Below are 60810 nucleotides of genomic sequence, written 5' to 3'. Positions count from 1 at the left end.
CAAGAAAGCTAACTCAAAAACTATTTTTAAACCTTTATTTGATTTTTGGAAAATATATATTTATTATATCTTTTAAATATCTTTTAAAATTAGGCCCAACGCTAAAATTCTCCTCTAATCAGCCCAAGAATGTAAATTAGCCTCATTATAACCAAAATTGAACCCAAATTTCCTAAACCAACCGAATTAGGCCTAAAGCCCCTGCTAAATTATGTAGCGCATGAAAACGTTGTTATTCCTCTATTTTTCTATTCTTTCGCTCTTTGGAATGGAAAAAGAATAAAAATCAATTTGATAACGTTAACTAATTTTCTCTTCCCAGAAAATTAATATGGAACACAAAAATATATATACATATATATATATATATATATTTATGGAATAATTTCTAAAAATAAGTTTTTTTCTAGTTTTTTTTTCCACTTCTTCCTTGTCTTGTCGCTTCCTACAGCTGCCATCCACCAGCTAGTGATCGTCAACCGCCAGCGATAGCCCAACACCAAAGCTGTGTCTAGCCACCGTGTGGCCACATCTATCACCACTTTTCCTCCTTATTGGCCAAGGATTGGTCACTTGCAGAAACACGATGCACAAAAACATGACCAAACTAAAACATACAAAGCGAAGGACAGCAACGGGAATCTATCAAAAAGCATTTGACAAACCACGAACACCAAAAGTGAGCGAAGGACTAAGAACAAAAACACACCTTCCAATCAGACATTTCGTCGAACACGCGGAGGACGTGGCTTAAGAGGCCGTTATAAGCCCGCCCGAAACTCAGACTCACGCCGAAATACGCATACAGTGAATAAGCGAGACTCGACTTCAATGCAGGCATGAACAAAATGCAGCAAGCCTCGGCCATAAACAAAGTACCCGAACGTGCATCTAGCTTTAGCATTCCATCGAGCCCATGGCGTGCATTGGCGGAGGAACGAACAGAAGCTCAATCGGTACATTGGGCGAGGACCGAGACGGACAGCAAAGGATAGACGGGGACCTAACAGCAACAGAGAACCGGACAACGGTAGCCCCATCCGGCGAGCCCGAAACAGGGCGTGTGTGCAAAACCAAGGCAGTCGGCCGAGAGTCCTTACCCGGCTCGCAACGTCGGAGGGCGGACGAGCTCGAGGATCGGTCTACGTCCGTCCGCCTCGCGCACCTTCTAGCCGAAATCCTTGGGCGACCGACCCCGAGTCAGGACAAATAAAGAAAGAAGAGAAGCGAAACACCACCTACCGTATGTCGCCGAAGAGCACTCACCAACCCTCAAACTCTATTTTCTGCTCGCTCTCTCAGATCTCTCTCTCGCAGATCTCACTTTCTCGAAACTCCCCTACTCTCTCGATTTTTCTCTCTCCTCCGATCTGCCCTCAACTGGGCTCACGGACGTCCTATTTATAGGCCGAGGAGGCCGATCGACAGAGGCTTCAACCGCCGGTCCTTGGCGTGTCGACCAGCCCTGGTGCAGCCGAGCCGACTTCACCTCACCATCCACTCGCAGAACAGGTTTGCTCTGCTCTCTGCTCCTCAGCTTGGCGGCATTGAAGACCCCTGTTCTAGGGGGAGCATTGGTTTAGGATCACTCCTGGACCAACCTTAGACCGGCCCAACCCTGTCGATTCCGATTCGGTTCCCAAGGAGACCGAGTCAATCCTTGATCTTAGGATTCCCAAACCAGTACTGTGCGGAGTGATCCTCGGTTATGGGAGTTTAGGGTCGGTCCAACCCGGACCAACCCTAACTATATATATATATATATATATTATTTATAAAAAAAAATTATTTAAAGAAAACCTTAAAATAAACAGCGTCAACAATATTGAAAAGTTTAAGTGATTTTACATTGTTCAATAATAACTTAGATTTTTAATATCTTTTACAGCGTCAATAGTCATAATTCACGAATAAAAAAATGTTTTTATAAGAAGTTTTCACAGCATCCAAAAGGACATAAACAACTCCTTACAGCATCCTATTCTAATACTAGTTCTCTTCTGTCTTATTTGTCATTTTAGTCTTCAATTTGTCATTGTTCTCTTTTGTCTTATTTGTCCTCTTAGTCTTTAATTTGCCAAAATCGAAAGAAACATTTTCTCTGCTCACCACTCGACACTCGCCTCACTCGCTTTGGGTTACTTGTGTCACTCGTCGCTCGATACATGCTTGGCTTGTTGCTCCCCACTCGACACTCGATGCTCACTCTATTCAACACTCACCCCACTCAACCCTCACCTCACTCGACTCTCACCGCTTGCCTTTCTTAGCTAACCTCACTTATTATTGAACCCATTGGATCAGTCCGATCCTCAGTTGCCCTTTTAAGGAGTACACAAAATGAAATAAAAAAATTATTAATTAGTCTCGGGTTGACCTTGAAATTGAACCAAGCCCATTGGGTCAGTCCGGTCTTCAATTCCTTTTTCAAGGAGTACAAAAAATGAAATAAAAATCATCGATTGGTCTCGGGTTGACCCTGGAATTGGATTGAACCCATTGGGTCAATTCGGTCCTTGGTCCTAAAAATTGAGAACCAGCACTCTGCGAGTTGGTCCTAAGGTTAAGGGGTGAACCGGCTCAACTTGGACCATGCTCACCTCTAGCCTACTCTACAGTCCCATCTGTGCGCGAGGAAGAGAAAACCCATGAGAGCTAGGGCGAAAGCCCACCCTGAGCCCCCTTTTCCAAGCTCTTTTTTTTTTAATTTTTAATATTCTACTTATCCATAAATAGGTAAGATAAAGGGAAAATAAAATAAAAGTAAAACTTAGATGTAAATAATATTAATAATTAGGTGATGCGAAAATTCTTTTTGCTAGAACCTAATCCATTCCTAATTTTTTATATAATTTTAATCCTAAATATTTAGTCAAAATCAAGGTGTCATCAGCCTCTTAATGGAATGTGATCAGACCATGCGAGTTACCAGCTCATTCCAAAATATATTAAAAAAATCATAAAGAGTGTTTACATCAGCGCTTGTTATGATCAATGTCTTTGTCAACGATTTCAGACTAAATTAAGCCATCCAGCAAAATGAAGGGGAAAAAAAGTAAAGGAGAAAAAAATTATATATAAAAATCAAAAATATTATTTAAAATGGTTTTCATCAGTGGCGGATGTGCCACATAAAACGGCCGGCATCCACGTCATCGATTTTTCACTTAAATTAGCTGGATTGACTAAATTAGTATCAATGTGAAAAGTTTAGCACTAAATTTGTCCAATTGAAAGATTTATGACAAAATTACAATCAAAGAAATAGTTTTAGGACCTTTTTTTTTTTGGGATGCTTTTACCTTGAAAGATTACAAGACAAAAGAAGGAATACTTGAACTGCCTCTAGATGATAAAAATATATAGACGTCTTAAACTATTAAAATTAATTGGGAAAATAATGTCACTGGACAAACGAACTACAGGACAACCAAGTAAGTTAACAAAACATTCTCTCTATGGTGTTAGTATTTTCAGCATTGTACACCTGCAATGCATAGTCAGCGAGGACACAATTCAGAAATCGATGCATCATTGACCGAATGAATTGCTTCCCTGATCAAGCACTCGCCATCCTCATCTTCATCTTCATCCTCGTTAGTTGAAAATGCAGGCTTCTTGGGGGAGTTCACAGCTGAAGATTCATTCTTGAGCATTGAAGAGACTTCCAACATGCAGGGTCTGTCCCCAGGCTTCGCTTGCACGCATAGAAGAGCCACTTGCATGCATTTCATGAGCTTACAAGATGATGAAGAGTCATCCAAAGACGGGTCAATGAACTCCATGCATTTATCGTCTTTCCACAGCTCATATGCCTGAAATTAAGAATGGTAGTTGGTTAAAAGTCAAAATTCATGTTCCAAAAGTTGAGCCTGGAAAATTTTGACTCAAATAATCTCTACTTACATATTCGAGAAGATTTAGATTTTCATTTAGGCCGTAGCAACATGAGTTCTTTTTACCACTAATGATTTGCAACAGCAGTACCCCAAAGCTGTAGATGTCGTACTTCGTCGAGTATATGCCTTTCCTCACGTATTCTGGGGGAACATACCCACTGTATACAAGAACAGAAATTGGTTTTAAGCAGCAGACTTTTAGCAGGAGAATATCTGTGAGGTAAAAGGAGGGCCTAGTTAGCTTGCTTACTAAGTCCCAACAATTCGGTTGGTATTTGCCTCAATGTCATCCTTCCTAAATATTCTTGCCAGACCAAAATCTGATATCTTGGAGTTCATTTCATCATCCAACAGAACATTGCTGGCTTTCAAGTCTCGATGAATTATTGTGAAATTTGAGTATTCTTGGAGATAAAGAAGGCCCTGTGTGATGCCTTCTATGATATGAACACGTTTCACCCAATCCAATGAATATTTCCTTATTGGATCTGCATCATTAAAACCTAATGACTATCAGAACCAGAAGCAAAATTAGAGCATTGCATACCTTCGTGTGTTCCAAATGCTTAAAAGGGTCTGCCTGCTCTAAGCCATTGTAGCAGAACTGGGGACCTATTTAAGCCTTTTGGAGTATCACACTAGATGTCACTTAAAAACACCTGGGTTTTTCTCAATGACTATTGCAAGAAGCATGAAAGATGTCTAACCAAATAGGTATAAGTCCAAGCTCTTATTTGGCATGTACTCATAGATCAACATCTTTTCTTCCCTGTCAGTACAAAATCCAAGAAGGCGAACAAGGTTGACATGTTGCAGTCTGGCAGTGAGCATAACTTCGTTCTTGAACTCCTCGAGCCCTTGGTTTGAAGTTTTCGAAAGTCTCTTCACTGCAATGTACTGTCCTTTGGGCAACTTTCCCTGAGCAAAAGGTATGCTGATGGTCAGTACAGGGAACTGACTTCCCCTTGAACATGGTAGACACAACCAAACTTTTCACTGTTTATGCTGGAAGACTGTTTTGTCTATGACATAAGTCACATCACCCCTACGAACATTAAAGAAAAACAAAACTTGAGCAGAATGCATCCATGCCCAACCTTTTACGATGAACTTACAGGCTCACCTACATGATTAAGAAGACCTACGCTGCATCTCTAAGTATTTCAAGCTTATTGTGTTGTGTTGTGATGCCGATTCTTTCTGCTTTTAGAGGGACCGAATCTAGCATTCAATCATCGTTCATACTTCATAGGATTTCCAATGAAACAGAAAATAATAATCATTAACTTAAGTATGGCCCTATATATTTTACCTTGTAAACGGGTCCAAATCCACCCTGTCCAAGCTTATTTTCACTTGAGAAGTCATCAGTTGCTGCTTCGAGGGTGACATAACCAAATGTTTGCAGATTAGGAGTACCACTCTCAAGACTTTCACCTTTACCCATCATGGTCTTTAATCGGCTACTAAATCCTTTTATGCCACCCGATATACCTGAGAACCAAAATTCAAGAAATTATATCTAGAACTTTAATCCTTGCTAGTCAATGTTCCTGATTACCACAGAATTATAGTAATCCCCCAGTGAAGTTCAGAAAATGTACCTTTTGATTTCAATGTTCGCCTCTGTAAGTAGCAAATCAGGCCAAATATAACGAGAACAACTACAGCAATCGAAATAACTGGCCAGAGCCATTGCCTGTGTTGCTGATCTTCACTGGCCTTTTGAGCTGAGAAGGCAATTAAGTCCATGACCATTTAGTTCTACATTTTCAATACAATAATTTTTTAAAACATTCATCAGAAATTCCTGTCGGTTACTCATCCTAACCTGTCCAGGAAAGGACACAGTTCTGAAATAGTATGAGTTATCGAGAGCATGTTTCTTGATCAAACAGAAAAGGATACAGTTCTCATACAATAATGTTTCAGGATGTTCTCTGGGCCAAACCACTGGTTGAGATAGGTGGTAGACCTAGCCAAGAGAGGTAAACTAAGTCGCCTTTATTGCAGCGTTAAACATAATCATAGTTTAATGATGAGCATTAGATAAGCCAACGGAATAGACCATCGACATGCGATTTGATGAGATTAGTCATTGGATTAGACCATTGATAGTTGTTTGTTATTGTTGAGTAGGTTTTGTCAACTAATCTTGAATGTATAAAGTTCTGTTGGAAAGTTATTATATATTTTCGATATGTTACAATTATCATATATTGAATTTGAGATGAGTTATGATATCATTTTATAACAATATATAGTGATTGTTTGATCACTTAGAATGAATGTATTGTTCATTGAGCCTTAATAGCTCATTCCTTTCCATCTACTTGTTTTTTAAGTTCTTTAGCTAGACGCAAATAAGTCGTGAGTGTTATTGCTAGCAGGAGGAGGACTTTTGGATAGTGGGGACTTTTGGTTATAGGTTGTGTGTAGCTGATGAGTTTCTAAGTTAATTTCGTTGAATATATATATCGTGTTGGCAGATTATAGAAAATTCTAAAATTGTAACCAAATGACCTTTTGTCAAATATATATTTATATATTTTGATATCAAGTTAAATTTTGGTTACGTTGAAATTCCATCCTTTGGAGAAAGGATGAATGTGACATGCCCTTATCCTTGTGGAATGGGGATGTCACACCAACCTCCTATGATGAAACTTACATGCTCGCATACATCATTAAGAAGGCCTACGCTGCATCTCTAAATATCTCAAGCTTGTTGTGTAGTTTTGAGATCCCGATTCTTTCTACTTTAACGTATGAAAAGATTTGCTCTCTCGTGGTAAGGGTAGCAAGTTCCCATTACCGTTTTCTTTTTTTGGTCATATAGTTCCCATTGCCTTCACCTTCTCGATTATAAATCAAACTATAATAAATGAGAAGGACCGCATTCTCGAGCATAAGAAGAAAGAAAAACATTTGGGGGTGAGTTATTTTCCTTTCTCGCATTATCAAATGAAGCTGAAGGTGCAAAAATAAGTTGAAATTGAAGGAACTAGAACTAGACCGTCGCTATTTGATCAACTAATCTGGAAAAAGTTTTGACTCTTCTCTTTACTCAGAGCATGAAAAGAGGAAACAGCCAAGGATGGATAACAACGGCGTAGAACCAAATCTTTGAAACGTTCAAAACAAATATCAGTTTGACCATTTTTTTTTTTTTTTTTTTACGCAATAGACCTTTTTTGCTTCACCAATGCAAACCGTCCCTTCGTGCAAAATGATCTAACCAATATAAAATTGAATAAAACAGCGTCGGACTTGACTGAAATATACATGTATATATATATATATATGTTACTTAAAAAGTCAATCCACTTATTCTCTCTTGGACATGGAGAGCTTAGCTAGATTTTCCTTTGCTTTACGCTCTTGCAGTTCATTGAAAAAACAAAGAAAATATTGTTCCTCAAATTACTAAGTCCATTGTGATCTTGACTATTGTGAATTGCAATATCCCCAAAAAGAATTTCGTTCCATTTTAGATAAACATTAGTGTAAATTTGATCTAAACACCCAGGAGAAAGGAGGAGGGGGGTGGGGAGTGGTCGAAAAACACACAGGGAGTTTCGATTAGATGTCCTTTGAATGATGACGGTTTGGTTGACTATGCCGAATGCAGATAGGGTTAGGGCTAAACTTGGGATATAGAATGTATACTAGAAAGCTTTCAATGCATGATTGAGGGAAAATTGTCCATAAAGTCCTAAACATATTGAATTATTACCAACCTAGTCCTAAACTTTTAAATTATCAATTTTACCAATTAAGTCATAACTTCGTCACGTTTTGCCAATTAAATTTATTCAACTAATTTTGGCTAAAAATGGCTAACATGGATGTTAACCGTCTTACGTGTCACGATTAGTGAAGTGAATAATTTTTAATAATACTTTAATATTTTATGATTTTTTATTTGTTTTCTTTCTTTCTTTTTTTTCCTTCTCTTTTCCTTTTTCCCTCCACTGGAGAAGACAAAAGGAGAAAAAAAGAAAAGAAAAGAAAAGAATGAGATGAGAAGAATTGGGAAAAAAAGAAGAAGAAGGACAAATTTAGTAAAAAATAAGAAAAATTAAAATATTATTAAAAATTATCCACATTAACGCGGACCATGCCACGTAGAACGGTTAGTGTCAACGTCAGTGATTTCCAACCAAAATTGGGCAAATGGACTCAATTAACAAAACTTAAAAAGGTTTAGCACTTAATTGTTAAAAGTGTAATAAGTTTTTAAAAAATTTGGACAATTTTCCCTATGATTGATGGTGTGTAACACAAATATCATAAATTCACCTGCTCGAGAGAGAACCCAGTTGTCATCACCAGCAACATCCCATGCATAGTAACCTTTAAGTCCTTCTCGCATGGCGTACGCCACCTTGGTAGAGATAGTTTGTGTATCATCATAGCTCATCCATGTCGTCCCAGAATAGCAATAGACAGACACGATCGTGGAGTTGTACACCACGGTAGCGTTGTTTTGGGTTATGTACTTCGTGATTTGATTGTACTGGATCGTCCCCTTGGAGAAATTAGTTGCTGACCCATTGGTGGGGGCGAAGTAGCCGTGGTCGCTGGCATCCATAAGAGCGAATGCGCTGCCGTAGAATGGGATGCCAAGCACAATCTGCTTCGCCGGCATGCCGGCCTGAATCCACTGGCTCACCCCGTCATCTCCACTTAAGTCGTTCCCTAAATTAAAAGGAGCGATGATTTCGAATACAGCATGTATCATGCAAAATTACGAGTTTAACAAGGACAAACTGAGGATTTTAAATAAAGAACAAAATTCATTCAATTATCGTGGAATAACATTTTATGCTTGAATGGGAAATGATGTAACTCTCTTGACGTTGAGGTAACAGAGTTTCAGAGTCATGATACAAAAAATTAAGAAAACTTCATTGTAACTAAGAATAGTCAAAGTTCATATATCCCAAAAAAGTCGAAGTTGCCACCCCTACCTGGATTGTAGAGAGCAGCAAGTGGTCCTGTGGCGGTGGACCGTTTAGGTTGATAGAAATTATAGGCCATCGCATTGATCCAATCCAAGCTCGCCGCCATGGCAGCCACAGGATAATTTGTGTTAGTCCAGTAGTGTGGCGAGTAATAGACTGCCGCCGACAAGAGCAAAGCGTCGTCACGCGAACTGGCAGCTTCAGCAGCTACCGCAGCCCGCCACTCCTGGAGGACCAACCCCAAGTTGGCCATGTCCTCGCCGGTATCTGGGGATACCCAATTAAGCTCGAGGCCATGGAAGCCGTTGGACCGAGCTAGGGCTATGGAGGAATCAATGAAAGACTTCCGGGAGCGAGACTGGCTCACCATGGCCGCAAAGTCAGTCGCGTTCGAGTTGCCACCGCCAATGGATAGGAGGGTTACGACCGATGGGTGCTTCTGCTGGACGTCCCCAGTGAAGGTCGCGAAAGACTGGGCGTTCGGCGACGATATGACTACCTGGTTTGTCGATGCATTGAGGTCAGCGAACGCGCAGAAGAGATGAGTGAAGAGGGTTGAATCGATGTCGGAGGCTGTGATGCCGCTTTCCGGGAACCAATAGCCCCCTTTGACGTTTCGGGCCATGCATGAGTTGATTTGGAGGAGAGAGAGAAAGGAGATGAAGGGAAAGAGAAGGACACGATTGTTGGAAGCCATTTTGATGAGTTAATGGGAGGAGGTTGTCCATTTTTGAGCTGGCTTTATACAGGACTTATCCCTGACTGAAGTTTCGTGGCACGAGAATGATGACCATTACTAAGAAATTTCATGCGAAATAACGGTCTTTCCTGTGCTCTGGCCCAGTCAATTAGGCAGGGGGATTTCTTTTCTGCACTCCCTTTCGTAATAGTTCTCGGCTGTTTGAATTATTACATGCGTGATTGTTCACATTCTAAATTGAGTTTGAAATATAGAAAATGATGGAGTAGTTTACAACACTAGAGGCGACATGATTGACATAATAATTAAGGTAATGTGATGGCATGATGATGTGAAAAATCATTACATTATGTTTGTCTTAATTTCTTTCACTTCTATATCCTAAAATAGCACAAATGAATACTTTTCAAGGCCTTTTACTTTTATACTACGTTAGACTCTATACATGGATAATCTTTGGGATAATAACATAAATGGTGCTTGAATTTTCGCTCAATGTATAATATAATCCATAAACTTTTAATTTATTTAATGCAATCCTAAAATTTTGATATATATTCAATTTGGTCCATAAACTACATTAAAATGTTAGACAACATCGACTATTTTCAACATTTCAATGACTAAACTGAACATGTGCCAAATATTCATAGATCATATTATATAAATTAAAATTTTATGGATAACATTACATATTGGATTTTAGCTCAGGAATCACATTGAACGAATTGAAGTTCAAAGACAATATTGCACGTTATGCTAAAATTTAGATACTATCTGTGTCATTTACTCAATAATTACGTTATCCCAACAGTGAGTAAATTGGTCTTATTAGGAGTGCCACAAAAGAAACTTTCTTTAAAAACATGTGCTCTCTTTTACAAAAAGCCCAATGATGTTAATTTTGTATTTTACGTAACCACTGCGAATAACAAAATATAGTTAGTAAAATAATTAGCGACAAAGCAATGAACTTTAATTTCTTAATATGGACATTGAAAATGTCGTTTTTATTTAAATCTCATGGATTCTCTTCTAGAAGGAGACATGTTGCTAATTCAAACGCGGCGGCTTTGGTGCTGAAAACCAAACACGCTGGACTTCTTTAAAACCCTACCTAAGAGGTGACGCAAAATATATTAAATTCATGCAACGCTCCATGTATTGTACGGGAGAGATGTATGAAATTGTTATTGCCCGATTTTTATTGAGTATTGAATATGATCAAGTTGTCGAATGACTACTGCCAATGTCCAATGTTACTCACGGAAAAAAAAAAAAGAAAAAGAAAAAGAAAAAAGATTATCGGGTTTTCTTGATCGACTCGAGTACTTTGGGTTTTCAAATGCGGAAAAAAAGGACTTGCAAATCAAAACTACATCATGATTGGAAGACTCACAATTGGGCAGATTTACGTGAAAACTTCATCATTTGAAAGCTCTTTTTATGAAGCAAGCAACGCATGCGCTTGAATCCACTCTATTTCGATCATTAAATTATGTGAGACCCGTGTGATATTCATACAATTCAATTATCGTGATGAAGTGGTCCCAAGGATAGCAGTCAACTCCATTATTTATGATGCGCGTGGAACGGGCTATCTTAGTTAATTTCTCATTAGACAATTGTGCTCCGTGCCCGAAAATCCGGTGGTGATGGTGATTGTTATTGACTGTAGACGTGGGATTGAATGTCAATGCCTGGAAAAATCAGCCCGTCCATGAATAGATCCAAACAACCCCTCCGCTATTTTGTATGTTTTCGCGTTGTTTCGTGAGGAGCTCGTTTGACTTTCTTGGTGGGCACGAGAACTAACGAGACATACACTAAGGCTCCGTTTGTCTCGCGAAAAATAATTTTCGAGAAAATATTTTTCGAATTTTTCGACATTCGTTTCATGAAAAATGAATTCTGGGAAAATATTTTCCATCAAAGGAAAAAAAGTTTTCTAAAAAATGAAAAACATTTTCCTCACTTTATCACTTTTACCTCACACCTCTCCAAATCATCACTTCTTCCTTCCCTTGCTTCTTCTTCTTTTCTTTTTTTATTCGAATTATTTTTTAAATTTCTTTTTCTTTTTTAATTCAAAATTATTTTTAATTTCCTTTTTCTTTTTCCTTTTTTTTTCTTTTCTTTGTTTCTCATCTTCTTCTTTCTTGGCTAGTTGTCGGAGTAGGTGAACCTCAAACTCGCGCTCGTCAATCTAGTGAGCCTCGAGCTTGACGCTCACACTCGCCAACTGGGGAGTGAAAAATATTTTCCTTACCAAACACCGGAAAATATTGTCATTTTCTTGGAAAATGACTTATGGGAAAATATTTTCCGGAAATTGCACATTTTGCGAAATGAACGGACCTAAGATCGCTTTGCAAATTCTCAGCTGGAGAAAGAGATTCGCTTTCACCGGGGTCCTGCAATGCGGGCGCATTGAGAGACGACTCATTTTTGATAGGATGAAATTACTACGCTGACTAGTCTACTGTTTCTTTGGGTCTATTTGACAACCAACAAAATAATACCCAATTTTATTATTTTCTTTTCAAAAATAAAAAAAAAAATAAAAAAATCTATTTGATATTTTTTTTTTGTTTTTGAAAATAAATTTGTTTTCGAAAATAGATTTATGATAAAATCAAGTAGTAGAAAAAAAGTCATTTCTTTATTCCTGAGAACAACTTCAAAATCAAGCTAACTCATTTTTCTTTTCCTATTTTCTCTTTTCATTCTCTCTTCTTCTTCCTCCCAATCGGTCATTGACCATCGTTGCCCACCAACCGTGACCATTGCTGTCGCCGCCACCATCGTTGCTGCCACCGTCGTCGCTGCCACCATCATCGCCGCCATCGCCAATAACTACCAAGCCTCACTCAAGCTTGACCTCACCCAACCGGCACGAGGTCGGTCTTCTTCAAGCCTCACTCGGGCTTGACCTCACCCAACCGGCACGAGGTCTCTTCTTCGGCCCGAGCTTTGCCATGGCTAGGGGCCGACAACGCTCCGGTGAGGTTGCTGGCCCTCCTCCGGCCGGCAACCAGAGGAAGGAGAAGATGAAAATGGAAACATAAAAGAAAAAAAAAAAAAAAAAATTAATAGAATTATTGAAAGATTAAAAGAAAATGGTTTGAGCTAAAAATTTTAAGGGTTTTACCAAATGCATTTTTATTCAAGAAATAAAATTTTTGAGCAGTTACCGAACGATTTCAAATGCTCAAAAAATGTTCTCAAGAATAGAATAAAAAAAATTATTTTTGAGCAAAAATTATTCTCGAGAACATAATGGTTACCAAATGTATCCTTAAGTCACCACGTATTTGAAGCTACAACAACAGGTTGAAAATTGAAGGAATTAGAATTAGACTTTGATAAATTTGATCCACTATCTGGAAAAGTTTTGACTTTTTTCTTTCGTTTGAGTATGAAGGGAGGAAACAGCCAAGGATAGATACGACGACGTAGAATCAAAGGTTTAACGTCTTGGAAAAGAAATATCAGTTTGACCATTTGTCGACGCGATAGATTTTTTTGCTTCCCCAATGCAAACGGTCTCTTGGTGCAAAATGATCTAATCGATATAAAATTGAACAACACAGCGTCGAATATGAAAAAAAAAAAAAAAAACTGTCTCTTCGCGCAAAATTTTATATATATATATTCCTTCCATTTGAGATGAACATGTAGTGGAAATTTGATCTAAACACACAGAAATTTCTTTTTTATTTTTTTAGGGTTAGGGACTTGATTGGATGACGCTTGAAAGATGATGGTTCGGTTTACTTTATCATATGCACCTAGGGTTAGGGCTAAATTTGGGAAATCAAATGTATACAAGAAAATTCAATAAGTTTAGGATATTTCGGATAATTTTCCCATGAGTCCTAAAATTTTTCATTGCCAATTAAGTTCATTTAGCCAATTTTGGCTAGAAATCACTAACATAAAAATTGGTCATCTCACAGTCGATGCTAATGTGGATAATAATATTTTAATATTTTTTTTTATCTTCTCCCTTTTCTTTGCTTTTTTTTTTTTTCTCTTTCCCTTTTACCCTCCGTCAACCAACCACTGTCAAGCCCCGTTGATAGCTGCGGCCAGCAGAGTCTCGACAATTACCAATGGAGAAAAAAGAAAAAGAAAAAAAAAGTAGAGAAAACGGGGAGAAGAATAGAGAAATAAAAGGAAAAAAAGTAAAAAAAATTGAAAAAATATTAACATATTATTAAAATTGTCCACGTCTGTACTGATCATATCATGTAGGGCGGTTAATGTCCATATCAGCGACTTCCGACCAAAATTAATTAGATAAACTTAATTGATAAAACATGAAAAATGTTTAAGACTCAATTGGTAAATTTGAATGGTTTAAAACTGAATTGGAAAAGTATAATAAGTTTAAAAAAATTTAAATAATTTTCTAATGATTGATGCTATGTAACACGAATCTCATAAATTCATCTGCTTGAGAGAGAACCCGTTTGTCATCATCAGCAACATGCCATGCAAAGTAACCTTTAAATCCTCTTTCCTTGGCGTACGCGACTTTGGTAGAGATGGTTTGTGTATCATCGTAGCCAATCCATGTCATCCCAAAATAGCAATAGGCAGACAGAAACATGGAGTTGTACACCATCGTAGCGTTGTTTTGGGATATGTGTGTCGTGATTTGATTGTAAGGAAAAGTGCCAAAAAAGTCCTAAACCTTTTGTCATTGTGCCGATTTAGTCCTAAACCTTTTTAGGTTGTGCCAATTCAATCCTTTCCGGCCAATTTTGGCCGGATTTTGCTGACTGGACGCCGGCTAGCTGACGTGGCCTGCTCGGCGCTGACGTGGACAATTTTTAATATTTTTTATTTTATATATTTTATTTTTATGTTTATTTTTTTATTTTGCTCTTCTTCCTCTAGTCGGTCACCGGACCTTGACGACCGGCCAAAGGCGACGGCCGGCGAGGTTGCGGGCCACCTCGCTAGTGGGCGTGAGGGCGACCTCGCGCGAGGCGGCGAGGCTCGCCCTCGCTGAATCGGCGAGGGTCGAGCCTCGCCTATGGCCGGCGAGGGAGAGCGTCGCCCGCCTCGTGCAAGGCTGCCCTCGAGGCCTGGGCGACGAGGCTCACCCTCGTCGGATCTAGCGAGGGTCAAGCCTCGCCCATGGCCGGCGAGGGCGAGCCCCGCTAGCTTGCCGGATTTGGCGAGTGAGGGGGTTGAGCAGGGGGAGAGAGTCGGAGGGGGTAGACCGCCAGCCACCCACCTAAGCCACGGCCGTCGGCCTATGGCTGTGCCTGGTTTCAAGCGCCGAAGCTCCGGTAGGCCTCGGTCCTTTTTTGTGCCTTTCGTTGGTCGGACCAGGCCGGAGCTCGCGGTTTTCAAGGATTCGGTTCGAGATCTAAGGGCGTTCGATCTGGGCGGAACCTAAGAGAGAGAGAGAGAGAGAGAGAGAGAGAGAGAGAGAGAGAGAGAGAGAGAGAGAGAAAGAAAGAGAGAGAGAGTCCTCTCCCGGCCAAGCTGAGGAAACCCTGGCCACGTGAGACCATCGCCGCAATGCTGCTGCCCGATGCCGTCCACCGCTGCTCGCCGACCCGCCACCATATCCGGCGAGTTAGCGAGGCTCGCCCTCGCCGCCCAAGCCTGAGGGTAGCCTCGCGCGGGGCGGGCGAGCTCGACCTCGCCGGCCGTCGCCTCTGGCCAGTCGTCGAAGTCCGGCGACCGGCTGGAGGAATAAAAATAAATATAAATAAATAAATAATAAAATAATAAAATATTATTAAAAGTTGTCCACGTCAGCCGACCTGGCATCCAATCAGCAAAATCCGGCCAAATTGGCCAAAAATGACTAAATTGGCACAACTTAAAAAGATTTATGACTAAATCGGCACCAAAAAAAGGTTTAGGACGAAATCGGCACAATGACAAAAGGTTTAGGACTTTTTTGGCACTTTTCCCTTTGATTGTATACTATCAACCTGTCGAAGGATATCACCGGCCCAACGAAGGTCGCGAAGTAGCCATGATCGTTGGCATTTGCGAGGGTGAATGCGCGCCTGTAGAAGGGAAGCCGAGCACGATCTTCTCTGCCAGCATGTTGGCCTGAATCCACGCTCTCACCCCAATGTCTGCACTTAAGCCCTTCCCTAAAATTAAAAGGACTGACGATTTCAGATGCAACATACATCAAGAAAATTGCGAGTTTTATGAGCACAAATGAAGGATTTTAAATGAACAACATAGTTCATGTCAATTATTCGTGGGATGACACTATATGCTTTGAATGAGAGACGATGCTGTGATTCTCTTGACAGTAAGGTAACAAAATTTCAAGGTCATGATTTAAAAAAAAAAAAAAAACACCGTTGTACCACAGAATAGTCAAAGTTTATAACCCCCAAAAAAAAAGTCAATGTTGCCACCCCTACCTGGAACATGGAGAGCAGCAAGTGGTCCTGTGGTGGAGGACCAATATCCGAAGAAATCATAGGCCATTGCATTGATCCAATCCAAGCTGGCTGCCATGGCGGGCACCAGATAATACGCCTGTGGCAAGTGACACGGCGAGTAATAGAGCGCTGCCGACAAAAGCAAAGCATCCTTGCCCGAGCTGGCCGCCTCAGCAGCCACCACGGTCCACCACTCCTGGACGAGCAACCCCAAGTTGGACATCTTCTCATCACAGTCCGGGTATTCCCAATCAAGATCGAGGCCATGAAAGTCGTTTTACCAAGCTAGGGTAATGGAGGAATCGATGAAAGACTTCTGGGAGCTCGATTGGCTTCCCATGGATGCAAAGTTGTCTGCGATCGAGCCACCACCCCGCCGCCAATGAACAGGAGGGTTATGACCGATGGTTTCTCTGCTGGACGTCACCAGTGAAGGCCGCGAAAGACTGAGCGTGCGACGACGATATGACTACCTGGATTGTCGATGGATCGTGGTCAGCAAAAGTGCAGAAGAGATGAGTGAAGAGGGCCGAGTTGATGTGGGAGGCTGGGGTGCCCCTGTCCGAGCACCAATAGGCAATAGCCTCCTTTGACGTTTTGGGACATGCATGAGTTTATATGGAGAGAAAGAAAGGAGATGAAGAGAGAGAAGGACACGATTATCGTTGGAAGCCATTTTTGATAAGTTACACAGAGGAGGCTGCACACTTTGAGCTGCCTCTGTACAGGATTTATCGGATTACGTACGCAAGTCGTGGCTCAAATTTAGTGGTACGAGGATGATAATCGCGACTAAGAAATTTCACGTGAATAAGGCTCTTTCCTGGGCTCTGACCCAGTCAATTAAGAAAGGGAATTTCTTTTCTGCACTCTCTTTCATGATAGTTCTCAGTTATTTGAATTATTATAAGAGTGATTGTTCACATTCTAAATTGATTTTTTTTTCTTTTTGCTCGAACTATAACTCTCATTCTCAAACTTTTGCTTTACCTTCAAGGCGTGAGAGTCGAAACCCACTCCTGAAAATAAATCATCCCCACCCCAATCCCCCTAAGAAGATGAAGATTCAAATCCCCCGCCTCCCTCTTCCATATTTGAACTGTTGAAAATGATGGACTCATGTGGATCCTTCAAATTTGACAATCCCCATTTAATTTTAATTATACATGCACTAGATTTGTGAAATGCTTGCTTGGGCTACTTTTGGTGTTCTTTAGATTCAGCGACTCAAGTCACTTGATAATGTTACATAATTGAGCACACTCATCTAATGACTTCATCTTTCACAGGTTCTTTTTATGGAGCAAGCATCCATGCGCTTGGCATATATGAACCCACTCTATCCCGGTCATTAAATCACGTAAGAAGTCTCATGTAAAATCCGTACCATAAACGTGATGAAGTGGGTCCCGAGGATGGTGGTCAACTCTGTCAACTATGATGCACGTGGAACGGGCTATCTTGGTTGATTTCTCATTAGTCAACCGTGCTTCGTGCCCAGAAATCTGATGGTGATGGTGATTTTATTGACTGTGGAAGCGGGAGTCAATTTTAATGCCTAGAAAAATCAGCCCTTCCATCAGTAGATCAAAACAATCCCTTTGATGTCGACCATATCTATCGTTGTCTTGCGAGTCTGTTCATGTCATTCTGTAGGTTTCCCACGTTGTTTTGCGAGGAGTTCATTCAAGTTTCTTGGTCGATGTCGAAATTGATGGGGCATACAATAGGTTGCCCTTCTCGTTGTGGTGATTAAAATGAGGTGGGATTACAAATCCTCTTAATGTCCATCGAATTGTAGAAGATCTTATCATATGTTTGGTACAAACTAAGATAAGATTGCAAATCTTTGAAAATGCTTCGTTGTGTTCACTTGCTCTAGCCTGCGCCCCGCCACTTCTGACACTTCCCACAGTGTCCCGAGTCCGTCGTCCTCGTCCAGATAATACTGATAAATCCTGCAAACATTGAGCCTCCATTGATCTATAGGCACCACGGCCGAGGCAGCATCACCCCTAGCTCCCTCCATCGACTCCAATCCAAAGCGTGCAGTCACTAAAATGACATCCTACCAAGTCAATCACAACATAACCTAGAAATAGCAATTCGCTTCATCTACATCCTAATCGGCAAAACGGCCGCAAATGTGCTATTTCCTCGATATGAATCAATTCACTTAGAAATAAACCAAAAATGCCCAATAGATCTAAAGCAACCTAACGATGAATTATTTAAGAAAATCGTTATTTAAGATAAATTTGTCAACTTTTACCAAAACATCTTCCACAATACATCTCGGATATTTAATTGATCGACCAGACAGTTGAAGTGATACTGTGGTTGCTTTTACCTCATCCAATCCTAATTTCTTGAAAACTGAATAAGGCATCAAATTAATACTTGCACCTAAATCATATAATGTTTTTTCAAAATAAGAATCCACAATAGTGTAAGGAATAGTAAAATTCCCTGGATTTTTTAATTATGGAGAAAATTTGTTTTGTAGGAATTGAACACTCCTCATTTAACTTCACAATTTCATAATCCTCTAGTTTCCTTTTGTTTGCCATAATCTCCTTAATTTTTTTTTGCATAATTAGGCATTTGCGCTAAGTCATTTGCAAAAGGAATGTTAATGTGCAATTTTTTTTTTTTAAATACATCAAGAAATTTAGAAAATTGCTTATCTATTTTGTGCTGCTGGAGTTGCTGAGAGAATGGAATTGGCTACACATATGACTTGCGATTATCTTGAAAAAGTTTACTCTTATTTGTCTACTTGATTGTCTATTAATCACATCTTTCTTGTTTCTGAAAATCTTCTGTTTGACATCTTCTCCCACTTGTTTACCACTTTTCAGGGGTATAGCCTTTATGTTTTCAATTTGATTTTTTTCTCTGTTATTCGGCAAAGAACCTTGTTGTCTCACTGACATCATAATTGCTAACTGACCCACTTGCATCTTTAGATTTCTGATTGAAACCTCTTGGTTTTAAAATCTCACATCCGTGCTTTTGATGAAGTCATGAGTTGCGTTAACAAGTTTGGTGACTATTTTCAAATTTGACTTTGTCTCTTCTGATTGTTTGAATTGGGTGGTCTCATCACATTCTGATTATTCCATGAAAAAATTGGATGATTGCACCATCCCGGATTGTACGTGTTAGAGTAGGGATTATTCTATGACCTATTAAAATTCCTAACAAATTTAGAATTTTCACTAGATTGTTTAAAAGTATTACTTACCTGACACTCTGTGCTAACATGTCCTCCACCACAAAAATCACATGTCAAAATCTAAATTTTCATTAAAATAAAAATCTAAATTTTCATGACTGAAACACTCATATTATCTAGTTTTTTGTTGAGTGCTTCAAATTGTGCAGTAAATGCAGCAAAAACATCCACTTTGTGAACTCCACTAGATTTTCGCATTGGTAGTCTCTCAGTAAGCCACTGATAACTATTAGATGCCATCTCCTCTAATAGATTGTAGGCTTCTTCTGATGTTTTATTATTTAGAGTTCCCCTGCAGCTGCATCAATCATAAAACGAAGATTTGTACTAGAGCCATTATAAAAAGTTTGTACCTGTATCTATACAAGTAGTCCGTGATGTGGGCAGCTCCTAAGAAATTCTTTGAATCTTTCTCATGCTTCATATAATGATTTATTATCCATCTACATAAAATTAGTAATATCGTTACGCATCTTCGCAAACTTTGTCGGTGGAAAGAACTTACCAAGAAATTTCTAAGCCATATCTTTCCATGTAGTTATTGATCCTGCAGGAAGAGAAGAAAGCTAACTCTTAACTTTGTCTCTAAGAGAGAATGGAAATAATCTCAATCTAATAGCATCATCCATAACTCCATTATATTTAATGGTGTCATGGATTTCAAGAAAAGCATCGATGTGAGCGTTTGGATCATCGCTTGGTAGCCCACTGAATTGCACTGATTGTTGAAGCATCTGAACGAGTGATGATCTCAAAGTTGTTTGCTTGAATTGTAGGTCTTCTGATACTTGATGTGGTGCCTTGAACTATTGGCGCAGCATAATCCCTTAAAAGTCTACATGGATTTTCATTCTCACCGTCTACCATCTTCTTAGCATAATTTATCTCTTCTCTTAGTCACTTTTTGAATATATGCTTGATTTCTCGATCAAGCTCAGCAAGTTTTCTTTGTTGGTTACGTGTCATAAACTGATGTACACTTTGATAAATAAAACAAAACAAAAGCTATATTAAACTTAGAATTATCTGGTATCAATATTAATTAGTATTAAACAACGATCCCCGGCAATGGCACCAAAATCTTGTTCGTAAAATTCTAAACACAAGTGAACGGTTGAACAAGTAATATAATGATAAGAAAGAGTATTGTCCCATGGAAATTAATGATTAATAAACTAATTAAATACTAAAATAAACTAATTCTAAAATTTATCTAATAGATCAAAATATAATTGAGAATAAATTAAAAACAAAATTTGAAGACTAAATGCAGTAAATCAATTAAATAAATATGTTAGAGCATCCGATTTGACCATAACCACTAAATATAAATATAAATCAAACCCAACATCTTGAATCAAAGAACGAGAATTTTGTCATCACTTTTGTTTTTTTTTTTTTTTGTCATCATTTTTGTTTTCTCTTCAAAATACTTGAAAAACTCTCAGAATAATTAAAAACAATCTAACAAAAATCTAGCTGCTCTCTCGGGCTCTTAACATTCTCCTATTTATAGGATATATCCAAGGTCTTTATCTCTAAGTAATTGCACAATAAAATTAGGGAGTAAATCAGAGGATCTTTGATTTGATATCTATCTCCCAACGCTTGCAGATAACATTAGGGAACAAAATCACGGATTCCTTAATTCGATATCCATCTTCCACTGCTTTTTTATTTGAATTCCTGATTTTTGCTATTCTTTTTCTTATTTTCTACATATCTCATTATTCTGCATAAATAAGGAAAATTCGAACATACATAAGGATATCCAAATATTTTCTCATAAATATTGCATTATTTGTTGTCTAAAATTGATAAAATAACTCTATTTTTATAGAGTTATCAGAGCTAGCGAGCGAGCGAGCGCAAAATCAAGTGAAGACAAGAGAATGAAGAGAAAGTCATAGAGGTAGGTTAGGTTTAAGTATGCTATGGATCCATTTAGCATCCACATTTTTTTTTTGGACCATTCTAAATCCCTTTGTGATCCATTTACTCAATATAACTAACTCATATAACAACTCTGCCCATCAAATATGGATCAATATATAGATTTATCTCCCATTTTATAGGTCCATCTTCTAATTTACCAATAAAGAATTGGTGGATATCCCGGATCGCATGATGCAAATTTGTTTGGAATAGAAATGTCATTTGAGAGCCAATAATTCTTGACGCTTGCTAATAATTAAATAAGTTTCCGTTTGGCAAAACTAATTAGTGCCATGAATGGGATGACGCGAGAAAAATTGTGTCTTACATGGTTGATTTGCTTTTGCTATTTAGACATGAATTGACACGTCTATACTAATAGGCCGAAGCGTCAATTTAGGCAAAAACGCATATGAGGTGAGAGAACAAAGAGGAATCGATGTCCGAGATCAGGATTTTACTGCCGGTGTAGAAGTAACTGGACTTGACCCACGTTTGCGCCTCCGAAGATGGGCGGAGACAGAGGAAAAAGATGAAGAGACATGCGATTTTTCCTTCGCCCGCCATGAGAGGCGGCTCGGGCCAGAATGTGAAAGCAGAAGTGGGTGGCTTGAGATTACAAGAGGAGGAAGAAAACTGCTTTTCTGGGGCCTTTAATCGGGTTTACGTATGAAACTAGAACTCAAGTCCAAGAGCCATTGCTTCTTTAGATAGTACGTAGGAAACAAGAACTCAAGTGTCGTCGCTTCTACAGCCAGATCAGTGCACGACAACGATTGATTCCTCAGCTATTGTTTGATCAAGGTTAACTTTCAGCAAGACCTTGCAACGTGGCAAGGCATAGGGAGACAAGTCATTTTCTATGGGATGCGATCGTGACGACAGCTTGAGTTGAGTCTATTGGTGCCTTCCATGTTGGGGAAATTTGATACGTGATGACGTTCTGTTGGGATTGTCGGATTCCCTAAAACCGGATTCGACACTAAATTGAATCCCTAAAACGAATGCGAAAGACGAGCCCGGGAAAAACACATGCATCACCGATCCTAAGGCACATCACAGAATTGAACGTACCTTGTTAGCCACAGATTAAACACCGACGCTGATATGAGGAAGAGAAACGATCCCGTTCGATCCGATGACGTCAATTGGCCTTGAAGGGAAGATGGCGTCGCCTTTTTCTCACTGTTTTTCTTTTGGAGGGAGAGAGGAAGGAGGAACGTACATAATGCCAAAAGGTGCGTTCCTCCCTCTCTTTTCTCCCTTATATACGTCCCCTCCAAAAAGAAACGTGCCCCTTCATCATATCCCTCCATCCATGGGCCCTAATCTTGTGGGTCGGGCTTTTAGGCCCAACATGGGCGGACGAGCCAACTTAGGCCCATCACATTAAATAAAACCATCATCTCCCACTCGCACATGGTGGGCCGAACAGGATTCCCTTTACCTCTCTTCAACATTCATACTGGTGAATAATTCGTGCGACCAGCATACTTTGAGAGCCCGTTGCTATACATCTGTTAGGAATATATAGCAGCTCATAATGGACATCACACTCTGAGTAGATTTAGTATGCAGTACCCTAGATCGATTGATCACATTTTTATCTCTCTTGATCTCTTTTAAACAATGATATATATATATATATATATATATATATTGTATTCACAATTATGATTATTCCAAAGACAATCATAATTGGTCGACTAGTGAATACAAAACTATAATGTGATTCTCCAAATTCGATCTTCCTCTTTCCTTCAAACTCTCAATTTCAGTTCAGCTTGCTTTTCTAGAAATGTCCCATTAGATCGAATCAACTCATGATCATTGGCAACATCCTAAGATAGCAAACAATAAATAGAAATCTTGAGAATAAGTAAAAGTCATGAGGGCACTAAAATTGAGAAACTATTTTCCTCAAGAGTCTCACAAGGCATAAAAGTTGAGATCAAACTTTTGCCACTCTTATTGGTCATCTCATGCATACGTAGTATGAAATATATATTACGGTATTAACTCATTTTCCGTCGAGCGTATGTCTACATCTTCAATACCATACAGATGATAGTTCAGACATACCCAATGTCTAACTTAAGTTCACGTATCTACTCATTCACAAAATTTATCAAAACTCACATTTGGCATCATAGATAAAAGTAAAATATGTGGGTTTTTTGACTTTCGAACATAGTAAATATCATGTCCTCATCTTAACACTCAGTTAAGGCGACTTATATATTTTAAGCTTGAGCTCTCGATTGTCACCTAGATAATAAGCTTAAAAACAGTCTCATCTCTATTTATCACACAGTAAATAGAGGCGATTACCCGTGTAAATGGGCTAATCTTTTATCTGTCCGACATACTTTTTCAACTTAAAGTAATGCACTTAGCATTAAGATGCATAAAGATCAAACAAAGATTCATAGGCATTAACAATGAAAAACAAAAAGTTCATAAATGTGAACAAATCAGGGAAATTAGAATTCAGTACATCAGACTCTACACAACCCTAGAGATTTTACATGACCACAAAACACATCTTTAAGTATTAGCTTTATCATAGGATCTGCTACCATTCTATGCGTAGATATGTACTGTAAGTTCACATCCTTTCATGCAACCATATCTTTGACAAAGTTATACTTGGTATCTATATGTTTGTTCTTGCCATGATATTTTGGATCTTTGGTGTACGATATAGCTGCTTGGCTATCACAGTTAACCAACAATGGATTTGCAGCTTTCTCAATGACACATAAATGATCCAAAAATCTCTTAAGCCAAACTCCTTCTTATACCGCTGCTGACAATGCCACGAACTCAGCTTCTATCGTGGACAAGACTATACACGTTTGCTTCTTACTGCTCCATGATATGGCGCCATTGTTCAGTAAGAAAACAAATCCAGAGATAGATTTTCTTTCATCTAAATCTCCTCCTCAATTAGCATCTGAGTAGCCTTCAAGTCGCAGATCCTTTCCTTGGTAATTCAACTTGTAATCAGCAGTTCCCTTTAGATACCTCAGTATTCTTTTAACGACCTTCCAATGTGCTTGACTTGGATTGGATTAGTATCTACTCACTATTCCAACTGCAAAACATATGTCAGGTCTTGTACACATCATAGCGTACATCAAGATCCCAACAACACTAGCATAAAGAACATGTTTCATTTGTTCATTCTCTTGTGGAGTTCTTGGACATAGTCTATGGCTCAATCCTTCACCTTTTGCAATAGGAGTGTCTATGGGTTTACAATCTTGCATACAAAATCGTTCAAGAACTTTATTTATATATGTTTCTTGCGAAAGAGATAACGATCTCTTCGAACGATCTCTTGAAATCTTAACTCCATGAATGTATGCAGCCTTACCCATATCCTTCATCTCAAAGTTGGAAGACAACCAACTCTTAACGGTGTTAACAAACTCCATATTACTTCCGGCAATTAGTATATCATCAACATATAATGATATCATCACAAATTGATATTTGGATCTTTGGATCTTTTGATATATACACAATGATCCTCATTTATCATTGTAAAGTCATATGCCATTATAGCATTATGAAAGCATATATACCATTGTCTTGATGACTGCTTAAGACCGTATATCGATCTCAAAAGTCGACATACCTTCTCTTCTTGGCCTTCTTTGATGAAACCAGCAGGTTGCTCCATATATATTTCTTCCTCTAATTCTCCATTGAGGAAAGCAGTCTTTACATCCATTTGATGTAATTCAAGATCCATACTAGCCACTATTGCTAGAATAATGCGAATCGAGATAAATCTCACTACAGGAGAAAATGTTTCTTCATAATCAATTCATTCTTGTTGATTATACCCCTTGCCACAAGGCGAGCCTTATGCCTTTCTATCAAGCCATCAGCTTTTCGCTTTATTTTGAGAACCTACTTGTTCCCAATAGCTTTGCGTCCTTTTGGAAGATCAACTAGTTCCCAAACTCGGTTTGACTTCATTGACTCAATCTCCTCTTCCATTGCATGAATCTATTTTTCATTACTAGGGCAATTTAGAGCTTCATTAATATTTCTTGGCCCATCCTCATCTTGCAAAGCAATCATAAAAGTTTCCCCTTCAATGTCAAAACGTCGACGGGAAATACTTTGGCGACTTGTTCGCCGTATGGGAGATTGTACACTTTGCACATCATTCCCCATTATGCTCCCACTAGGATTAGATAATGATGACGTCGTCTCATCATGTGGTTGCAATTGAGAATGAGTTGAATTCAATTCATCACTTCTCATATTACTCCCACTTAGACGAACTCCACTAATATCATTATCTTGATCCAATGTTTCAAATAAGGAGTAATCTTCCTTTATTTCGCCCTTCTTATAAAATTCATCCTCTAAGAATGTGATATCCCATGATTCAAATTCAGTTATACTCCCACTTTCCTGCTCACCTATGAACACATACACTTTCGAGTGTTCGGAGTACCTTATGAAAATACTCTTATTTCCTCTAGGACCCAATTTCCTAAACTTGTGAGAGGACTTATAAGTATAAGCAACACAACCCCACGGCTTAAGAAAACTTAAGTCCAGTTTTCTACCTGTCCATAACTCATATGGAGTGGAAATAACTGATTTGGAAGGCACCCGGTTAAGTATATAGACAGCAATTAACAACGCATCACTCCAAAAAGTGATGGGTAAGTTAGCATGCGCCATCATGGACCTAACCATTTCCAATAGAATTCTATTTCTTCTTTCCACAACACCATTTTGTGGAGGAGTATATGGAATAGACAACTGTCTTTCTATTCCTTTCTCATCACATAATTTTTTAAACTCATCAGATAATTATTCTCGACCTCGATCGGATCTTAATACTTTTATTTTCTTGTCTAATTGATTTTCTACCAAGTTTATAAACCTTTTGAAACAATTTAATGTTTCAGATTTATGAGAAAACAAATAAACATATCCGAATCGAGTATAATCATCTATAAAAGTGATGAAATAAATAGCCCCATGCCTTCCTCTCACATTCATTAGACCACAGACGTCATAATGGATTAAGTGTAGAGGAAATTCAGCTATTTTATCTTTTCTAAATGGTTTCCTTGTCGTTTTCCCTACAAGGCAATGCTCATATATGGGCAAATCGATTTTTTCAATGTTGCCCAACAAGCCCTCTTTGGCTAGTCTATTCATACATTGTTGGCCAATATGACCAAGTCTAGCATGCCACACATTCACATCATTATCATATGAATTAGGAGCATGAGAAGGGAATAACAAACATTTGCATTAACATAGTCAATATCTAATACAATGAAACCATCCAGAAAATAACCACAACCATAGTAATTTGTATCCAAAAACAAATCCACACCTCTATTATGGAAGTTCATATTAAAACCTAATTTAACCAACACTAAAACAGACACTAAATTCCGACGAATCTCCGGAGCATACAATACATCATGTAGGAACAAAGTGCGTCCACCACGAATGTTCAGTTGGCAGGTGCCAATTCCTTTCACTTCAGTTCTGGAGTTGTTTCCCACATAGATCCACTTAGTTACAGTTAGTACTCATCGGAATTCCACGAAGGATTCTCTATCCTTCGCTACATGGTCTGTTGCTCCTGAATTCATAGTCCACAAAGGATTAGACTTAGTTAAGAATACAGAACTCGACACAAAAGCAAAGTTCTGAAAAGTACAAGGGGTGTATACCTTCTTTGGCTCACGACAGTCGCAAGCATAGTGACCCTTCTTGTCATAGTTGTAACACTTCACCCTTGTAAGCTTCTTCATTTGAGGACGCTTTCCTCTTTCATGTTGATTAAGCTTAGGTTTCTTCCCTAAAGGACTTGCTTCCTTGCCTTTACCTTTATCAAACCAGTTAGGACGATTAAGCTTGGAGCTCGAAGCTCCATGTGAGCTAGAACCAGCATGGTAGATTTAGGTTTTGGCTTAGCCACCAAGAGGCGATCCTCTTCTAACTCAAGATGACGCACTGTATCCTCAAAGGTTTTGATATTTTCATTATGGGTCAGGTGCACCTTCATATGCTTCCAACTCTGAGGTAAGGAACGAATCACTACTTGCACTTGCTGCTCATCAGTGAAGACATGGCCAACATCTTTCAACTCATTAATCATGTTTGACATCTTTCTAAGATGTTACTTCATAGTCTAACCATGAGGCTTTTTACAAGAGTCAAACCTAATAGTGAGCTGCCTCAGTCTGGTCACTGAAGTATGACCAAATCTTGATGCCAATGCTTCCCACATTTCCTTGGCATTCTCAAAACGCCTAAACTCTCGCATGACGTCATTTTCCATGCTACTCAGCAACGTAATGCGAGCAAGAGAGTTCTTTCTTTTCCATGCAGCAAATGCTTCCTTATCTCTCTTGTGCTGTGCAATGTTTCCTTCTTCAGGTTCTATCATGGTCAGGTTAAGAGCTTCTAGTACCTCTTGATCTTCCAGCACATTTGGATTTTCATATGTCATATTTCATAGTTATCGCCATTGAGCTTTTTACCTTTGTTCAGCTCGGCAACTATACTCTTTGTGGCTGAAGCCATTGATCTGAACACATCAGACATATATGCACGAATTATTAATGCCTATCATTTATGCATCCATTTTGCATAGACCCATCACATTAATGAACAATTTCAAGTAAGGTTTCAGAATCAAAAGGTCACTATGTTTCCAATCATCCTAAAAAAATCATAACTTAAAACTATCATTAATATAATTGTCTTATGCAAAATAAATTCTATGAAGCTACAAAAACTTCTATGAACTACCCACAACAATCAACAATAACAGAAAACAAATAATATTTGACATCCAATAGAATAATAATGTTTTCACATAATACAACTAACATATCAGTTGCTACATCAACAATAATCAGGTAGTAAACATTACATAAGATGTTCACAAAACACACTTAACAAAGGCCAACCAATACGTCTAACACCAAGTCAATACACGAACTGGAAAAGATCCTCTTTTGTTCAATTTCTTGATCTTTTCCCTTGTAACAATCCAGTAATAATCATCTATAAAATCCATCACAATTTTCCTATATGAAGCGGCTTTGTTGACATCCCATATGCAATTCAACACTCCTTGCCATTCTGGTGGAAGGGTGTTAATGAAAAATCGCACCATCTCAAACTGTGGCATGGGACAACCATTCCATATGACCTTTTGAATTTTCCCGTTGACTTTAAGAACGTGATCAATTAAGTCACCACTCTCCCATCAATGATCAATCAGCTCAGCTATCAACTTAGCAACATTTTCTTTTGTTCATCGGTAATTGCGCAAACAAGTGTGCGCAACCTAAGGGGAGGCATTGTTCTTGTAGCAAATGCATAACAAATAAGGGATCACATATAATCCACATAGATTTAATTGGAAAAAGAAACACATTCTTTTCCTTTACTTTTTTTTGTCAACGGTCAAAGTCAACGGTCAACGGTCGTCAACGGTCAACGGTCAACAGTCAGCCGGGTCAGGTCGCCAGGTCGGGCGGGCTGGTCGGACCGGTCGGACCGAAGACGGCGATTCATTCCGGCTGCGCGTGGGGGCACGTCCGACGGCCGTTGGCAGCGTTCCGCCACTCGTTGCGATCGGCTCGACGAGACCTTCCATCCAACGCCATCAGAAATCGATTTTAAGTTACAGAAACTCGAAAAAAAAAAAAAAATGGATGAACAGTGCTCGAGTGTCGGGATTCTTCGCCCCGATCGGTGTCGGCCGATTAATTTCGCGAAAAAAAAAAACAATAAGAAATCATACATAAACATGTAAGGGGTCGGGAAAAACATTGAAAAGGATCGGGAAACAAGAACTACGGCTCTTATACCAATGTTGAGATTGTCGGATTCCCTAAAACCGGATTCGACACTAAATCGAACCCCTAAAAAGAATGCGGAAGATGAGCCCGGGAAAAACACATGCATCACCGATCCCAAGGCACATCACAGAATTGAATGTACCTTGTTAGCCACAGATTAAACACCGACACCGATATGAGGAAGAGAAACTGATCATGTTCAATCCAATGACGTCAATTGGCCTTGAACGGAAGATGGCGTCACCTTTTTCTCACTGTTTTTCTTTTGAAGGGAGAGAGGAAGGAGGAACGTACGTAATGCCAAAAGGTGCGTTCCTCCCTCTCTTTTCTCCCTTATATACGTCCCCTCCAAAAAGAAACGTACCCCTTCATCATATTCCTCCATCCATGGGCCATAATCTTGTGGGCCGGGCTTTTAGGCCCAACATGGGTGGACGGGCCAACTTAGGCCCATCACATTAAATAAAACCATCACATTCTTTTGTCTTTTAAGATTTTATTTGCCCTATTATTACTACTATTGAGTTTAGAATAAATATAACTCCAAGGAATATATCAAAATCGCAAAGAAATGAGTTCAGTAATTACTCAATTTTCTTTTGGAATTTTACCTTAAATGTCTTAAAATTGCATAAAGAAAAAAAGAAGAAAATAGAGTTCTGAAAAAGAAGCATTAATGAACAGTTGTGATTTTTATAAAGGGAAAAAACCACCAAAAATCCAAAATTTTGCCAACAATGATAAATTTACCCCAAAATTTGCAAACTGTGACACATTTACCCCAATGGCATTTTTGTCTTATTTTTTTTATGTTTTTCCTTTTTCTTTTTTTTTTTTTTCTTCTCTCTTCCCTCCACTAGCAGAGGGAACCCAAAGTCAGGCAAGGGCTACCCTCGCCAGCGTCGGGCAAGGGTCGCCCTCACCTAGGCTGGCTAGGGCCGCCCTTGCCAAATCTGGCAAGGAAGGCCCTTGCCCAATTGCCCAATCCAACCGAGGGCGGCCCTAGCTAGCCTAGGCCAAGGCAACCCTTGCCCAACTCCGACTTCCCTCCGCCATGGCCGGCAGAGGGAAGAGAGAAGAAGAAGAAAAAAAAATTAAAAAGTAAAAGATCAAAATGTCCTATAGTTTAGGGTAAATGTGTCATATGGATGGAAGTTTAGGATTTTTTGTGTCACGAAAAAAAAATTGGAATAAATGTGTCACGGTTATCAAAGTTCGGAGATTTTCATGTCACAAAAAAAGTTTAGGATAAATTTGTCACTTCGGGCAAAGTTTTGGATTTTTGGTGGTTTTTTCCTTATTATAAATAATATGTGAATTCATGTCTATTCATATATAACTAATCAACATATCTTTTAGGAATAGGTACCTTATCTTCAATTATCACCACTCTTCATTTCAAGAATAACTTTCTTTCATAGTTACCAATAAACTCCTTTTAGAACAAAGAGTCATCTCTTTTCATAACCAAGAGTCACATCTTCTTTTATCAATAGTTACGATTTCTCTTAATTAAGAGTCACGTATTCTTTTGACAAATAGAAATTTTATGATAATAAACTATTTCAATAATCCCCATTTGCATAAATTCATACATACAAGTATATGTTAAGATTTGATCCTTCAATTAGTGTAAATAATTTCAATAATGAAATTAGTGGTAGATATAATTTTGAACCATGATTCCACTTATTAATTAAATTATCACACTTATGAATTTATACATATTTGGTTAGAAATTTTTTATGCATAAACACTTTTATGGCCTTGTGCTCCCTCCTACATTTATGAACATTTACAAAAGTTCATCCAACTTTTATTAGAAGCGGCATCATTTCTTATGTTGATATAAGTTCCTAAATTTGTTACCTTAACATTGCCTTGCTAAAACCTCAAACTTCATTAAGAGCGTTTTCTTACGCTCATACTCCTAACCTTTTATGAGTACTAATCTTGTGCCCAAATAATTTATTACCGTCAAGTTATAATAGCTTGTTGTCACTCATTTTGTCACGCCCCGATCCTCAGGTTCTACTTGGTCGATTTTATAATACGATATCCCAAGACTATGTGTCGCCGACCCTTTAATTTATATTTGCACATGCGGAAGCAGTTATAAATTCCCAAACAATAAAATAATGGAATAAAAAAGCAGGCCATATTTTTCATAATGAAATTCACAACCACACTTTTATACATTAGCACAACCCATAGTATATTTCACAATACCATGCATGACTTTCTAGGCTCACACTTATCTACACATATATAGGGATCACAAAAGGGATGGGATCTCAATCCTCATCCAGGTTGTACTTGGGATCATCCTAATCCTCCTCCGATTCTACTTCACTAAGCTCGTTTTCTTTCAGCTCTTCATCTTCTTCTTCAAGCTTATCCTCGGCTTCAAATGCCGGCTCATCTTCATGTACCTCCTTTGTTACACCCCATTCCTCGTCCTCCTCCAGTCCTTCCACCTCCTGTTCTTCGATCTCCCCACCCTCGTCATTCCAGTTGTCATTGTCAATTGAGTACATAGGAGTGTGAACTTTAGCCTCAAGTGTCAGGTCCTGAACATTCACAACCGACCCATCCGCATGGTCTGTTGTACCCTCCCCAAATGCTTCTTCCAGAATGTACACTGGCACGTTGTTCTCTAGAATGGGTCCCTCTCTTCACCCGTCAAAGTACTCATGGTACCATGACTTATAATTAAGGGGCCTCAGGGCGTTTTCTCCTACGTCAACCCAGACGATTGACTTAACCAGGACATACTCTAGTCCTTTTGGATGAGGGTGAGTGTGGAAGTGGATTTCTAGCTCGGTCATCTCTTGAGGAATACCGAAATGCATGGCGGGACGAGGAGGTGGAGGTGCTGCCATCTACAGGCCCGAGATGGTTATACAATAACCATTGAGATTACGTCTTAGCAAGCTCTATCCCACTAAGACTCGATTAGGAAACCAATACGCCATAAGGTTGCCTAAACACAGCTCTATCCTTCTAATACTCGTGGTTCTCTTTCATAAAATAGACCATAATGCATTTTTTTTTTAAATAACCAAAAATTCTACTTGTATCCTTTCAATGCATTGTAGTAGGATTATAAGTAAATCTGGACAATTTATACAGAGTACAAGCTATATCCGTTCAATGCACCCTTTCAAGGCATCGTTCTAGTGCAATACATAACATACACCCTACTTCCAATTGCATTGGCATATCTAATTGTGCAAAATGTTATCCAGTATTTTCCATCAATTTAATCGATATATCATGATATATTTGAATCTTTAATTCTCAAATGATGATATCTTTGAATGATTTTCCTTTCATAGTAGCACTGACTTAAAGCATAACCCTCACTATGTTTAAATACTTCGATACATAAAATTGTATCCACTTCTCTCAAATCTTTTAGAAATTGGATACCTTTTAGTTTCATTTATGACAAACATACTTGTACCAATTAGAATACCATCTACATATAAGCATATTGCAAACTCCATACTCTTTGGTAACTTTTGAGTAAATACACTCATAAGCATTGTTATATGTCACGACCTACCCCTCGGGGGGGAGGGAATAGGTTTAAGGGTATTGCCTAAAGGACGGATCTAAAACCCATGATTAGGCACGGGCTCTCCCGGCCCATACCTCACACGATATTAGGATATTCTAGAAAATTTCGAAAAAATGAGTTACCACTAGCCTATTGGCATCTGCTAGAAACCAAGCGAGGTATGCGAGTATGCCGTGCTTCCTACGGAATCATAGAATGTACGGTTGGGGACTTGATTACATTAATTAACAAATTAGTGCCATTTCAGTACCTAATCTTGTTCATTTTAAAAGAAAAGATTTTTGTTAGGCGATTTTAATTGATTTTAAACCTATTCACTAATATGTGAGGTAATCATGTGGGTGCACAATCATTAAAATAATAATTACAGCCACCAAGATCATAATTGCATCAAACTTGACCACGTGCAATTCAACATAATAATATATGCAAATTAAACATGCGATATAATCAATATACGAGCAAATAAATGCCTAATTACACTAAGAAGGCAAGACATGGTAATTCCTAATCAAACCCTACATTTTTTAGATTTTCAAAATTCTTTAATTAATTTTAAAAATTAAAAAAAAAGTAATAATATTTTTTTGGGGGAACCGAGTCGAGTTCAGTTTGATTCAACCCAAGTCTAACCCGATCGAGGCAAGTCAGTCAGACCCGCCTAGATCTAATTCGATTTGGGGTGGGTTGGTCAACCTGCCTGAATCCAATTTGATTTGAGGCTGGTCGGTCAACCCACCCGAAAAGGGCCAAGCCCGACCAGCCTTGGTTGGGCTTGCGTTCAAATGAAGGTTGTGCCCAATCGAAGGGCCCAACCCCTCCTGCAAGAGAGGCCCAGCGGGCCCACAACCTAGACTAACTCTAGGCTATTGGCCCGCGGAGCATAAGAGGCTGAGCAGGCCGAATTTGTGATCCAACCTAGCTCAGCCCGCTTCCCTGGTCCGCGACCAAAGAAGCGACGGCAACGATGTAGCTTAGGCAGCCCTCCAGCGAAGGCACGGTAGCTCTACTTTGGCAAAGGCAGGGGGGGAAGCGACTCTTGACCCCTAGGGCTAAGGGTCTCAACGACGGCGGTAGGGTCCGTTCCAGGTAAGCTACAACAATGATGCAAGATTTGCGGCTCCCTTTCTTCCTCGACTCTAGCGACGTGGCTCCAAGGACTCCTCCAAAAAAACGCGTAGAAATGAGAGGGGGAGAGATGGATGCGGCCATGGCACTAAACAACGAAAACAGGGGGGATTCCAATTGAGCATTTCATCAAACGAGTGGCGAGTGACGTGGGAAATGGAGGCTTCGAGCTTGGCCAAGGCTCGAGCATGAGTCTAGAGGGCTATCGAAGCAAGCCGGAACACCAGGGAATGCAGTAAGGGGATGGGTGGTGGTCGGAGCTTGTCCAAACTGGTCGAGATGAGCTCTGGCCGACTCAGTTCTGAAAATGCACACCAAACGCTCAACAAAAAACCAACCCGAGTTCCGATAGTAATGGCGGCGGTAGGTGGCTCACTAGCAGCTTAGAGACGCATTGGCGATGGCGGCGGTGGGTTGTCAGCATCGGGCTCTAGCAGTAGGAACAACAACAGGTTGGTGTCAAGTCAATGAGCTCGAGACAGTGGGGCTTGAGACTAGGGGTGCTCAGCACGGCTTGTCGTCACTAGTGCAGTTGCGGGGAGGAAGTAGCAGCATGTAGCTCGGGCCAGGTGAAGACGAAGACTCAGTAAGGATCAGCAAGAAGCACGTCGGGACGGAGGGCAACACATCAAGAAGCTTGGCACGACCCAAGCACGACAGATCATGGTGTCGGCAGTAGCTCAAGATGGTAGCAACTCGTCAATGAGGCATTGCAGCCGGTGAGAGCATTGCGGCAAGGGTGGCGACGTGGGTCCTGGCCAAGGCTTGGCCAAGAAAACTCTCTCTCTCTCTCTCTCTCTCTCTCTCTCTCTCCCTCTCTCTCTATTCCCTAAGGTGCTCCCCCATTGCTCTCCTTCTCGGTCCTTTCTTGGTTCCCCATTCTCTCTATTGCCTTTTCCCCCCCTCTCTCTCTCTCTCCGTTCCCCTAAGGTGCTCCCCCCATTGCTCTCCTTCTTGGTCCTTTCTCGGTTCCCCATTCTCTCTATTGTCTTTTCCCCCCTACCCCTGCTCTCTACTATCCTTTCTCCTCTGCTCTTTTCTGTCCCCTGCTATTGCTATAACACCCTAGGTCTCTACTGTACACATTGTCCTCTTTGGATATTAAGTTCTCACGGTTTTGTTTCTCTCAGAGCAACCCATACTACTCCAAGAAAACGCATATGTCCAATTAAAGAAACCCAAACCTTATAAGCTAGCTCAGGACTTCCCCCCTAAGCGATGTGGGATAGGAGATGCACCCCTTCTCTACGCACATCCAGGGACCAAGGAGCGAACGCACCGCCATTGCTCCTCCCCGCTCACCATCACCTGGGCCATCACACTCAACCCCTTAGGAGCACAACTTCCTTGCTATGACCCCATATGCGGTCGGGAGTTGACTCTGATACCACTTGTAACACCCCGGGTCTCCACTGTACACATATTGTCCACTTTGGACACTAAGTCCTCGCGATTTCATTTTTCTTAGGGCGGCCCATACTACCCCAAGAAAATACATATGTACAGTTAGAGAAATCCAAGCCTTATAAGCTAGCGCAAAACTCCCCCCTAAGCGATGTGGGATAGGAGATGTGCCCTTCCTTGCGCACGTCCGGGGACCGAGGTGTGGACGCACCGTCGTCCCTCCTCCTCGCTCACCACTACTCGGGCCATCACACTAACCTGTAATGCCTCGGGTCTCCACTGTACACATATTGTTTGTTTTGGATACTAAGTCCTCACGGTTTTATTTCCTATGGGTCACTCGCACTAGCGCGGACATACCACCATCCTAGTAATGGTCTTTTCCCTCAAAACGCGTATATACAGTTAGAGAGACCCAAGTCTTATAAGGTAGCCCCTAAGCAATGTGAGACGAGACGCACCCCTTCCTGCACACGTCTGGGGACCGAGGTGCGGACGCACCACCGTCCCTCCTCCCCGCTCACCACTGCCTAGGCCGTCACACTCTCCCTCCCTTGGAAGCATAGCACCCTCGCTGTTGACCCCCACGCGGTCAGGAGTCGGCTCTAATACCACCTCTAATGCCCGGGTCTCCACTGTACACATATTGTCCGCTTTGGACACTAAGTCCTCACGGTTTTGTTTCCTATGAGTCACCCGCACTAGCACGGACGTACCGCCATCCCAGTAACGGTCTTTTCCCTCAAAACACGTATGTACAGTTAGAGAGACTCAAGCTTTATAAGTTAACCCAAGACTCTCCCTTAAGCGATATAAGATAGGAGACGCACCCCTTCCCTTCTCACATTCGAGGACCGAGGCGCGGAGGCACCGTTGTCCCTCCTCCCCACTCATCGCCGCTTAGGCCGTCACAGTTGCTGATTTTGCTTTCTATAGGTCCCCCGTGCGCAAGGATCACCAGGAAGAAGACTGGCTGAGGTGGGCCGCACGAGGGAGAAAAGGATGGGCTGGGCCTAGCATGGGGGAAAGAAAAAAGAAAGAGGGGCGGGCCGGGCCAAGGCCGAATCCGGCCTAACTTGACCCCTAAGCGTTTTTAAAAATATATATATAGGTGTCAACATTATACTTAAATGCAAATGATGATACCACCAAATCATATTTTCTCATGACATTGTTTCAATGCTTTCTTTGTCTCTACTCATGTTATTGTTCTCAATTAAATGCCCCTTATTTACAACTTCTTTCACACAACTATCCTCATGACCCTAAGAATTTTCCTCAATTTGAATGTGTTTATCACATTATCCACAATCAGGTTCTCAATCGTGTGAAGAAGTTCATTTCAATAATCGTTCCAAGTTTAAGGCAATTTTGAAATAATTGCAATAATTTGAGGAGGCTCATAAACTTCAATCATAGGGTCTTTGAGTATGACGATATATATTTGAAGTTCATCTAATTACTTAAAGACAAATTTTCCATTGATCATGACAAATCCAAAATATTTCAAAGCAGTAATTCTATTCATACCTTATTTGTCGACGTTGTAATTTGATCTCCAAGGCATTCCAAATGTCACTAGTATTTATGTAAGATAAAAATATTTAATATAGATGATCTGACAAAATTTTGAGAATTCTTCATTGGCGCTTCCTTTCATTATCTTTTCCTTGTCAAGATTATCACATCACTTTTATTCATAAATGTCAAAGTACTATAGTCAACATGAGATGATCTATAGGAAGATGACTCAAATATATAAATAGAAACAAAACTTTTATTGATACTTATTTGTCAAGATTACTAGCACTTGATACTTCTGCTATCTCCATCTCTATGAAAATAATAATACCTTAAGATTGTTGGAGGAATTTGGACTGCTAATGAAGATAGAGAAGTAGTAGTAGATCCTTGATACTTTAATGCATAATAATGATCACTGTCCTTAAGATATTATTTGCTCCCATTATTATTACTGTCAGATTTAGAACAAATATAACTCTAGGATATATACCAAAACCGCAACAAATGAGTTCAGCAATTACTCAACTCTCTTTTGAAATTTCACTTTAAATGTGTTAAAGTTATGTATATAAAAAAGAGAAGAAGAGAGAGAGCTCTAAATAAGAAGCATTTATGAACAATTATGGTTATTATAAATAATATGTGAATTTGTCTCTATTCACAAATAACCAATCAACACGTTTCTTGATAATAGGTACCTCATCCCCAATTATCACCACTCTTTCTTTCAAGAATAATTTTCGTTCATAACTACCAATAACTTCATTTTAAGACAAAAATTCATCTCTTTTTATAACCAAGAGTCTAATCTTCTTTCATCAAACATTACCTCTTCTCTTAACCAAGAATCATGTATTTTCTTACCTACGAGACACCTCTTTTATTATAACAAACTATTTCAAGAGCGGTTGTGCATTTTTCATCTTGAAATGTAAAGCCCATGAAAATCTTAAATTGTATCTTGACATATTTACTTTAAATAAATCTCAACTTTGTACTTATGTAATGAATTTACCTTTCGTCAATATTTTGTCAATAAAATCATTAAAAATCTGCCTATACAGACACCAGAAAGCAAACAATAATAACATGGTGCTCGCATGACTTAAGTAAAATAAAGATTATGTTATTTTGGTTGACTCAAGTGAGTTAAATTCAAGGTGTTACAATTATAATATTAAAGCGGGACCCCCCCTCTAGGAGGTGTATGGTCCGAGAACAAGCCATACAAAAACCAGTGGGCCTATAACAACTCAATCTAATGAGGGTGCAGAGTGGTCACTATGACTAGAGGACTTGGACAATGAGCAACTTTTCACAAATTTTGAGGATGAGATTGTACATTTTTTTAGTCGGTTTTATATAGGATATTATTGGATCACATGCGCATTTTGTGACTTAAGTTTAGAGTTCTAATCTTACCTAACTCTAGTCTGGAACATCAGATCTAGGGAAATGTGGATAATGATCGTGACTAAGAAGTTTCATGCAAACAAGGCCTTTTCTCGTGCTCGAATGACCAGTCAATTAAAAAAGGGAAAATTCTATCCTGCACTCTATTTCACGATAGATCTAAAATAGTTTGAACCTTGATATATATATATATATATATATAGACACAAATGCGCTATGAAGAGAAATTATTTTACAAGTTTAAGTTTATATCCTAAATTTAGTTTGGACTATTGAAAATGATTGAAAATTCTATCCTGCACTCTATTTCACGATAGATCTAAAATAGTTTGAACCTTGATATATATATATATATATAGACACACATGCGCTATGAAGAGAAATTATTTTACAAGTTTAAGTTTATATCCTAAATTTAGTTTGGACTATTGAAAATGATGGATCCCACGTGGGTTTTCCAAATCTTACGATCCTGCTTCAATTTTAACAAGTGTATGCACTAGCCACATAGAACATTTGCTTGGGGTAAATGTGGTATTCTCTTAGATCCGATGGCTCAAATCATCTAATCCATTATCTAATGCTTATATAATTAGGCAAATCGTATGTTGACTTCATCCTTTGAAGGCCTCTATCGCAACCTCCTCAGAGAACCCTCCTGCAAGAATGGAGGCTAATGGCTTAATGGCTAGCGCTAAGTTTAGGCTTAATCTGGGCTTTTCCAAGCCCATCAATTTATAACTTATTGTCCAAGTTTTTAATTTGCAAGTGATTTTCATTTGAAAGTCACCACTAAGGGCGAGTTTGGTAATGATTCTATTCCCGGGAGTAGATTCTAATCAGAAATGATTCTTTTTTATTCTCTTCCCGGGAACTGATTCTAAGTATTTTAAGCCGTTTAGTAACTGTCCAAAATTTCTGATTCTAGAATAGAATTGTGTTTGATACCGTGCTCATTAATTCTGTTCCAAATCAATTTATTTTAATTTTTAAATATTTTTTTTTTTTCCTTTTTTTTTTACTTTTTCTTTTTTTCCTTTTCTTTTTTTTTTTCTCATTTTTCTCCTATTTTTCTTCTTACCAGACGAGGGTCGGCGACCTCACCGGAGCGTCGCCAACCCTCGGCGAGGCCATCCCTCGTCGGCCGAGTGAGGCCTACTTGGCCACCGGCGAGTCTAGCCATCACAAGGCTTGGCCAGCCCTAGCAAGGCTTGGCCTCGCTCGATCTGGGGAGGCCGAGCCTCGCCAGTGGCTAGGCTTGCCTCTGGCAAGCTCGCCTGACCTCGCCTTGGCCTGGCAAGCCTACGGTGAGCTCGCCGGACCGACGGACGACAACCGGCGGTCAACGACCGCTGCCGCGGCGAACGGCAACCAACGATCAACGACCGCCGCCGGCGCGAACGGCGAATGGTGGCGAGGGAAAGTGATGGACAGCGGTTACGAGATGACCAAATGGAAGAAGAAGAGTTGTTGATTTTGATTCTTAAATTTGTTTCCGGAACAAAAATCAACTTTTTTTTTTATTCTTAATTTCACTCCAAATCTGTTCCTAGGAACAAAAATTTTACCAAACGCGATTCTGGACCCAAACTGATTCTGGGAACAAAGAATCATAATTTGACCATGTTTTGATGGTTACCAAACAGGGCCTAATTAATATGAAATCCTTGTAAAATACTAAAAGAAATATTTTACTTTTGCACAATAAAAAAAAATAGAATCGAAACTTTATTACACCAATTAATCAACTGATTTTCCTTTTAGGGGATTTTTTTATGTATTTTTGAAAAAAGCTAACTCAAAAACTATTTTTAAAGTTTTATCTGATTTTCGAAAAATATAGTTTTTTTTTATTTTTATATCTTTTAATATCTTTTTAAAATTATGCCCAACGCTCTCCTCTGATTAGCCCAAGAATGTAAAATAGCCTCATTATAACCAGAATTGAGCCCGAATTTCCTAAACCCAACCAAATTAGGCCTAAAGCCCCTGCTAAATTAGGTAGTGCATGGAATCGTTTTCATTCCTCTATTCTTCTATTCTTTTGTTCTTTGGAAGAGAAAAAGAATAAAAATCCATTTGATAATGTTAACTAATTTTTCTCTTCCCCAGAAAATTGATATGGAACACAAAAAAAAAAAAAAAAAAAAAAAAATTATTTCTAGGAACAATTTCTAAGAATAAGTCTTTTTTTTCTCGTTTTCTTTTCTTCTTCTTCTTCCTTGTCATGTCGCTTCATGTGGGCTACCATCCGCCAGCTAGTGATCGTCGAAGCAAGCTGCCATCTGCCAGCTAGTGATTGTCAACCACCAGCGATCACCCAACACCAAAGCCATGTCTAGCTACCGCGTGGCCACATCTATCACCACCTTTCCTCCTTATTGGCCAAGGATTGGTCACTTGCGGAAACCGATGCACAAAAACATGACCAAACTAAAACATACAAAGCAAAGGACAGCAACGGGAATCTATCAAAAAGCATTTGACAAACCATGAACACCAAAAGTGGGCGAAGGACTAAGAACAAAAACACACCTTCTGACATTTCGTCAAACACGCGGAGGACGTGGCTTAAGAGGCCATTATAAGCCCGCCCGAAACTCAGACTCACGCTAAAAATACGCATACAGTGAATAAGCGAGACTTCACTTCAATGCAGGCATGAACAAAACGCAGCAAGCCTCGGCCATAAAAAAGGACCCGAACGTGCATCTAGCTTTAGCATTCCATCGAGCACATGGCGTGCATTGGCAGAGGAACGAACAGAAGCTCAACTGGTACATTGGGCGAGGACTGAGATGGACAGCAAAGGATAAACGAGGACCTAATAGCAACAGAGAACCGGACAACGGTAGCCCCATCCAGCGAGCCCAAAACAAGGCGTGCGTCCAAAAACAGGGCAATCGGCCGAGAGTCCTTAACCGGCTCGCAACGTAGGAGGGCAGACGAGCTCGAGGATCGGTCTACGTCCGTCCGCCTCACGCACCTTTGAGCCGAGATCCTTGGGCGACCAACCCTAAGTCAGGACAAATAAAGAAAGAAGAGAAGCGAAACACCAACCACCGTATGTCACCGAAGAGCACTCACCAACCCTCAAACTCTATTTTCTGCTCGCTCTCTCAGGTCTCTTCTCTCTTGCAAATCTCACTTTCTCGAAACTCCCCTACTCTCTCAAATTTTTCTCTCTCTCCTCTGATCTGCCCTCAATTGGGCTCACGGATGTCCTATTTATAGGCCGAGGAGGCCGATCGACGGAGGCTTTGACCGCCAGTCCTTGGCGGGTCGACTAGCCCTGGTGCAGCTGAGCCGGCGTCCCCTCACCGTCCACTCATAGAACAGGTCTGCTCTGCTCTCTACTCCTTAGCTTGGTGGCATTGAAGACACCTGCTCTAGGGGTGAGTAATGGTTCAGGGTCAACCCTGACCGACCCTGGACCGGCCCAACCCTACCAATCACAGTCAAGTTCCTAGGAAGACTAGGGCAGTCCTTGGTCCTAGGATTCCTGAACTTGTACTGTGCGAGTTGGTCCTCGGTCCTGGGAGTGTTCAACCCGGACCAACCCTAAATATATATTATTTATAATTTTTAAAAAATCTCAAAATAAACAGCGTCAACAACATTAAATAGCTATTTAGTGAAAAGTTCAAGTAATTTTACATTATTCTATACTAATTTAGATTTTTAATATCTTTTACAGCGTCAATAGTCATAATTTGCGAATAAGAAAAATGCTTTTGTAAGAAGTTCTCACGGCGTCCAAAATAGCATAAACAACTCCTTACGGCATCCTCCTCTATTACTCGTTCTCTTCTATCTTATTTATCATCTTAGTCTTCAATTTGCCATTGTTCTCTTTTATCTTATTGGTCCTCTTAGTCTTCAATTTGTCAAAATCAAAAGAAACAACTTATCTACTCACCACTCAACACTCGTCTCGCTCGCTTTGGGTCACTCGTGCCACTCGCCGCTTGATGCTCACTTGGCTTGTTGCTCCCCACCCAACACTCGATGCTCACTCTATTCAATACTCACCCCACTCAACCCTCACCCCACTAAACCCTCACCACTTGCCTTTCTTAGCTAACCTCGCTCGTTATCGAACCTATTGGGTTAGTCCGATCCCCAGTTGCCCTTTCAATGAGTACAAAAAATGAAATAAAAAATTATTGGTTAGTCTCGGGTTGACCTTAAAACTGAACCGAACCCATTGAGTTAGTCTGATCTTCATTCACTTTTTCAAGGAGTATAAAAAATGAAATAAAAAAATTATCGATTGGTCCCGGGTTGACCCTAAAATCGGACCGAACCCATTGGGTCGGTCCAGTCCTTGGTCCCAAGCTCAATAGGGTCGATCTTCAGTCCCAAAAATTGAGGACCAACACTATGCGGGTTGGTCTTAGGGTTAGGGGTGGACCGGTCCAACTCGGACCATGCTCACCTCTAGCCTACTCTACAATCCATATGTGCGCGAGGAAGAGTAAACCCATGAGGGTTGGGGTGAAAGCCCAGCTTTTGAGCCCCCCTTTTCAAGCTCTTTTTTTAATTTTTAATATTCTACTTATCTGTAAATAGGTAAGATAAAGGGAAATAAAATAAAAGTAAAACTTAGTAAATGTAAATAATATTAAGAATTAGTTGACGCGAAAATTCTTTTGCTAGAACCAAATTAATCCCTAATTTTCTATATAATTTTAATCCTAAATATTTAGTCAAAATTTAGGTATCATCAGCCTCTTAATGGAACGTGATCAGACCATGTGAGTTACTAGCTCATTCCAAAATATATTAAAAAATCATAAAGAGTGTCTACATCAGCACTTATTATGATCAATGTCTATGTCAGCGATTTCAAACTAATCTAAACCATCCAGCAAAATGAAGGGGAAAAAAAGTAAAGGAAAAAAAATTATATATAAAAATTAAAAGTATTATTAGTATCAATGTGAAAAGTTTAGCACTAAATTTGTCCAATTGAAATATTTATGACAAAATTAGAACCAATGAAATAGTTTTAGGACCTTTTTTTTGGGTTATTTTTCCCTTAAAAGGTTACAAGACAAAAGAAGGAATACTTGAACTGCCTCTAGATGATAAAAATATATAGACGTCTAAAACTATTAGAATTAATTGGGAAAATAATGCCACTGGGACAAACGAACTACAGGGCAACCAGTAAGTTAACAAAAAATTCTCTCATGGTATTAGTATTCTCAGCATTGTACACCTGCAATGCATAGTCAGCGAGGACACAATTCAGAAATTGATGCATCATTGACCGAATGAATTGCTTCTCTGATCAAGCACTCGCCATCCTCATCTTCATCCTCGTTAGTTGAAAATGCAGGCTTCTTGGGGGAGTTCACAGCTGAAGATTCATTCTTGAGCATTGAAGAGACTTCCAACATGGAGGGTCTGTCCCCAGGCTTCGCTTGCACGCATAGAAGAGCCACTTGCATGCATCTCATGAGCTTACAAGATGATGAAGAGTCATCCAAAGAAGGGTCAATAAAATCCATGCATTTATTGTCTTTCCACAGCTCATATGCCTGAAATTAAGAATGGTAGTTGGTTAAAAGTCAAAATTCATGTTCCAAAAGCTGAGCCTGGAAAATTTTGACTCAAATAATTTCAACTTACATATTCGAGAAGATTCAGATTTTCATTTAGGCCGTAGCAACATGAGTTCTTTTTACCACTGATAATTTGCAACAACAGTACCCCAAAGCTGTAGATGTCATACTTCGTCGAGTATATGCCTTTCCTCACGTATTCTGGGGGAACATACCCACTGTATACAAGAACAGAAATTGGTTTTAAGCAGCAGACTTTTAGCAGGAGAATATCTGTGAGGTAAAAGGAGGGCCTAGTTAGCTCGCTTACTAAGTCCCGACGATTCGATTGGTATTTGCCTCAATGTCATCCCTCCTAAATATTCTCGCCAGACCAAAATCTGATATCTTGGGGTTCATTTCATCATCCAGCAGAACATTGCTGGCTTTCAAGTCTCGATGAATTATTGTGAAATTCGAGTATTCTTGGAGATAAAGAAGCCCCTGTGTGATGCCTTCTATGATGTGAACACGTTTCACCCAATCCAACGAATATTTCCTTATTGGATCTGCATCATTACACCCTTATGACTATCAAAATCAGAAGCAAAATTAGAGCATTGCATACCTTCGTGTGTTCCAAATGCTTAAAAGGGTCTGCCTGCTCTAAGCCATTGTAGCAGAACTGGGGACCAATTTAAGCGTTTTGGAGTATCACATTAGATGTCGCTTAAAAACACCTGGATTTTGCCCAATGACTTTTGCAAGAAGCATGAAAGATGTCTAACCAAATAGATATAAGTCCAAGCTCTTATTTGGCATGTACTCATAGATCAACATCTTTTCTTCCCTGTCGGTACAAAATCCAAGAAGGCGAACAAGGTTGACATGCTGCAGTCTGGCAGTGAGCATAACTTCGTTCTTGAACTCCTCGAACCCTTGGTTTGAAGTTTTCGAAAGTCTCTTCACTGCAATGTACTGTCCTTTGGGCAACTTTCCCTGAGCAAAAGGTATGCTGATGGTGAGTACGGGGAACTGACTTCCACTTGAACGTGGTAGACACAACAAAACTTTTCACTGTTTATGCTGGAAGACAGTGTTTTGTCTATGACATAAGTCACATTACCCCTAGGAATATTAATGAAAAACAAAACTTGAGCAGAATGCATCCATGTCCAACCTTTTACGATGAACTTACAAGTTCACATACATGATTAAGAAGACCTACGCTGCATCTCTAAGTATTTTAAGCTTATTGTGTTGTGTTGTGATGCCGATTCTTTCTGCTTTTAGAGGGGACATATAACTTCAATGTGATATACTCACCGGCTCATTCCAACTAAACGATTGAAATTGCGAGCATAAACCAACCAGCTGGCAGCTGCTACAGAGAAAGCTAGCATACCTATGTTTTAACATATGAAAAGATTTGCTCTCTCATAGTAAGGGTAGCAAGTTCCCATTACCATTTTTGTTTTCTTTTTGGGTCGAAAAGTTCCCATTACCTTCACCTGCTCAATTATAAGTCAGACTATAAACAAGAAGGAACACATATTCTTGATCATAAGAAGTAAGAAAATAATCTGGGGGTGAGTTATTTTCCTTGCTTGCAATAAACAACAACAAACACATGTTATAGAGCAAAAGGACCGAATCTAGCATTCAATCATGGTTCATACTTCATAGGATTTGCAATGAAACAGAAAATAATAATCATTAGCTTAAGTATGGCCCTATATATTTTACCTTGTAAACAGGTCCAAATCCACCCTGTCCAAGCTTATTTTCACTTGAGAAGTCATCAGTTGCTGCTTGGAGGGTGACATAACCAAATGTTTGCAGATTAGGAGTACCACTCTCAAGACTTTCACCTTTACCCACCCTGGTCTTTAATCGGCTACTAAATCCTTTCATGACACCCAAAATAGCTGAGAACCAAAATTCAAGAAATTATATCTAGAACTTTAATCCTTCCTAAGTCAATGTTCCTGATCACCACAGAATTATAGTAATCCCCCAGTGAAGTTCAGAAATGTACCTTTTGATTTCAATGTTCGCCTTTGTAAGTAGCAAATCAGGCCAAATATAACGAGAACAACCACAGCAATCGAAATAACTGGCCAGAGCCATCGCCTGTGTTGCTGATCTTCACTGGCCTTTTGAGCTGAGAAGGCAATTAAGTCCATGACCATTTAGTTCTACATTTTCAATACAATAATTTTTTAAAACATTCATCATAAATTCCTGTCGGTGACTCAAGGATGCATGACAAACTGTAATTTCTGTTCCAGAAACAATTTTTCTATTCCGGACTTGTTTCTAGAATAGAAATCCATTTGATAAACCTATCCCATTTTTCTATTTCTAAAATAGATTCTTGTTCCAGAAATAGGTTTGGAATAGAAATCAAAAATAAAAATTTTCTACTTCTCTATTTCTAGAATGGAAATGAAAAATAAAAATTCTTCTCATCATTCGTCAACCGGTCCTTCATCTGTCGCTGTCAACCACCACCATCGGCTGCCCGCCACCACCGCTATCGGTCATGCGGCTGCCACCGGTCGCCAGTCCACCACCATCCGAAAAGAAAAAAAAAAAATTGTATCGTTATCAAACGGTTATTTTTTCTTAGAAACTGTTCTAGAAATAAAAATAGAAAAATATATTTCTTTTCCAAAACCTATTTCTGGAACATAATTGTTATCATTCACCCCCTCATCCTAACCTGTCCAGGGAAGGACACAGTTCTGAAATAGTATGAGTTATAGAGAGCATGTTTCTTGATCAAATAGGAAAGGACACAGTTCTCATACAATAATGTTTCAGGATGTTCTCTGGGCTGAACCACTGGTTGATATAGGTGGTAGACCTAGCCAAGAGAGGTAAACTTGGTTGCCTTTATTGTGGTGTTAAACGTTATCGTAGTTTGATGATGAGCATTAGATCAGCTGACGGAATAGACCATCGACTTTGATGAGATTAGTCATTGGTTACATTGAAATTCCATCCTTTGGAGAAAGGATGAATGTGACATGCCCTTATCCTTGTGGAATGGGGATGTGACACCAACCTCCTATGATGAAACTTACATGCACGCATACATCATTAAGAAGGCCTACGCTGCATCTCTAAATATCTCAAGCTTATTGTGTAGTTTTGAGATCCCGATTCTTTCTGCTTTAACGTATGAAAAGATTTGCTCTCTCGTGTTAAGGGTAGCAAGTTCCCATTACCGTTTTCTTTTTTTGGTCATATAGTTCCCATTGCCTTCACCTTTTCGATTATAAATCAGACTATAATAAATGAGAAGGACCGCATATTCTCGAGCATAAGAAGAAAGAAAAACATTTGGGGGTGAGTTATTTTCCTTTCTCGCATTATCAAATGAAGCTGAAGGTGCAATAACAGGTTGAAATTGAAGGAACTAGAACTAGACCGTCGCTATTTGATCAACTAATCTGGAAAAGTTTTGACTCTTGTCTTTACTCAGAGCATGAAAAGAGGAAACAGCCAAGGATGGATAACAACGACGTAGAACCAAATCTTTGAAACGTTCAAAACAAATATCAGTTTGACCATTTTTATTTTTTTTGACACGATAGACCTTTTTTGCTTCACCAATGCAAACCGTCCCTTCGTGCAAAATGATCTAACCAATATAAAATTGAATAAAACGGCGTCGGACTTGACTGAAATATATATAAATATACATATATATATATGTGTATATATATGTTATTTAAAAGTCAATCCACTTATTCTCTCTTGGACATGGAGAGCTTAGCTAGATTTTCCTTTGCTTTACGCTCTTGTACTTCATTGAAAAAACAAAGAAAATATTGTTCCTCAAATTACTAAGTCCATTGGGATCTTGACTATTGTGAATTGCAATATCCCCAAAAAAGAATTTCGTTCCATTTTAGATAAACGTTACTGTAAATTTGATCTAGACACCCAGGAAAGGAGGAGGGGGGTGGAGGGTTGATTAGATGTCTTCTGTTCTGAATGATGATGATTTGGTTGACTATGCCGTATGCAGATAGGGTTAGGGCTAAACTTGGGAAATAGAATGTAAACTAGAAAACTTTCAATGCATAACTAAGGGAAAATTGTCTAGAAAATCCTAAACATATTGAATTTTTATCAACTTAGTCTTAAATTTTTAAATTATTAATTTTGTCAATTAAGTCATAAACTTTGTCACATGTTGCCAATTAAATCTATTCAACTAATTTTTTTAACATGGATGTTGAACATTTTACATGTCGATTAGTTATTGAAGTGGACAATTTTTAATAATACTTTAATATTTTATGATTTTTTACTTTTTTCTTTATTTTCTTTTCTTCTCTTTTCCTTACTTTCTTTTTCTTTTTCCCTTTCCTCTTCTTTTTTTCCTTTTCTCTTTTTCTTTTTCCCTCACTGGAGAAGACAAAAGAAAAAAAAAAAAAAAAAAAAAAGGAGAATTGAAGAATAAAGAAAAAAAAAGGAAAATTTTAGTAAAAAATAAAGAAAATTAAAATATTATTAAAAATTATCCATATTAACTCAGATCATGCCACGTAGAACAATTAGTGTCAATGTCAATGATTTCGGGACAAATTTGGGCAAATGGATTAAATTAACAAAATTTAAAAAGGTTTAGGATTGAATTGACAAAAGTGTAATAAGTTTAAGAATTTTTAGACAATTTTCCCTATGATTGATGTGTGTAACACAAATATCATAAATTCACCTGCTTGAGAGAGAACCCAATTGTCATCACCAGCAACATCCCATGCATAGTAACCTTTAAGTCCTTCTTGCATGGCGTACGCCGCCTTGGTAGAGATAGTTTGTGTATTATCATAGCTAATCCATGTCTTCCCAGAATAGCAATGGGCAGACACGATCCTGGAGTTGTGCACCACGGTAGCGTTGTTTTGGGATATGTACTTCGTGATTTGATTGTACTTGATCGGCCCCACGGAGAAATATGTCGCAAGCCTATTGGTGGGGGCGAAGTAGCCGTGGTCGTTGGCATCCGTAAGAGCGTATGCGCTGCCGTAGAATGGGATGCCAAGCACAATCTGCTTCGCCGGCATACCGGCCCGAATCCACTGACTCACCCCGTCATCTCCACTTAAGTCATTCCCTAAATTAAAAGGAGCGATAGTTTCAAATACAGCATATATCATGAAAATTACAAGTTTAACAAGGACAAACATGGATTTTAAATAAAGAACAAAATTCATGTCAATTATCGTGGAATAACATTTTATGCTTGAATGGGAAATGATGTTGTAACTCTCTTGACGTTGAGGTAACAGAGTTTCAGAGTCATGATACAAAAAATTAAGAAAACTTCATTGTAACTAAGAATAGTCAAAGTTCATATATCACAAAAAAGTCGAAGTTGCCACCCCTACCTGGATTGTAGAGAGCAGCAAGTGGTCCTGTGGTATTGGACCAACCAGATGCATAGAAATCATAGGCCATCGCATTGATCCAATCCAAGGTCGCCGCCATGACAGCCACAGGATAATTTGTGTTAGTCCAGTAGTGTGGCGAGTAATATACTGCTGCCGACAAAAGCAAAGCGTTACCACGCGAGCTGGCAGCCTCAGCAGCTACCGCAGCCCGCCACTCCTGGAGGACCAACCCCAAGTTGGCCATGTCCTCGTCGGTATCTGGGAATACCCAATTAAGATCGAGGCCATGGAAGCCGTTGGACCGAGATAGGGCTATGGAGGAATCAATGAAAGACTTTCGGAAGCTAGACTGGCTCGCCATGAACGCAAAGTCAGCCGCGTTCGAGCTGCCACCGCCAATGGATAGGAGGGTTACGACCGATGGGTTCTTCCGCTGGACGTCCCCAGTGAAGGCTGCGAAAGACTGGGCGTTCGACGACGATATGACTACCCGGTTTGTCGATGCATTGAGGTCAGCGAACGCGCAGAAGAGATGAGTGAAGAGGGTTGAATCGATGTCGGAGGCTGTGATGCCGCTGTCCGGGAACCAATAGCCCCCTTTGACGTTTCGGGCCATGCATGAGTTGATTTGGAGGAGAGAGAGAAAGGAGATGAAGAGAAAGAGAAGGACACGATTATAGTTGGAAGCCATTTTGATGAGTTAAAGCGAATATGTTGTCCATTTTTGAGCTGGCTTTATACAGGACTTTTCCGTGACTCAAAGTTTCGTGGTACGAGGATGATGATCATGACTAAGAAATTTCATGCAAAATAAGGGTCTTTCCTGTGTTCTGACCCAGTCAATTAAGAAGGGGGATTTCTTTTCTGCACTCCCTTTCGTAATAGTTCTCGGTTGTTTGAATTATTATATGCGTGATTGAGTTTGAACTATTGAAAATGATGGAGTAGTTTACAACACTAGAGGCGACATGATTGACATAATAATTAAGGTTATGTTTTTCACTTCAATATCCAAAGTTACCACAAATGAGTACTTTTCAAATCCTTTTATGTTAATACTACGATGTATAATCTTTGGAATAATGACACAAATGATGCATGAACTTTCATTCAATGTGCAATGTAATCCTTAAATTTTTAATTTATTAAATGTGATCCCTAAACTTTTAATACATATTCAATTTAGTCCCTAGATTGTAAGAAAATGTTAGACGTCATTAAATATTTCATACATTCCAAGGACTAAACTGAATATGTATTAATAGTTCATGGATTATATTAAACAAATTAAATATGGATGACGTTACATATTGGGCTTAAGTTCTAAGATCATATTGAACAAATTTAATGTTCAAAAACAACATTACATATTATGCTAAAATCCAAAGACTGTTTGTGTCATTAAATAAATAATATTATGATCCCAACACTAAGTAAATTGGTCTCATTATGAGTGCCGCAAACGAAACTTTGGCTAAAAACATATGCTCTCTTTTACAAAAAGCCCGATGATGTTCATTTTGTATTTTACATAACCACTGCAAATAACAAAATATAGTTAGTAAAATAATTAGCGACAAAGCAATAAACTTCAATTTCTTAAGAAGGACTGTAAAAAGGTCGTTTTTATTTAAATCTCATGGATTCTCTTCTAGAGAGACACGTTGCTAATTCAAAGGCGGTGGCTTTGGCGCTGAACAACAAACGCGCCGGACTTATTCAAAACCGTATCTAAAAGGTGACCCGCAAATATATTAAATTCACACGATGCTCGACGTATCGTACCGGAGAGATGCACGAAATTGTTTATACCCGATTTTTATTGAGTATCAAATATGAACGAATTGTTCAAGTGACCACTTCCGGTGTTCAACTTTTATATATATATCTTGATCGACTCGAGTATTTAGGGTTTCCGAAAACAATCAAAACTACATCATGATTGGAGGAACCATAGTTGGGTAGACTCATCTGGTGATTTCATCTTTCGAAGGCTCTTTTTGTGGAGCAAACATCGCATGCGCCTGATATCTATAAACTTACTCTATTCCGATCATTAAATCATGTGAATTTCATGTAAAATTTATATAATTCAGTGATTGTGATGAAGTGGGTCCCGAGGATGGCACTCGACTCCATCAATTATGATGCGTGTGGGACGGGCTATCTTGGTTGATTTCTCAACAGTCAACCGTGCTTCGTGCTCCGGATGGTGATTTCATTGACTGTGGAAGCGGGAGTCAATGTTAATGCCTGGAAAAATTAGCCCGTCCAAGAATAGATCCAAACAATCCCTCTCATGCCCGACCATATCTATCGTTTTAGTCTATTGATGTTATTCTGTAGGTTTCCGCGTTCTTTCGTGAGGAGCTCGTTCGAGTTTCTTGGTGGACGCCAGAACTGACGAGGCATGTAATAGGCCGCCTTGCTGGGGCCTTCAGTGGGGTCATCGAGAGACGACTCATTTAGGATAGGACGCGTTCGCTACGCTTACTAGTGCACTGTTGCCTTACGTACTGGTCGTGGCTGTGGACTCTTCATTTTGAAAAAGGTTACCAAATTTTTTGAACTATATTATGATAAATTTATTTCAAATTTTTTTATCATTAAAAATCTCAAATTCACATATATATATATATATATATATATATATATATATATATATATATATATATATATATTGCATCCACGTGATTTAAGTTAAATAAAAATCACATTTTTTTATTAAAAATCACCTAATGAAACATCAGTGAAGGATAAATGTCTCACATAAATATAAATTTAGAATTTTTTATGTCATAAATTTTTTTTTATAGATATATCACAGTGAGAATAACTTGGGATTTTTTTATCGAATAAATATATTATAGTGGATATAGTTTAGAAATTTTTTGTGCATTTTCCCCTTTTGGCAATAAATATGATTGACCAAATAGACCGGCCTTATCTCACCCCATCCAACCAGCGATTGGACCTATCTTGTTATTCAATCTCATGCCTAACAAGAAAATTTACATGCTCAATTTTCAATAGGGGGCCAATTTGGACAGACGGGTTGGGCTTCTCGATGTCAAACATATAATTCAATAGGAGGGATGAAGAGGGAAAGAACTGATTCTAAAGTCACAATCTCGTCAGAATTGAAAGAATGGATTATTAAAATTTCTCATGTATATTTTAAACCGCTTTTGATCTCTTCAAATTTGTGTACATTCTATAAACAAATTCCTCCTCCCAATAACATTTTTTAAACATCTTATTTCTATATATGCGTTCTTTTCGTTGCTTTTCCCCTCGTTCGCATCCCAACATCGTTCTAACTCAATTCTTTCAAATCCTTTTTTTTTCTATTGGTTATTGAAATCCATTATTTCCCTTTCTATCCATTACATTATTGGAACTTGATTTAGCTCGTGCAATAAGAGTATGTTTTACTGTGAGATGGGTTGCTATAAATCCATCACATTATTGGACCAAACTTCGATTAACATAAGTGAATAATGTCTCCTCTGACATCGTTTAGGTCACAACGAACTTGAAGCTACAACCTAGAAAGCATCGATACTCTTTGAGAATTTTCATGTCGTGTCGGACACTCGGACACGTGTCCGACACTCTCTAACATTCTCAACACTCGATCAACAAATATAAAAAAATTCGACACTGATCAATTCTCCCAACACTCTTGATACACGAGTCTAAAATTCTAACATACAAATTTAGAATTTCGATACGTGATTCCGATACGTATGGGGTCAATTTTAAAAATTTTCCATAAATGAGATATCAAAATGTAAATATGTAAAAAAAAAATAACAAATGGGGAAAGAAAAAAAACTTAGTCTTAGTCTTCTTTTCTCTTCTGACTCTCGCTTCCCGTGACACACAATTCATCACTCAAATTTGTTTTTTCTCTCTTGCTTTCTGACACGCAAGTCCAAAATGTGAATCTCTTGTTTTTCTTTCCTTCAAGTTTTATGGATTATTGGAACAAAGTTGAATTTGTCAAATTAAAACAATGAATGATATTAACCAATGATGAATTAATGTTTTTAGAATAAATTCATTATATGCTATTATTGGAACACACAGGGATTATTTTCTTTTAGAGGGTTAGGGACTTAATTAGATGGCGTTTGAAAGATGATGGTTCGGTTTCCTATACTATATATAGCTAGGGTTAAGGCTAAATTTGAGAAATAGAAGGTATACTAGAAAACTTCCAATGTATGATTGAGGGAAAATTGTCCAAAATGTCCTAAACCTATTAAATTTTTGTCGACTCAATTCTAAACTTTTCAATTTTTCCAAGTGAGTATTAAACCTTTTCATGTTTTGCTAATTGAGTTTAGGCCAATTTTGTCTAAAAATCGTTGACATGAAGGTCGCCCGTCCTACGTGTTAAGGTCGACATTGACATGTATAATTTTTAATGATATTTTAATACTTTTTAGATTTTTTTATCTTTTTATCTTTTACATTTTCTCTTCGTTTTTCTTTTATTTTCTTTTTATATTTCCCTTTTTCCCTCTGTTGGCCATCGGTGAGCCTCATCAATGGCTGGCCCATCGATTGCCAACAAGGGCTCAGCAATTGCCAATGGAGGGAAAAAGAAAAATAAAAAAGTGAAGAGAAAATTAGAAAAAAAAAAAAAGAAGGAGAAGAGAAGAAAAGAGAAAAAAAGGAAAAAATCAATACAATATTAAAATTGTTGTAAAATATTGCATTGCAAATATATAATAGAGTAAATATAGAGATTGAGTAGAGAAAACTAGACACCAAATATCATAGAGAAAGCCATAGGATAAAATTTTATTTTCACTATATCACCTTATGTCTATGACAAAAACTAAGCTCCCATTTATAAGAAAATAAGGATACACATTAATATCAATGTATTGAATAATACATACATTGGATAGGGAGATGAACATTCATTATATAGGGAGATGTACTTAGAACATAGGATACAAATGTATAATAATAAGTACATTAGATAAGATAAATATAATGAATATTCATTCATGTATTTGATAACACTCCCTCTTTAATATTCATTGTGTTCATTATATTACGAATGTACATCGAATGATACTGCCTCATTAAAAATCTTAAACAGGAAAAACCTAGTGGGACAAAAAATCGGACAAAAGGGAAAAAGAGTACAGAGCACAAATTTTATGATCTCTCCCTTTTATGGATGCATTAATTGCCTCGTTAAAAACTTTAAGCCGGAAAAATCTTATGGGAAAAAACCGGATAGAAAGAAAAAAAAAAGTAGTGTAATATATAATCCATAATATCTCCCCCTCAATTGAACAATATAGCCACTGTTAGAGCTAATCAATCTTGCATCTTGTAAGCTTGCCGCATACCAATGCCATATACTAATTTCTCAAAAGTTGATATTAGTAATGATTTGGTAAAAAGATTTGCAAGATTATTTATGGATCGAATTTATTTAACATCGAGTTGTCTACTTTTTTAGAGTTCATGAGTATAGAAAAATTTCGATGAGATATGCTTGGTCCTATCACCTTTGATATATTCTCCCCTAACTTGTGCAACACAAGCAACATCATCTTCATAAATTATAGTGAGAGAATTTGTAACCGGTATTAAACAACAAGAATTATGAATATGCATTATAACGGATCTTAACCAAACACACTCTTCTAGCTTTATATAAAGCAATAATCTCAGAGTGGTAAGAGGATGTAGCTACTAGCGATTGTTTCGTAGAACGCCAAGAAATAGCGATACCGTTATAACAAAATAAATAACATGTTTGAGAGCGAGCCTTATATGGATCAAATATATATCCAACATCAACATATCTAATTAAACCAGAGTTAGTGAAATCCTTGGAATAAAATAATCCTAAATCAATGGTTCTTCAAAGATAACGGAAAATATGTTTAAACTCCATTTCACTATCTTCGAGTTGGCTTAGAACTAAAATGTGCCAATAAATTTACCGCAAAAGCAATATCTGGTGTTGTGCCAAGTACATCAAAGCCCCAATTACATTGAGATATGATAGTTCAAGACCAAGTATCTCTTCATCAGATTCTCTCGGACGAAATGGGTCATTTTTCATCAGATTCTCTAGGACGAAATGGGTCATTTTTGGGATATAGAGATCTTACAACGATAGGGGTGCTCAATGGGTGAACTTTGTCTATGTTTAAGCGTTTAAGTAATCTTTTAATATATGCTAATTGATGAACGATTATTCCATTTGCTTCATGCTTAAGCTTTAGACCAAGACAAAGTTTGCTTTTACCCAAATCTCTAACTTCAAACTCCATTTTCAAGTACTCAGCAATTTTAGCTAACTCTTTTAAAGTTCCAATTAAATTTATATCATCAACATAAAATGCTACAGTAGCAAATCCGGCAACTGATTTCTTAATAAACACACATGGGTAGATAGGATCATTCTTATACATTTCCTTAATTAGGTACTCACTTAGGCGTTGATACCACATGCAATCGGATTACTTTAACCTGTACAATGATCTTTGCAATTTTATTGATAATAAATTGCGGAAAGTGCATGCATTAGGTATTTTAAATCCCTTGGGAATTTTCATATAAATATTAGAGTCTAATGAGCCATAGAGATATGCTATCACAACGTCCATAAGATGCATTTCCAATCTTTCAAATAGTACTAGGCTAATAAGAAAACGAAATGTAATTATATCCATTACAAATAAATATCTCTCATTATAATCAATCACAAATCTTTAGGAGAATCCTTGGGTAACGAGTCGGGCTTTATACCTAACAACCTCGTTTTTCTCATTTCATTTCTAGACAAATACCCATTTATATCCAACGGGCTTTACATTATCAACGATTCGAGTTACAAATCCAAAAACCTCTCGTTTAGCTAGGGAAGCTAATTCAACCTTAGTTGCTTCCTCTTACTTAGGTCAATCTTGCCTCTGACAACATTCAATAATAGATTACGACTCATAATCATCATCCATAATTTTATGAGCAACTGAAAATGCCAAAGTAACATCAATGATGATTTCATTTCAATCCCAAATTTCATTACAATATGTAATGGAATTCTCAGTATTTTGAAGTTGGTGTTCTTTTCATGAGTTTGTGCCTCTTCAGGGGCAATAAACTCTTTGGGAGCAAGCACAACGCCAAGCTTTTCTAGAGCGAATTCTTGATTCTTTCCCCTTCATTTTCGAGGAACAGTATCTTTTGATCCTATTAGTCTACCATGCTTCAAGTGCGGGGATTTTGATCCATTTTAGCCTGTCCTTCAAGAACAGCTATCTTAGCCAGGACATTTGCAGCTAGAATATTAGATTTCGTTACCGTAGTAACATTATTAAATGCATAAGAAAGTCTATTGGCCATAGCCTGTAAATGTATTACGCGCTATACCTCGTTTTCGCACTTAAGAGTCCTTAAGTTTAATTGAGATAAATTTTTCTCATTCTAAAAGAAAACCTTAACTAGTTTTTGTTTTGCAGTCATGAAAATTGTAGGTATCCCAATTGATGGAAACCTATTCTCATCGAAATGACAATCTGCAAATCTAGCAGTAAAAAGATCACCGGTAGTTGGTTCCAAGAACTTAATGATAAATGATGAATTAAACCCAACATAAATACCCAAATGGCATTGAGGACCCATTTTCGTTATTTTTGGCGGTGCTACAGGTACCTCTACTGCATAACCAAATGTGCATAAATATGAAATATCTTGTTTATAACTAAGAACCATTTGAAGGGAAGATTGTAAAAGACTAGTAGTGGGGCGTAATCTTATTAGGGTTGTTGCATGCAAAATTGCATGACCCTATATTGTATCTTGAGATTCGTTTTCAATAATAGAGTGCGGATAATGATTTACATATGTTTAATCAAAGATTCTACCAATTCATTTTGAATATGAACATATGAAACTGGGTGCTCAACCTCAATTCCGAGTGAAACATAATAGGTATCAAAACTCTTTAATGTAAATTCACTAGCATTATCCATCCTTATGCTCTTAATTGGATAATTAGGGAATTGTGCGTTGAGCTTTATAATATGTGCAAGTTAACGTGCAAAAGTGACATTGCACGTAAATAATAAGCAAACATGGGACCATTTACAAGATACGTTCACTAATACCATAAAATATCAAAATGGTCCACTTGATGGTTGTATTGGTCCACAAATATCACCATGAATTATTTGCAAGAATAAAGGGTATTTAACATTAACATTTATTATAGATGGTTTAATAATGAGCTTTCCTTGTAAACAAGCCTCACAATTATAATCTTTGAACAATAATATCTTTGTATCATTTAAAGGATGTCATTTTGTATTCTGAATTATTCTACACATTATTGAAGTGCCAAGGTGACCAAAGAGATCATGCCACAGTCTAAACTAATAAGGGTTTACCAATCTCCAAGATGTGGTGGCGTAGGTTTCAACTGCCTTAATCATGACACAATACAAACCCATAAAAGAAGCTTCTAGTTTCTCATGGATGGTCTTCAGGCCCATTTTATAAAAAGTAATGCCAATATATTCCTTATCTTGTTCATAAATATTCTTAATACGATATCCATTACGACATACATCTTTGAAACTAAGTAAATTCCTTTTTTATCTATTGCTTAAAAACGCATCCTCAATATGTAAGATGGTGCCATTTGGCAGAACAATTGTGGCATTCCCAAAACCATCAATAATTCGAACATGACCTAATATTGTATGGATTTGTGCCTTACACAATGTCATACTCGAGAAAAAGTGTCTACTATGAAATATAGTATGTGTTATTGCACTATTAAGCAAACAAACATTTTCTTTTTTCTCGATATTTTCCATTTGCATTTATGTTGACAACTTCAAGTGTCAAGTATCATAAAAATTGCATATTAGTTATATAGTCAAATAACTTTCAAAATAATAACTATATATTACATAACCATATTAGATAACAATAAAAGGTAATACATTTAAACAACTAGAAAAGAAATTATTAGAATCATAAAATTTGAAATCTAAGTTATCATTTACCAGTCTAATGCATCATCAAAGTAATCAGAGGTCCTCAAAGAAATTAGAGACATCTAGGGATGCATTTACTACTTTAGGAGCAAGAGGAGTCTCACAAATAGAGATATTATTGGTCTCAATAGTGTTTATGGCAGTAAAAATGATTTTAATGGCATGAAATTTCACCACGCTTGCCCATATTTTTTTAAAATGCATGGTGTAGATCGACAAAATACTTTGACGTACGACAAGTACGTGACCAGTGACCAGTGCCCAGTCATGCCACAGCGATGACATATACTTTCATTAATCACATTCTTTAACTTCTTTTCTTTGCCATGATTCGGGCCAAAGTTAGATTTCTTAGGGCGGTTAAATTTCTTGTCATCCCTTTTAGGATTATGTTTTTGCCTGCGATTATAGCCCTTAAAATGGCCAGTATTTTTCTCAGAGTTAGCATGTGCTTCAAGCAATACTTTTGAGCTATCAGATCTAAGATCATGATTTTTTAGTAGCAATTCATTAGTTTGCTCGGCAGTGAGGAGCACAAAAACTAATTTAAAGTATGTGGCAAACTGACTCTGCCGGTATTGCTATTACAATACAATATTCGAAACATGGAAGGTGGAGAAAGTTTTCTCTAACAATTCCGCATAAGTGAGTTTAATACCACATAACTCAAACCAAGAAACAATATCAAATAAAGCGGAGTTATAGTCAAATACTGATTTAAAATCTTGCAGTTTAAGATTTTGCCAGTCATATTGTGCCTGAAAGAGGATAACAATCTTGGTATAATCATACCTATCCTTCAACCTCATCCACAAGATCTGAGGGTCTCGAACAGATAAATATTGAGTCTATAGACTCTCATGCAAATGACAGTGAATAAAAATCAGTGCATTTGCTTTATCTTTTACATTTGAAGTTATGTCATCTGTAATTGCATTAGCAAGACCTTACCTTTGGAGGTGCATTTCTATGTCAAGGCACTAAAATAGATAATTCTTTCCACTCACTTCCAGGATGTGGAATTTGGGCTTTTCAATATTTGCTATAATCATTGCAAAAGTAAATTCTTAAATTAATTAAAATGATTTCCAAATATCCACCGATGCTTCAGTAGCAGAATGATACTTTTAGATATGAAATTGGCTTCGAGCCAAGAAAAATAAAAATGACAAATTGATAGAAGAAAATGAAGTATAAGTTGATTAGTGAAAATAAAAAGAACGCCTACCTTGCAAAAATTACTTACTTAGTTGGTAGATCTTCGTGCTGATGTGTTATATAATATTGCGTTACAAATATATAATAAAAAAATAAAGAGATTGAGTAAAGAAAACTAGACACCAAAGATTGTAGAGAAAGTTAGAAAAAAAAATTATTTTCACTATATCACCTTATGTCTATGACAAAAACTAAGCTCCTATTTATAAGAAAACAATGATGCACTTATCATTAATATCCATGTATTGAATAATACATACATTAGATAAGGAGATGAACATTCATTGTATAAGGAGATGTACTTAGAATATAGGATACAAATGTATCATAATAAGTATATTAAATAAGATGAATATAATGAATATTCATTCATATATTTCATAACAAAAATATTATTAAAAATTGTTTATATCAACACGGATCATGTCATGTAGGAGGGTGAGTGTTCATATTAGCGATTTCCAACCAAAATTGATCAAATAGACTCAATTAATAAAACGTAAAAATATTTAAAATTCAATTAGTAAAATTGAACTCTTTAGAACTGAATTGGTAAACTACAATAGGTTTGGAAAAATTTTTTTTTTTTGGACAATTTTCCCATGATTGATCCTATGTAATAGGAGTCTCATAAATTCACCTACTTGAGAGAGAACTCATTTGCCATCACCAACAACATGTCATGCAAAGTACCTTTAAGTCTTCTTGCCTTGGTGTACACAACCTTGACCTTGGTAGAGATGGTTTGTGTATCATCATAGTTGATCCATGTCGTCCTAGAATGGCAATAGACAGACACAACAAAGGAGTTGTACACCAAGCTCACGCTTTTTGGGATATGTACGTGGTGATTTGATTGTACATCATCGTCCCGTCAGAGGATATCGCTGGCCTAGTGAAGCGCGCGAAGTAGCCATAGTTGTTGGCATCCGCAAGAGCGAATACGTGGCCGAAGAGTGGGATGCCAAGCACGATATGCTCCGCCGGCATACTAGCCTGAATCCACGCGCTCACCCACCATCTCCACTTAAGCCATTCCCTATATTAAAAGGGCCGACAATTTCAAATACAGCTTGTATCAAGAAAATTATGAGTTTAACGAGGACAAAAAATATTCATGTCACACCACCGGCCGCGGTGGCTCCACTGGATAAGACTCTGCTGATCCTCAACGAAGAGGTGAAGGGTTCAAAACCCAGGGGAGGCGCTAGGTGTATTAAGTGTGACTCAGGGGTGATGGGTCCTCCTACTTAAGTGTCACTTGAGGGTTTACGGCGCGGCTGTCGGCTGCAAGCCGGTTCCTCCGATACCAAAATATATATATATATATATATATATATATATATATATATATATATATATATTCATGTCACCCATCCTGCGGTGGACAAGATGGTTCGCGCCTTGCTCCTCAACTGGTAAGGAAGAGGTTCGAAACTCCTCGTCCCCGTTGCGCGACTCACCTGCGGCCCGTGAGAGATAGGTCCCTGCGGGTCGC

The 60810-nt window shown here is 38.4% G+C and overlaps 2 protein-coding genes, 1 non-coding gene and 1 pseudogene across 3 annotated transcripts; 1 reads left to right on the top strand and 3 right to left on the bottom strand.

Moving 5' to 3' along the window:
* Nucleotides 1-3442: 3442 nt before the first annotated feature.
* Nucleotides 3443-9619, bottom strand: LOC104438840 (G-type lectin S-receptor-like serine/threonine-protein kinase At1g11330). The gene is made up of 8 exons (XM_039308331.1): nucleotides 8873-9619; nucleotides 8202-8600; nucleotides 5504-5629; nucleotides 5212-5393; nucleotides 4607-4817; nucleotides 4150-4387; nucleotides 3907-4057; nucleotides 3443-3815 (listed from the first exon to the last, which is right to left on the bottom strand). Exons 1-8 carry the CDS (start codon nucleotides 9561-9563, stop codon nucleotides 3501-3503), a joined length of 2313 nt encoding a protein of 770 aa, XP_039164265.1. The 5' UTR covers nucleotides 9564-9619; the 3' UTR covers nucleotides 3443-3500.
* A 5831-nt stretch (nucleotides 9620-15450) lies between these two features.
* LOC108958089 lies at nucleotides 15451-18026 on the bottom strand (annotated as a pseudogene).
* A 1578-nt stretch (nucleotides 18027-19604) lies between these two features.
* Nucleotides 19605-19710, top strand: LOC120292356. The gene has a single exon (XR_005550151.1). It is a non-coding gene; the product is annotated as a small nucleolar RNA R71 (small nucleolar RNA).
* A 23342-nt stretch (nucleotides 19711-43052) lies between these two features.
* Nucleotides 43053-49748, bottom strand: LOC104438838 (G-type lectin S-receptor-like serine/threonine-protein kinase At1g11330). The gene is made up of 8 exons (XM_039308332.1): nucleotides 49048-49748; nucleotides 48375-48773; nucleotides 45678-45803; nucleotides 45386-45567; nucleotides 44428-44638; nucleotides 43971-44208; nucleotides 43728-43878; nucleotides 43053-43636 (listed from the first exon to the last, which is right to left on the bottom strand). Exons 1-8 carry the CDS (start codon nucleotides 49739-49741, stop codon nucleotides 43328-43330), a joined length of 2310 nt encoding a protein of 769 aa, XP_039164266.1. The 5' UTR covers nucleotides 49742-49748; the 3' UTR covers nucleotides 43053-43327.
* Nucleotides 49749-60810: the final 11062 nt, after the last annotated feature.

This window comes from Eucalyptus grandis, chromosome 3, assembly GCF_016545825.1.
Source record: "Eucalyptus grandis isolate ANBG69807.140 chromosome 3, ASM1654582v1, whole genome shotgun sequence".
NCBI lineage: Eukaryota > Viridiplantae > Streptophyta > Magnoliopsida > Myrtales > Myrtaceae > Eucalyptus > Eucalyptus grandis.
This window is presented reverse-complemented; position numbering and strand designations above follow the sequence as displayed.

Coding starts and splice junctions, on each gene's coding strand:
- LOC104438840 (XM_039308331.1), bottom strand. CDS start 9,563: ATGGCTTCCAACAATCGTGTCCTTCTCTTTCCCTTCATCTCCTTTCTC. Junction 8,601..8,872: donor TGCTGCTCTCTACAATCCAG/GTAGGGGTGGCA, acceptor CTTTTAATTTAG/GGAACGACTTAAGTGGAGAT. Junction 5,630..8,201: donor CTGGGTTCTCTCTCGAGCAG/GTGAATTTATGA, acceptor TTGCCTTCTCAG/CTCAAAAGGCCAGTGAAGAT.
- LOC104438838 (XM_039308332.1), bottom strand. CDS start 49,741: ATGGCTTCCAACTATAATCGTGTCCTTCTCTTTCTCTTCATCTCCTTT. Junction 44,639..45,385: donor GATTTGGACCTGTTTACAAG/GTAAAATATATA, acceptor CCTTTTGCTCAG/GGAAAGTTGCCCAAAGGACA. Junction 43,637..43,727: donor ATCTGAATCTTCTCGAATAT/GTAAGTTGAAAT, acceptor TCTTAATTTCAG/GCATATGAGCTGTGGAAAGA.